A 60,948-nucleotide genomic window follows, 5' to 3' on the forward strand; every position below is an offset into this window, starting at 1 on the left:
TGGATTGGGTTGTTTGTTTCTTTAATATTGAGCTGCATGAGCTGTTTATATATTTTGGAGATTAATCCTTTGTCCATTGATTCATTTGCAAATATTTTCTCCCTTTCTGAGGGTTGTCTTTTCGTCTTGTTTGTAGTTTCCTTTGCTGTGCAAAAGCTTTTAAGTTTCATTAGGTCCCATTTGTTTATTTTTGTTTTTATTTCCATTACTCTAGGAGGTGGATCAAAAAAGATCTTGCTGTGATTTATGTCATAGAGTGTTCTTCCTAGGTTTTCCTCTAAGAGTTTTATAGTGTCCGGCCTTACATTTAGGTCTCTAATCCATTTTGAGTGTATTTTTGTGTATGGTGTTAGGGAGTGTTCTAATTTCACTCTTTTACATGTAGCTGTCCAGTTTTCCCAGCACCACTTATTGAAGAGACTGTCTTTTCTCCACTGTATATCCTTGCCTCCTTGGTCACAGATTAGTTGACCATAGGTGCATGGGTTTATCTCTGGGCTTTCTATCCTGTTCCATTGATCTATATTTCTGTTTTTGTGCCAGTACCATATTGTCTTGATTACTATAGCTTCGTAGTATAGTCTGAAGTCAGGGAGTCTGATTCCTCCAGCTCTATTTTTTTCCCTCAAGACCACTTGGGTTATTTGGGGTCTTTTGCGTCTCCATACGAATTTTAAGATTTTTTGTTCTAGTTCTGTAAAAAATACCATTGGTAATTTGATAGGAATTGCATTGAATCTGTACATTGCTTTGGGTAATATAGTCATTTTCACAATATTAATTCTTCCAATCCAAGAACATGGTATATCTCTCCATCTGTTTGTATCATCTTTAACTTCTTTCATCAGTGTCTTACAGTTTTCTGAGTACAGGTCTTTTGTCTCCCTAGGTAGGTTTATTCCTAGGTATTTTACTCTTTTTGTTGCAATGGTAAATGGGAGTGTTTCCTTAATTTCTCTTTCAGATATTTCATCATTAGTGTATAGGAATGCAAGAGATTTCTGTGCATTAATTTTATATCCTGAAACTTTACCAAATTCATTGATTAGCTCTAGTAGTTTTCTGGTGGCATCTTTAGGATTCTCTATGTAGAGTATCATGTCATCTGCAAAAAGTGACACTTTTACTTCTTTTCCAATTTGTATTCCTTTTATTTCTTGTTCTTCTCTGATTGCCATGGCTAGGACTTCCAAAACTATGTTGAATAATAGTGGTGAGAGTGGACATCCTTGTCTTGTTCCTGATCTTAGAGGAAAGGCTTTCAGTTTTTCACCATTGAGAATGATGTTTGCTGTGGGTCTTTTGTATATGGCCTCTATTATTTTGAGGTAGGTTCCCTCTATGCCCACTTTCTAGAGAGTTTTTATCACAAATGGGTGTTGAATTTTGCCAAAAGCTTTTTCTGCATCTACTGAGATGATCATATGGTTTTTCTTCTTCAATTTGTTAATATGGTATATCACATTGATTGATTTGCATATATTGAAGAATTCTTGAATCCCTGGGATAACTCCCACTTGATCATGGTGTATGACCCTTTTAATGTGCTGTTGGATTCTGTTTGCTAGCATTTTGTTGAGGATTTTTGCATCTATATTCATCAGTGATATTGGTCTGTAAGTTTCTGTTTTTGTAGTATCTTTGTCTGGTTTTGGTATCAGGGTGATGGTGGCCTCATAGAATGAGTTTGGGAGTGTTCCTTCCTCTGCAGTTTTTTGGAAGATTTTGAGAAGGATGAGTGTTTTCTGCAGTGTCTGTTGTAACTTCTTTTTTATTTCTAATTTTATTGATTTGAGTCCTCTCCCTCTTTTTCTTGATGAGTCTGGCTAATGGTTTATCAATTTTGTTTATCTTCTCAAAGAACCAGCTTCTAGTTTTATTGCTCTTTGCTACTGTTGTCTTTGTTTCTGTTTCATTTATTTCTGCTCTGATCTTTATGATTCCTTTCCTTCTACTAACTTTGGGTTTTGTTTGTTTTTCTTTCCCTAGTTCCTTTAGGTATAAGGTTAGATTGTTTATTTGAGTTGTTTGTTGTTTCTTGAGGTAAGATTGTATTGCTATAAACTTCCCTCTTAGAACTGCTTTTGCTGCATCCCATAGGTTTTGGATTGTCGTGTTTTCATTTTCATTTGTCTTAGGTATTTTTTGATTTCCTCTTTGATTTCTTCAGTGATCTCTTGGTTATTTAGTAACGTATTACTTAGTTTCCATGTGTTTGTGTTTTTTATGTTTTTTTCCCTGTAATTGATTTCTAATCTCATAGCATTGTGGTCAGAAAAGATGTTTGATATGATTTCAATTTTCTTAAATTTACTGAGGCTTGATTTGAGACCCAAGATGTGATCTATCCTGGAGAATGTTCCATGCACACTTGAGAAGAAAGTGTAATCTGCTGTTTTCAGATGGAATGACCTATAAATATCAATTAAATCTACCTGGTCTATTGTGTCATTTAAAGCTTGTGTTTCCTTATTAACTTTCTGTTTGGATGATCTGTCCATTGGTGTGAGGTGTTAAAGTCCCTCACTATTATTGTGTTACTGTCGATGTCCTCTTTTATAGCTGTTAGCAGTTGCCTTATGTATTGAGGTGCTCCTATGTTGGGTGCATATATATTTATAATTGTTATTTCTTCTTCTTGGATTGATCCCTTGATCATTATGTAGTGTCCTTCCTTGTCTCTTGTAACATTCCTTATTTTAAAGTCTATTTTATCTGATATGAGTATTGCTACTCCAGCTTTCTTTTGATTTCCATTTGTATGGAGTATCTTTTTCCATCCCCTCACTTTCAGTCTGTATGTGTTCCTAGGTCTGAAGTGGGTCTCTCGTAGACAGCATATATATGGGTCTTGTTTTTGTATTCATTCAGCAAGCCTGTGTCTTTTGGTTGGAGCATTTAATCCATTCACGTTTAAGGTAATTATCGATATGTATGTTCCTATTACCATTTCCTTAATTGTTCTGGGTTTGTTTTTGTAGATCCTTTCCTTCTCTTGTGTTTCCCACTTAGAGAAGTTCCTTTAGCATTTGCTGCAGAGCTGGTTTGGTGGTGCTGAATTCTCTTAGCTTATGCTTGTCTGTAAAGCTTTTGACATCTCCTTCAAATCTGAATGAGATCCTTGCCAGGTAGAGTAATCTTGGTTGCAGGTTCTTCCCTTTCATCACTTTAACCATGTCATGCCACTCCCTTCTGGCTTGTATAGTTTCTGCTGAGAAAACAGCTGTTAACCTTATGGCAGCTTCCTTGTATTTTATTTGTCGTTTTTCCCTTGCTGCTTTCAATAATTTTTCTTTGTCTTTAATTTTTGCCAATTTGATTACTATGTGTCTCGGCATGTTTCTCCTTGGGTTTATCCTGTATGGGACTCTGCGCTTCCTGGGCTTGGGTGGCTATTTCCTTTCCCATGTTAGGGAAGTTTTCTACTATAATCTCTTCAAATATTTTCTCAGATCCTTTCCCTCTCTCTTCTCCTTCTGGGACCCCTATAATGCAAATGTTGTTGCATTTAATGTTGTCCCAGAGGTCTCTTAGGCTGTCTTCATTTCTTTTCATTCTTTTTTCTTTATTCTGTTCTGCAGCAGTTAATTCCACCATTCTGTCTTCCAGGTCACTTACCAGTTCTTCTGCCTCAATTGTTCTGCTATTGATTCCTTCTAGTGTAGTTTTCATTTCAGTTATTGTATTGTTCATCTCTGCCTGTTTGTTTTTTAATTCTTCTAGGTCTTTGTTAAGCATTGCTTGCATCTTCTCGATCTTTGCCTCCATTCTTTTTCTGAGGTCCTAGATCATCTTCACTATCATTATTCTGAATTCTTTTTCTGGAAGGTTTCCTATCTCCACTTCATTTAGTCGTTTTTCTGGGATTTTATCTTGTTCCTTCATCTGGTACATAGCCCTCTGCCTTTTCATCTTGTCTATCTTTCTGTGAATGTGGTTTTTGTTCCACAGGCTGCAGCATCGTTGTTCTTCTTGCTTCTGCTGTCTGCCCTCTGGTGGATGAGGCTATCTAAGAGGCTTGTGCAAGTTTCCTGATGGGAGGGACTGGTGGTGGGTAGAGCTGACTGTTGCTCTGGTGGGCAGAGCTCAGTAAAACTTTAATCCCATTCTCTGCTGATGGGTGGGGTTGGGTTCCCTCCCTGTTGGTTGTTTGGCCTGACATGACCCAACACTGGAACCTACCTGGGCTCTTTGGTGGGGCTAATGGTGAACTCCAGGAGGGCTCACACCAAGGAGTACTTCCCAGAACTTCTGCTGCCAGTGTCTTTGTCCTCACAGTGAGACACAGTCAGCCCCCACCTCTGCAGGAGACTCTCCAGCACTAGCAGGTAGGTCTGGTTCAGTCTCCCCTGGGGTCACTGCTCCTTCCCCTGGGTCCCAATGCATACACTACTTTGTGTGTGCCCTCCAAGAGTGGCGTCTCTGTTTCCCCCAGTCCTGTCGAAGTCCTGCAATCAAATCCCACTAGCCTTCAATGTCTGATTCTCTAGGAATTCCTTCCCCCGTTGCCAGACCCCCAGGTTGGTAAGCCTGAAATGGGGCTCAAACCTTCACTCCAGTGGGCGGACTTCTGTGGTATAAGTGTTCTCCAGTTTGTGAGTTACCCACCCAGCATTTATGGGATTTGATTTGATTGTGATTGCACCCCTCCTACCATCTCACTGTGGCTTCTCCTTTGACTTTGGATGTGGGGTATCTTTTTTGGTGAGTTCCAGTGTCTTCCTGTGGATGACTGTTCAGCAGTTCTTTGTGATTCTGGTGCTCTTGCAAGAGGGAGTGAATGCACTTCCTTCTACTCCACCATCTTGAACCAAATCCTTCCCTGAAAACCTTTAACTACATTGCTAAGAAGAGTAATCACCTTTCTACAGGTACTATCTTCTCTGACAGCAGTGGCCCAAAACAGCAACACATCTACAATTCAACTACTACACTTCAATTTTTTCTACCACAAATAGATTCCAGCAAACTTCCAAACCCTCACAACTTTTGGTGAATACTTCTCCACAATCCAATTTTTTAAAGTACTTTTATTAAAAGCTTGAAAATCTTTTCAATTTTTTACAACAACAACAAAAACAATAATAATTTCACCCTGACAGTTTAAAAAAGAAAAAAAGTAAATTTTCTGACAAATAGAACAAATTTGCATTTAACTGGTCTCTGCCCTATGCCATTAGGGTCTTCCAATTTTTGAGAGAAAGTTTCTGAGCATAGAAATGGCCTTTTTGCTCACTCAGAAGCCAGCTTTTCTACACGAATCGGCTATAACTCATACATGTTGAATTACCCAAACTTCTGACACTTAATTTTCACACTTTGATTTTCTAAAACTTTGTCTCTGGCAGTGGAAGTCCTAACTCAAGAATTATCAGCACAAGAGATGATCATAATTATTAAATTCATGTCCTCAGGGAAATTTCTTGGCCTATATAAATTTACTCAAGGGCTTTAAACATCATTAAATCACCTATTATTGCCAATGCTTTGACTGTCTATATGAGTAATATTATAAGTGGATCTACTTCAAGGAAACACAGAAGAAGCTTTGATTATAGTTATTTCCAACACGGTTTTTCTATCACTGATTATAGGCCTCCTTTCCTTTATAATACAGAAGTCTAAAATAATTTGAAAAACTTTATCAATGTAACTAAATTAAAGTTTCCATCTACTACTTTGCTCATCATGATATGTTCCTAATCAAAAAAAAGGTAAAAAGACCTTCTTCAGATAACATCTAGAAAATTGCCCATTTAACCATTTCTCTGGAGTATTCACAACAGATATTTACTTTTAGTTATTGCTGGGCACGTTATTAAAATATAGTGAACTTATGGTCAATTTGAAGTGCCATATGTTTTCTTAGATTTTCTTCAACTAAAATATTACAATAAACACTCACCTTGCAATCATAAATTATAAAAAAGAGCCGTGCTTTTCTTCTCTCAAGCTTGGGAAGACTATCTATCAAACAGAGTACAAAGTCCACTAAATCCTTTGAACCTTTGAAGAGAGAAAGACAAATCAATGCCAAAAATGATGTGCCTTCTCACCAATACACAAATTAAACTGTGTATTTTGTAAGATTTATAGGGTAACTGAGCTCTTTTTATTATCATTTCTGCTAGGTTACTGTCAAGTGAGTCTAATTCAGTAAAATAAATTGATACGTTGGGAGAAATCTCTAGTCTCCATTCTAGGTTGGGGAAAAAAACATGCAGACAGTTTAGTCACCCTGTACCACTTGTATTATGATTTAATTGGTCTGAAATATTGTTTTAAAACTCCCTTGGTGATTGTAATATGCAGCCAGTCATGAGAAAAATTGTACTAGACTAAAGCCACAGTAAAATCACTGGTAAAGTTGGAAGTATGTGAATATTTGCCTTTTTCTAGGAAGAAAGTGTGCAATACTTCTCAAAGTTTTTCCAGACCACACATAATATCTACCTAATCAGAATTGCTGGGGGTGGAGCCAAGGCATCTTGTATTTTCAATGAGTAGTGAGGTGATTCTCATGTACTCTCAGAGTTTGGGCACCATTGGTTTATTGCTGTCATCATATTATTGACATATTCTTGGATGATCCTATGCCCCTCTCCCCCAAAATTATTAGGACCACAGCTCTAAAATCATGGGCTCTCTAAGCTGCTTTAAATGAGAACATGTAATGGCTCATTGAACACATGAGCAGTTAATTTGGGAACAGTTGCAGCATTATAAATGTGCTTACTTATTGCAAACCCAATTAATCCAGTCAGGAGGAATGTTAATTACAAAGGAGTTTGGAAATTAGCATGAGTGCTTGACTAAATGCCTATATTTTGACCTATTATATTGTCTGTCTGGTAATTTATTTTAAAAATAATTCCATAGGAGGTCTCATGTATATATGTGCATATATCCCACATTCCAGGACTGATCTTGTAATCTTGGAAATACCCTAATTATGAAAATCCACAGCTGTAGAGGTGCTTACTCTGGTATTTCAAATAGCATTATTGAAAACTACACCAGAGGATATGTTAATTAGCATAAAACATGTTAAAAATAAATTTTCATTGTTGACAAAATGGTCTTGAAGATATTTTGACTAGATAATAAATATTTAATATTAACAAAATTTGGGCTGAGCCTTACTCTGCTTATAACATAACACTTAATAGCAAGATTGTCAAGAAAAGACATAGTCCAATCTATTTTCAACTACCAGAGGCTACCTATATTTACCCCAAACTCTTGAATCACTAAACTGGCTTAGATCAGTTCACATAATGACTCCCCCCCAAAACTGAGAAATGGCAGAATATGGCCAAGAAAATGACACATAAAGCAAAACTGTATTTAATTGATTTAAAAAAATAGAATAATGCACAAAACAATAACTGTACTTCTCTAGGAGCAGTGGAATATCAATCAAAACAAATCCAGATATAGCAGAAAGCAATTGAAAGGCTTCCAAAGCTGCCAAGAAACTCTCTCCTAATTTAGGAACAGCCAAGATTTACTAGGTTTGTGTGCTTTTATGGCCCCTCCCCCTTGGACATAATTTAAAAGATAGAGGAAGAGCCTTAGACAAGGTGGGCCATTACACTCCTCTCCTCTGAGAATTTAAAACTTGGAGTGGAGAATGACAGAGACTGACAGCCACTGAAATTGAGGCATGTTAATGACAATACTCTAGAGACAACTATGAACTTCTGCTGATGAGGTGCCAGAACTGTACTAGTTTGGGGTTGTTCTTTGAATTATGAAATAATCCAGTATCCTTCCACAAACTTTCTTTTTTGCTTAAGTTGGAGAGAATTGGTTTCTGTTATGTAAAACAAGCAAACAAAAAAAACAGTTTTGATTAATACACCTAGTAAAAAGAATACGGTAAAAATGGGGGAATATGGGACAATCTTACTTATTCTAAGTAGACACTTAGAACTAATAGAAATAAGAATCAAACATTTGATTGGTTTTAGAAAGTATCCAGAGAAAGAACACTGTTGGAATACAATTCTCTAAGGGTTTATGGTGTTTCTGCAAAATGTCTTGCAAGCAAAAGCACTGACTATCTTTGTTTTGGACTATCTTTTCAAGGATGTTTACATAGTGATAGTGAACAGCCTTGGAAGACAGAGGTAGTGTCTCCCTCCAGAGTGGAGGGCAAGTTACTATCCACTATAATAAAGGTGTTTCCCTACAGGGCAAATGTCAGGCAGGTTTGCTTAAAAGATTTGGGTTCCCTATGCTTGGTGTTCCTCAGTTGTGACACATTCATCGAGTTGCCCTGCATGCCGCCATCGGACTTGGGGGCAAGAGGACCAGAAGTAAACATAAAAATCATGTTGCTTGCCTTGCCATGAGTAATAAAGTCCTTTGTCTCTGACCCAGAAGTCACACGTCTTCTGCCAGCATCTATTAAACCATGGCAGGCTCACATCGTAGCCTTAAAGGAGAGAAAATTTCAGACCCTTCACAATTCTTGACAAACATTTCAAAGAAGAATTCATATCATAATGAAGGTGCATCAGTTCTGTATTCCTGTATTTCAAGTTGCCTAGCAACTAGTTGGTCACCATTGATCTGACAATCTGCAGTAATGAAAGACCATGTTATGTAGAAAAGTGTGATTCAACTATATGCTTCTAGATGACAGAGATTGTCTGATTGATCTCTGTATCTCCTTTACCACCTAGCCCAATACCTAATATAGACTGCATGCTCAAAGATTTTATGTTGAACAAATTGTTAAACGAAAGAATTACTGACTATTAAAATAACTCTGCTGGAATATGTATAGGTAGTAAATAAGATAGTCTTAAATCTGTATCATAGGTACTTTTCCTCAGAATCATTCTGTTTCTTCAGGTTCACTTAAATGTAAATAATAGAGGTCCACTCAAGGAAGTTTAAGAGACAGGGTGATGCATAGAGAAATAAGAGCAGGAAAGGTAAACAGCTCTGCTGAAACTGGAGCTGGAATGTGGCTGTTTAAGGTAGCTTTAGAGATCTCAGGAGCAGGAATTTGTGACTCTTTTCTCTACAGCTCCACCACTAATCTGGCTCATTCATATTCTGCATGTTTGTCCTTTCAGATCTGCTATTAATTGGCAATCTTTTTTTTTTTAACTTGCTATTCTAATTCCCTAGGGAGACATTCCAGTGCAGTTCATATATCCCTTGGCAGCCTATTAACTCGTGACCTTTGAGTAGACATCTCATCAACTATGATCTTTAAAGTCATGTGGTATATATAACAGGTAACCACCTAGGCACCAGAAGCCATGGGTGGGGCAAGTTTTAAAGGGGGTGAGCGCATGAAAGGCCATTCTACTTGAATGTATGTTGCCTATCTATCCTTCTCACCCTCTTCCTTTCACTTCTTTCTCTTGAAAAATATGTATCTGATTTCATGTGGTTTGAGTATTATTTTTAATACAAAATGTCTTACACATTCGTTTTTATTTTAAAATGCTTGCACCGAAAACCTTGTGGGAGAGGGGACAAAGAATGTGAGTTAAAAAATAAAAGACTAAAGGCCATTAAACATGCAAAAAGACTGTTCAATTCCTCTAGCAATTAAAGAAATACAAAGTAAAACCTCACCTGGTCTATGGCTAGGCTTCTTTTGAAAATAATAATGTTTTAGCCAAAAGATCAGCCTCATATATAGTTGACGTGATATATACAGCGATATATATATATATATATATATATATATATATATATATATATAGTGACATGATATGACTATGACATATATAGTCTCATATATAAATTGGTACAAAATTTCTGGAGAGCGGTTTATCAGTATGTATCAAAAGCCTTAAAAATGTTTACACTTTTGACAAGTCATTATTCTACATCTAGGAATGTATCCTAGGAAATGAATCCTTGATTTTTCTAAAGATTTTTGGACAAGGAGAGTCTACATGAAGAGTTTCTCATAAAGCTGTGAGACCCTGGTTTTCTTTCTACTGTCCAAGTCAGAGCAACACATAGCTATCCTTCAATGCAGCTGTTCAGAGCAACCTAAGCTTTGAAGGAGAGCTATGCCAGTCTGAAGGACAAGCACATGAATCACAGAAGTCTTTGAGAAATGCCATGTCATTCTTCATCAGCAGAATGAAGCCAACAGAAAGAACTGGAACACTGCAGCTCTCAAAAAAGCCACAGCAAATACACTCTTTGAACTGGCTCACGTGACTAAGTGCTAATCCAATCCTCTGAACAGGAGGTGTCATGGCAAGAAGTCTCCAAAAAATACCAAAGATTGTATTTAAATATTGTATTTAAAATATATGTTTTATTGCCCCCTCTTCCATTGGAGGCAATCTCCAATTGGCTATTGTAAAGTCACATTCCCCTAGCTTCTATATCTCACCAGCATGAAAGTGTTAAAAATGCCTGAAGGAAAGACACTACAACAGCAGTAGGTACATGTGCAAAAATAATGACTGACCATCACATCATATCTTGGGTGCAACAGTCATCATAGCCTTATTTACCGCCAAACATTGGAAAGTAATCAAATATCTAAAAAATAGTGAATTGGTTAAAGTAGATATGGCACATCCACAAAATGGCTTGCATTGCAGTTATTTAAAATGTTCTCAAAGAATACTTAATGATATGAGAAAAAAATTAATAACCATATACTAAAACAAGTAGATTACAGTGAAGTTGCAACTCGTACAGGAGATAGGTTTTAAATCAGCACATGATAAAAAAATCTCATGTGGTTAAGACTACCCTTGAAAATCTTCAGTTTGGACACCAAATACTATAACTTCAACACAGTTTTTCTTTTTAGTGTCAGAATAGATAATTGTTTCTGTGATTGAACATCAAAGCAGCTGGCTTAAGTTTTGACCACATTGTAGGAAAATATATATTTTTACTATTAGAATCATAGTCAGTGTAGCAAGATGCACATACTATAAGAGACAGAGAAATTGAGAATGATTAAGGAAATAGCAAATTCCTATCCCCTGTCTCATGCTTATTCCAGGGCATACACTCATGAGCAAAATGAACAGGAAATTTTAAAAATCTATTTAAATTGTTCTCTCTCTCACATAGGCAGACTAAAATTCACATAAGTTAAAAGTAGTGGGACTTCCCTGGTGGCACAGTGGTTAAGACTCCGCACTCCCAATACAGGGGGACACGGGTTCGATCCCTGGTCAAGGAACTAGACCCCACGTGCATGTCACAACTAAGAGTTCATATGCCACAACTAAGGAGCCCACAAGCTGCAACTAAGGAGCTGGCGAGCTGCAACTAAGGAGCCCGCCTGCCGCAACTAAGACCTGGTGCAACCAAATAAATAAATAAATATTTTTTTAAAAAGTAGTTACTATCTACACAAATCATTATATAAGTCCAAGTTTGTTTAAAATTTTTCATTTTATAAAGACATGCATAAAAAATCCAGAAAGGATATATGTAAACATCTTAATAGCCATCACCCTTAATGAGACATGAGTATTGTCAGGTTTCTTTCCTTTCTCTTTCTGAATTTTTCAAAAAAATGTAAATGAACATTTTATATTTCCATTATCAGAAGAAAACTGATTATTTTAAAATGATACTCAAAAAACATAGATGATATCTTTAAAACTAAGCCTTATTTTATTACAAATGCTTAACAATATGTAGTTTTTGGTGTGCAATTTCTGTATCCAAAGAACAAGGATTTGGTTAAACAAACTACTGCTAAACATGACAGAAACATGAGAACACATTTATAGTTCAGGAATTTCAATCAACAGAACTCTATTAGTTCACCTCAGTAAAGCAGTGCTATTAGGGACTATTGAACAGAACTACAACAGCCTCCTTATGTTGAACTGGACATTCAAACGTACCTGTCAAAAGAAAAGAAAGGTTCTATCTAGACATGGATTATATAAATATACATAGTCTACAGTAAGTTACCTTAGGAGGTGCCTTCTGAGCGTCCATAAATTCCTACCCTTTATGCGCTTCCCTAAAATAATCATTAAAATACCTATTATAGCAATACTTTCTCTCCTTCATTCATAAAAGATGCATAGATGCACTCGTGTAATAAAGGAAATTTCTCACTGAAACACATGTATCACTCCAGTAAGGCTGTTTCAGTGACTGAAAAAAATAAATGTCTCATATGAGAAGGATTTAAAAGACAGGTCAACTAAAATAGTTTTTTGATTACATAAAATTATTGGTGGTTGATCCATTGTGTCAGATGTGAAATGAGATCAAACTGTAAGAGTAAGTTTTAAATTCTCAACATTAAACTGAATTAATAAATTGAGCAAAGACATGGTTCAAGTAGGATTGAAAGGTTCTCCTAAAACCAGACTATTTAGATACATTAGCAACACAGTTACAAAGACCAAATATCTTATTAGAAAGCAGTATAGGCTGTGGAAAATTAATAGAGAGTGCTAGACCCCATCTTGGTGTAAAATTACATGGAAGGGATTAGGAAGTGAGAGGAAGGTAATTAAGTAGAAAGAACAGCCGGAAAGAATTGAAAAGTGAAAGATCAGATGGTCTGAGTTTGAGCCCCTCACCATCTGTTGGCAATCATCAAAATTTATTTGATCTTATTGTGTATTTACTTTGTAAAAGGGAAAAAAATAAAACTTCATTCTAATGAATGAATAGGTGAGATGCAAGGCGAATGCCTATTATAACAGAGCTCATTATTATGGCAAGCAAAATCATTACCATTGCAACATAACAAATACAATTAATGCAATTTAATTGTTCCATCTTTGTCCACATTCCTGACATCAGCATCATAAAAAGGTTCTTATGTTTTCCTGGCTTTCTGTGATTTAGTCAGAGGGCTTTGTCTGTAATTTTACTGTCATTGTTTATTGTATGTCTGTCCATACAATTTGCTCTTGTAAAATTTCTGAGTGACTGCATGTATCCATTAGGAAAGTAGGTCAACCAGCCACTTAGTTTCCCCTTCTAATCGACATCAGCACCTGTCATTTCAATATCAGTTAAAAATGTTACTATCGGGGCTTCCCTGGTGGCGCAGTGGTTGAGAATCCACCTGCCGATGCAGGGGACACGGGTTCGTGCCCCGGTCTGGGAAGATCCCACATGCCGCGGAGCGGCTGGGCCCGTGAGCCGTGGCCACTGAGCCTGCGCATCCAGAGCCTCTGCTCTGCAATGGGAGAGGCCACAACAGTGAGAGGCCCGCGTACCACAAAAAAAAAAAAAAAAAAAAAAAAAAAGTTACTATCTACCCAGTTATATAAAGAAGAAAACTCAATTCTTTCCTCTGCTTTACCTCTGGCCCCCATATTCACTCAATAACCAAATCCTTCTAAATGTTTTTCCTACATGCTTTATCTTTTAAATATTTTGGTGCTTCCTCCACTCTTCTTCACCTGTGCTGCAACCTTTCACTTCAGGCTTTCATAGACTTTCACCTTAACTACTTACCTGTCTTTTTTCCTGTCCCCCTCAATCCATCTTCCATCACACTGAGAAAATACAAATCTGACCTTTCAATTCCCTGTTAAAAGACTTCTGTTTTCACAGTACTTACAGGATAAAGTCAAAAGGCATTTGTGTGGTCTATGAAACCCTTAACCACGGTGTCCCCTGACAATTTTCCTTCTCTAGCTCTTCTCTCCCATCTCACAGTTTATACCCTTCAGCAAAACCAGAGTGAGTAATTTATAAAGCAACTGCTAATAAATAATTAAGCAATTTTTATTATAATCAACTCATGACATGCCTCAGGGACAAGTATTTTCATTCATTCTTTAGGCCTGTGCTATGCATTACTATTTTAAAATTAGCTGCTAGGGTTTTACAGTGAGAGCCTTGCAAGTAAGGCAGAACAGACTACACAGCCAGCTGTCACAAAGGAGCATCTGTGCAAAAGGTCTCCATATAGCTCAGCGAGACTAGCAGATACATCATCGTACCTCTGGACATATATTAGTATTGCCTGCCAGTCAGGTAGTGTACAGCTACACAGGAGAGCTGTATATTTTCCTTTATTAAAAAATGATTGAGACAGTGTTTTCCTTTGTCTGTATCATCTTTCATGTACCTAGCAACACACTTTTAGGATGCCGGATATTTGAAAGCTTTATCAGAAAAGGATGGCTGCATCAAATCAAGGGTTTAATTTAGTTCTGAAGTTGCTTGAGGAAAATAAATTGATGTGAGGTTTTTAATTTTAAAGTTACATTTGCATTGCAGATGGACTATTTAACAGTTCACATAATCAATAAAATTACTGCTGAAGCCAAGCTTGTGTTAATGAGATATTCTAATATCTGGGTAAGTGGTTTCCCTCTGAAAAGTCATATCATGATTGCTTGTTTGTTTAAGTTTGTTAATCATAAGAAGCTACCTTTGATGAAATAATTGTTGAATGTCTCCACAAACTAGTCAGCTCCTTGCACATGATGTTAATTTCCTTTTAGGGACTAACATATCTTGGAAAGTGGAAATATTCTACCCCCTCCCCACACCCTCTCACCTTAGAAAAGAATGTGCAGATCCAAATTTGTGCAAACTGGTTTAAAATGCTGATTAATTACTATGCCAAATGCCAGTGAAGAGATATTTTTAAATGTGTTGGGTATTCTATACACCTATAAATGGATGAAATAAACATTGAGCTAGTAAAATGTGAACACTCTGAATTTTTTTAATATTAAATTTTCTTTTTAGAAAGAAAAGATAAGAGTTGTATGTATTTTTTATTGTACAGCAGTTTTTTACTATATATTTTTAACAGCTCTACTGAGGTAAAATCAATACAAAATAAACTGCACATACTTAAAGAAAACAAATCAATGTACATATTTGATACGTATGTATGTATAATACTTTACTGTTTCTAGTTAAAAAATTAGAAATGAATGAAGAAGGAAACTATCAGCTATATCCATTGTACTATAGATAATCACAATTAAAACTTTAGGACATGCCCTTCCAAGTTTTCAAAAATCTATTCATATACATGTATGAATAAAATAGATATAAGCTTCTACTTCAGTTTGGGAACAAACTACTTATGCTGCACTAGTTTTTCATCTTTTTAACTAAAGTTTTCATGAATATTTTTCCACATCAATAAATATCTTTCTAAAGATTACATATATATGTGCATATATATATATGAAATGTACATTTTTGTTTATCAGTAGTAAAATTATTATAAAATGAATGATGAAGACAATAATCACCTTTAACTAGGAAATATAATCATAGAAATAACCATACAAATAATTGTATGGTTACATTGTCACACTCTCAAATAATTTTAATCTACATGTATGAATTATGAATATACATATGTACATATAACATATTTTTATCTTTATTAAAATAGTAATAAAACTACATATATTATTTTGTACCCTAATTTTAAAGGAATTTTAATATTTTATACATATGCAATTTTTTTGTTTTAAAAAAAGTTAAAAATACAGAAGTGAATGAAGAAGGAAATTATCACCAATAATTCTGGTAGTATAGATAATCACTATTAAAACTTTGGAATAACATCCTTCTGGAGAGATAGATATAGATAAAATTGTGTTATTACTTAAACCCTATTTGTAATCTAAATTCTATATGACCATTTTTCCATGTTATTAAATATCCTTTTAAGGAATAATTTTAAATAGCAGAATAGTTTTATAATATGGAGTACTTTGTATCATCTTTCATGTACCTAGCAACACACTTTTAACATGCCAGATATTTGAAAGCTTTATCAGAAAGGGAAACATTTTTCAGAAAACACTGAGTACTACAACATTTTTAAAATCTTGGCCATTTTATAGGTAAATTTTTCAGTTTTAAAAACATGTATAGTTCTTTGATTAGTAATGAGGTTAATTTTCTTTTCAAATGCTCATAGGCCATTTTTTTAGTCTTATTTATTTTGTCAGTTCTATACGCCATAAATATTTTTCCCAGTTTATCATTTGCTTTTCTGTATTTATACACAGAAGTTTCCAATATTTTCCTTTATAATTTTTTCTTTTGCTTTTTTGCTTAGCCTAAATATTAATTTATATGTTTTTAATTTAAAATTTTATTTCATTGTATATTTTTAATTTTTCACATCTGGAATGTATTTGGTAAATGATGTAAGGTAACCAAGCATCCTTGCACATGAATTTGAAATGGCATCTTTACTCATAATAAATTCTTATGTATGCATTTGAATTTAAAATGTGTGCCAGTGGAGTGATGAAAGCTGCAGTTCAATCTCCAGGCTTTTGTCCCTTTTGTATCTTTTTAGTTAAATGTGGCATTGATTTAGGGTAGTGCTTTCTTTTTTTAACACTCTATAAAGTGCTGTTGTAAGACTTACATTTCGATTTATATACACACATATAGTTATTTTTCCTCTTCAGATTTATATATTCTTTTAAAGCAATACAAGCTTTCTGTAGGAAAAAAAATGTTACTAAATAAAAGTGTAAAGAAGCAACAAAAATTATTTTAATCCCTCTTAATCTTAGTACTCAACAGCAACCACTGATAACACTTAGGCATATTTAATTCTGAGATTTTTTTTTTCTCTTCTCCCCTTTGTAGGGACTATGAGAGATGTAAATAAAGATTTTTAAATGGTTTCAAAATGATGATTATTTTATTTTTCCAGTAGAGCTTTAAAGTGTTCCATAATAATAAAATTCTTTAGTCTTCTAGTAAAGTTTAAAATATATTTTTTAAACATAAAAATGTAAATTCATACTCTAGAAACAGCAAACAAATAAGTTTTCCTAAATTACTCATTAAAATGGAAATTCTCTATTTCACCAGCGGGTGGCAATCTCAACATATACACAGTTTAGTATTTTCAACAGAACTGTTTGATGCAAAGGGAAAAACTACCTAAAATGTCTGACAAACGTAGCTGTTTCTTGCCCTTTAGTTGTGATTAAAAAAAGAAAATGAGAAACCTGCAGGAATAATCACAAGTGAGAACATTACACAACATGGAACAAAATTACCTTGGCTTAATGTCAGCTCAGTGAAAATAAAAGCTATGTGTTAAAATATTATTCCTCATGTGCTCCCAAAGAATACAGTGTTTTAAACATTTCCAGATAGGACTAAGAGTTTATATCAAACAAATGTCCTACAATTACATGAATTGCAGCTATTGCTAAAAAACAAAACAGTATGAAAAGTAATGGAGAATATAACTGTGATGGGAAAACAGCAAGTTTGAATTGTTAGCAAAACATCCAAAACACACAGCTGAGCCACCATTATAGTTAAAGGCAGTCAGGATAGTAGAAAGCTTGCAAGGGCAGAAAAATCCACATGGGGAAATACTTGCAAATAACAGTCTGAAATTGCACTTATCTCCAATTTTAGAAACAAAAATGAATATAAAATCAAAGTAATTGGTTTCTAAGTGCAAAATTCAGTAATCCCAAACATCGGATCATGAGAAAAAGCAGTTTTGGGTGCTTTCACTGATAGTTTTGATCCACATATTTATACACTCAGTCTCCAAACCAAATATAGTATAAATATGACAAATTTTTTATTTTATAGAAAACACCATGGTCTTTTGCACTGGTAATTTAAAATAAATTTAATAGCAAAATCACTTGAGAGAGAGACAGAGAGTGAATCCTCAAAGTATAGGGCAGTCTAAAATTGAGGGTAGGGTTAGCAGCACAGTTGTAGAGTTGATCTTCAAACCAAGTACATGCTCTGAGACAGAGCTCTGAATCCACTCTGTCCAACCCAGTTCCCTCTGAACCCCCCTCGGCTATCTACAGTTTGTTGGTTCCCATTTTCTACCTGTTCCTATTCCACTGCTCTAGAGCCTACTAAGACTAGGGGACAAGGCATAATGAGAGTTTGACTCAGGATTCAACAATGCTGAAGCCCTCTGGTAAACTGGTAGGCACTCCCTCAAGAAGCTCATAAAGACTTAGGAACCTCTAGGGAGAACTATTTGGGAAAAAATAAATGGCAAGGACAATAAAACCGACTTAGAAACAAAGCCATAGTAGCTTCAAGAGTAAGGGCTTCTAAAATGGGTGACTCTTGATGGTAACTACCCCCAATTCAACCTCAGGAACTCATATTAAAACTTGACTATAAATGAAAATCTAAAAACAACAAACCCCTCCAACAGCACCTAACATCAAGAAAAGAGACATTCTCATCCACTGCACCATCCATTCCTTTCAATCATTCTTCATATAATGTAAGGTTTCTAGACTCTTCTCTACTTGCTTCTTGTTATCAGTGTCATTCTCAGTGTGTAGATTCCCATAATTAAACCCAATATTCTAGCAATGAGGAATAAAGCAGGGCTTCTATAAGCTAGGCACTTTTTCTCCATTAATAGGGTACCACATTCCTTTAGCTTTTTTAGTATTGACCTAAACTTTGAGAACTTTGAGTAAATATTTATCAGAGATCAGCTTAATGTGAACAGCACTAAAATAGGCAATCTGCTATCTTAAACACTGTGAGCCATATTCAGCAATCTAAGGGGGATTAAAGTCACTCAATAGACAGTGATAGATGAATTAATGCATGATCAAGTGCCAAAATGGGCATTGCAGATTCCAAGAGCTTTAGTAGTTTAGAGTCAAGGAGTAGTTGTGGCAGACAGGACTTAACAGCTCACATTCATTGAGTATTTATTTGGTGCCAGGCTCTGTTCCATGTCCTCTTAGTAGTATGATTTCATTTAATCCTCACATCAACCCTATGAGTTAGATACTATTATTATCTCCATTTTACAAGCAAGGAAACTAAGGCTTAGAGATGTTAAGTAATTTATCCAAAAGTACACATTAGTAATTGGGAAGATCTGGTTCTTAAACCTAAATAACATGACTCCATTCTGCTATGCATTCTCCCTACACAGCTGTTGCACCTTTGGTTTCTCAGTCATGCCAAAAAAAAAATCAAAGATGTCTCATTTAGCTTAGTTCATGGTGGCCGCTTTCTGATCTTCAGGGACTTACACTTCTAGGCTCCCTTTTTAATGTGAAAACAGGCAAACTGGCTGTAATGAAACAGCCTCAATCTTTGTCACATCTGAGTCCGCTGCATTCATGAGGATCCAGCCCACACTGACAGGTTAGGGCTCCGTGAAAATGAGCAGCATAAACATCAAAATAACCCATTACAGAAGATTTATGCAAAGTGTTGATATTATGATCCACTTCTGATTTGGGCATAGTAACACAGATAATTCAAACTACTTACATCTTTTTCACTCAAATAACAAGGAAGACAGAATGCAAATTGTGTGTAATGCGCTGCAATAGACATTATAGGTATTCACTGCAGGGTTTGGAAAACGTCTGTGGATCTTTAGAAGCAGGTATATTTCTTAACATCTTTCTTATTATGAGTTAAGTTTTTTAGTCCAAGCACACAAGTCTAGTGGGAGAGGTGAGTGTGGAAAGTACTACATACCACCAAAGGGAAATACCCCAAAAGGAAAAAATCCTCCCCACAAAATTAGCTAAGAATATTTATTGGCTTTCATTTATATTAAATGAAAGCCAATAATTCTAGACCTATTTTGATCATATTCACAGCCTCAGAAGGACAATGCTATGAATAATGATAAAGTAGAAAGAATTCTTTCTACAGTAATAAATTATTAGTCTTTTTAATACTGTTCTTGGGGGAGGGGGAACAACACAAAATTTGTCAGCAAACATGAATAATCTCTATTAGACTAATGAAAAGTGAAAAAAGCTACCAAGAAAAAGTGATTTTTATGTCATTTGTTAAATAACTTAAACATTTATCTAGACAAGTATCATATTTAAGGAGCCAAAGTCAGCCTCAAAGGGAACCAGCTGGCCATGAAATATAATCTCTTTAGCTGGATGGAGGATAAACAGTTTAGTCCTTCGCGCAGAACACGCAATGAAGATAGAAAGCACATTGCCCTGGGATTTGTCCAGAGCAGGTGTCAGCAGCCTCTGTGAGATGGCTGCCAAGTCTTTATTTATTCACTCTCTCATGAACTGGAAGAGGGAAGGGTTCTAGTATCTTTAGGTCACTCACACACACATGCCCAGAAGTGGATGCACTTGGAGACAGTTAGGTTAAATCTATAACCAGAAACACTATGAAAAACAACTGGTTTATGTTTGCTGCTCCACCAAAAATGTGGGGACAGGGCATTCCCCCCAAAAGAACCTCTCTTCCCACAATTCCAGTTACTGATCCTAGGGCTTCTTTACAGTCCTCAAGAATTTCCTTTCATAATGCAAATACCCTTAAGACCGACCACAACTTACATTTATTATTGCAAAAGCCTTAGTAAGGCTGAAAGACAGATAACATTCAAGCATAGTTATGATGTTATGACCCAAAGGGAGAACAATTCAGCTCTATGTGTTTATCTGGTTCCATCAGTGTGGGTGTAGGAGGCAGAGTGAAAGGGAAAGGCAAAGAGTGTTGTTGGTTATGAAAGGCAGTAGCTGCTTATTTTCTTGCTGTTCTATTTTTATCTGTGTTAAGCTCTCAGAGGAAGGTGTAATAAATCAGTTTTGAGGCTAGAATACCATACTGTAATCATATTTTATACATATTTATACTACTGGGTAGGTCAGTAAACAAGAATAATTGAGTTCTGACCAGAAGCAGAGCACAGTATCCTGGATTTATGGGAACAGCAAACAATATAGTTTGGTTTACCTCTAGTTTGCTAGCAAACAGAAGTTTTTACTACTATTTACCTACACACCAGAGCCAAGTGGAGCAATGCAATTAAAGTTTTCCAGATCATCATAATAGAGTCTTAAGTGTACTTGGATCAATTAATGAAACATTTACTTTTTCTAGTTAACTCCTATATATTTATATTTCCTTTCTTTCTTTTTTTTAGTGTGATCCTAAATAAATTTTCTTCAGTCTATACATAAGAAGAGAAATAATATGTAAGATTGATGACAGAATACTAGAGAACCTTAAAAATCTTTATAATTTGATAAATTCTGTAATCAAATAGAAACTCACAGCCACCTTGCTACAAGTGGGAGTTGTGTTTTTGTTGTTGTTGTTGTTTTGCGGTACGAGGGCCTCTCACTGTTGTGGCCTCTCCTGTTGCGGAGCACAGGCTCCGGACGCGCAGGCTCAGCGGCCATGGCTCACGGGCCCAGCCGCTCCGCAGCATGTGGGATCTTCCCGGACCGGGGCACGAACCCATGTCCCCTGCATCGGCAGGCAGACTCTCAACCACTGTGCCACCAGGGAAGCCCTACAAGTGGGAGTTTTTAGCCTATTCTCCTATTTTCTCTGTCTTCGATATCCAACCATATCTGTAAGACATTTTGTTGTTGTTCTTAACTACCCAATATCCATCTCATGCTGCTTTAAGTTAAATTGCACAGTTTTCCTTGGCAACTATTTATCTACCCTCCAAGTCTCAATCTGTGCATTTTGGGTGGCATGCCATTCTGATCCCTAGTCAATCAGAGCAAAAGATCCCCCAGGAGATTAGGTCAGGGACCATATGATCCAAATTGGCCCCATGACAGTGGCTCCCAGGATTTATGTGGAAATTGCCAGAGAAGACACTTTCTCCCATTTCCTCTGGACTTGAACATTGGAGGAGTTAGGCTTAGAGCCAGCCTGAGAATGAAGAAAACACAGGGGATAGCAGAATGAAGAGATACAGTATGACAAAACCAGGTCATGATATTATGTAAGTCCTGTATCAAACCCCAAGATGTTGTTACATGAGTCAATATATTCTTTTTCTTAAGCTATTTGGAATTAACTTTCCTTTTCCATGTCATCAGAGGAGACCTATCTGACATAGAGACCAATTTGGTTGCTTCCTCTTACCCTATAACTATTATATCCTATTTGTTTCTATTCTCTAATTCAGTATATTAGATATGTAACAAAAATACCATATTTTTTGACTAAAGCATACCTTTTTCATACTTTGTGTACCAAGAAACTTTGATGAATAAGTTGTGGTGCTCTTGTCCATACATAGACAAACATCCAAGTAAAGGAGTTTGTCACTGAGTGGTGATTCTGTTTCTTGCAATGATGTCACACACTATACTGTTACACATAGACTTAAATTCAGATTTCAAATATTCACTTAACTTGCTTTCAAAATGATTACATTATGAAACACCACTGAGAGGAAACAGTATTGTGATAGAAGAAGGTAAAGATACCTGGCAGAAGTCAAGTAATGCAGTTAAAGGTGTTGGAAATTGCCAAATCTTTTCAATAGATCATCAGATTTTCAAAGCTAGAAGAGATTGGTGCAAACAATACATCCTTAGAAACACAGTCAGGTCCCCAAATAGCTATCTGTCAAAAATCTTTGACTGCCTTTCAAGAGAAGCTATTTAACTTCCAGAAATACTTAAGTCAATTAATGATAAAAAGAAAATATGAGTTTAATCAAACAGGAAATACAGACAAAATCCCAGTACTCTTCCATGTTATAGTATCAGTGTATCAATCCTAAGTATACTAAAGAAGTTACTATCCTAGTGTCTTTTCCATATGGTGCTACATATGAGTGCCCATTGATGAGAATGATTCAGAAAAGCCTTTAGATTCTGAATACGAAGTGTTATACTCAGACTTTATGAAGCAAAAGACATTAAATGTCACTGTTTACATACATTCATTAACATAAAGGTACTAAACTTCATTTATAGATTGTGGTCTAAGATGCAGACTAACAAACAAAACCAGAGAATAAGAGAAAGAAAGAGAGAGAGAGGAGAAGAAGAAGAAGGAGAAGGAGAGAAGAAGGAGAAGATGAAGGAGGAGAAGTGGGGAGGGAGAAGGGAGGCAGAAAGGGAGGGAGGAAGAAAGGTAAAAAGGAAGGAAGGAAGGAAGAGAGAAAAGAAAGAAATTGATTCGTATTAAGAAAGGGAACTCTTGGTGGGCATGAAACTGTGAGGTGTCACTGAAGAAAGACTGGCAGCCATAGCAGTGAGCCAAAATCACAGGTATAAGTTTAAGAGGCATCCATTGTGTGGGAAGCCATCGCAATTGGAAGTCATTATAGGCAGGAAATCTTTGCGGCCTTTATATCTGGAGCACGTCACAGCTGCTGAGCTAAGAAGTCAAGACAGCCATCCTGAAAGAAAATACTGCCCTTGCTATAGCCATGTCATGCAGTATCAGGAGACTTACACATCATCCCCACTGGAAGTCAATTTGGACACCACATAGGAGGCTGCCACTGCTTGGCATATATGCAGAAGAATTCTGTCCAAATAAGATTTACTAATCCCATGGCAACACCATGAAAGATTGTCAACAAGCTCAGTCTTTAAACTCACAAGAAAGAACTTTGACCTAAAGAGATGAGTTATCAGAAAGGATTTCAAAGAATACTTAATACTATAGTAGAAATAAAAGAGGAAATTCAATAAAATACATAAAAACAAGTGGTTATGAAACAAGAATAAATAGTAATAAAATAATCAGTTAAAAGTTTTTAAAATGAAAAATATACTCATTCATATATACAACTTAATATAAATAGACTAAATAACATATTGGATCTACTGCAGAGTAAACTGGTGAGCTGGAATATATTGCTGAGGAATGCTTCCAGAACATAATACAGAGGTAATGAGATGTAAACTCTGGAGAAAATTTTAAGAGACAAGGAAGATAGATTCAGAAATTCTAATATCTGACAAAGAATTTCCCTAAGAGGAGAAGAAAAACAAAAAGGAAGAGCTATGGTTGGAGAAATAGAGGCAAAGAATTTCTAAGAACTAAGTGACAGGATTCTTTTGTCAAAAGAGTTCATCAAATGCTACCAGAAAAACAATTCAATAAGAAAAAATCCAGGTCTAGGAACATCAGAGTAAAATTTCCGACCATGAAGGATAAGAAGAAAATCCTCTATTTCTCCTCTTCTTCCTCTACCTAATTGGTTTCCTTTCTTCCACTTCTCTTTCTTTGGTGATGGTAGCATGGCAGAAGGCACAGGAGGCAGTAGTGGGCCTGGAGCTGAAGAGGTGGTTGGGCCATGCAGCAAGCAACAGATTCAAGGAGGTGTCAGTGGAGACAAGGGCCAAGTAGGCATGACGGGGGAGGATGGAAAGGGGAGTGAGGAAGAGCTGATGATGGAGCTAAAGGCCAAACATATGGCTCCTGTGGTCAGGAGATTAGTTATATACAGAAGGACTGAGAAAAGAAGTAACTATATTAAAGACAATGGGAGCTAGATTTTTCAGTGTTGGAGAAGTGAGTTACAAATATGAAAAGGAGGAAGGCTAGAAAGAGGCCTGAGCTGTTAAATTGGAATTGGAGATATCAATGTGAACTCATGTTTGTTTTATATATTTCTATGGATAGATATATAAAGACATAGATATGTATATATTGTAATATGTGTGTACATGTAGACATAGATATGTATATATCATAATATGTGTGTACATGTTTATAAACACGTGTATATTTTGTGCCTTCTTTTGCAAGAGTCTAGAAGCAGTGACATCCTAGTAACTAACAATGAGCATAAGTGAGTGCCCAGATTTTAGTTTCAAGATTCCATCTTCCTCTAAAGGAACTCAAGGTCCTTGGGGAAAAAACTGATTCCAGGATGGGGGCAAGAAAAGTACAAGATGACCCTGGAATATCTTGGTGTGCCAGAATATAAGAACGTACTTAAAGAATAACTGGGCAGGGCGTGGGCCAGTTGCACAATGGATAACGTGTCTGGTTACAGATCAGAAGAATAACTGGGCATGTCAAAAGTCATAAGTGCCAGCTTTGAAGAAGCTCATACTGGCCAAATCTTAAACAATTTGAGCATTAAAATAATGATAGGAATTGATTGAAACCCAGTGAATAAAACAGAAATCTCTGAGTTGATACATATACACATACATAAAAGGGGCGATAAGAGGAAAACTCTTTCTTAGGAGAATTCCTGTTAACAGATGCTGAAAAACAGACAGAAATAGAAAATTACCATATGGCAACAATTGTAGTGGTAACTGATTCAGGTGGGGGTAGTCAATGGATACTAAGGCTTCTGGGTTTGATGAAGAACAGGATATTGGTATAATCTAGTATCTTCTTCCAAACTACCTAACAATTACAAAGGGGAAAACGAAGACTTTATAATGGAGAAATATTGTGGAAACCAACATGATCAGGGTCAACATCAAAAAGTTAAAAACAGGGCTTCCCTGGTGGTGCAGTGGTTAAGAATCCGCCTGCCAATGCAGGGGACACAGGTTCAAGCCCTGGTCTGGGAAGATCCCACATGCAACTAAGCCCATGTGCCACAACTACTGAAGCCCGCATGCCTACAGCCCGTGCTCCACAGCAATGAGAAGCCCACACACCACAACAGAGTAGCCCCCGCTCTCAGCAACTAGAGAAAACCCGTGTGCAGCAGCGAAGACCCAATGCAGCCAAAAATTAAATAAATGAATAAATAAATTTATTTTTAAAAAGTTTAAAACATGACTTTCATAGAAATACAGAAAGAACACACATCAAAGATTTATAAACTTTATTTGTAAGTAATCAAAAAATGTTAGAAAATATTTTTACTTTACGCAATATTAAGAAAAATTATTCAGAACTTGGAAATAAGGCAGCACATCTTTCAATGTTATTAAAGAGCAAAGATCTACCCAAGGATTATTTAAGACAGAGTTCTGCAATTTTTTTCTGTAAGGTACTGAAGAGTATATATTCCTGATCTTGCAAGCCACAGGGTGTCTGTCACCACTACTCAACAGTTTTGTTGTCACACTAAAGCAGCCACAGATACCGCCCCCCCAATACATAAACTAATGACTGAATTTGGCTCATAGTGAGCTGGATTTGCCTGGCAGGCTGTACTTTATCAAGCTCTAATCTAGAGAAATATACTTTGTTTGACTCACTATCATTGATTAAAGGTTCCAGATCAGTGAATTTACATATTAACCCACTTTTTTTCCCCCCAAGTGGAAAGGTAAATCATTTCTTTTGTTAGAAAACATAAGCTCAAAGGTATGGTTTGTTGCACTGTAGAACATTAACCAGTTTTATATATAACCCAGAAATTTTACTTTAACAGCGTTTTATTAAAAAGGTATAAATACACATCTCCTTAAATGTTTTTTGAACTTGTTTTGATATCTTCTTGGGTCCCTCATTAATAAATAAGTTGAATAAAATCTTTGACGTGTAACCATTTTTATGTGAGTCATAATTTTACCTTTTTGAAAAGTAAAGTTTAGCAATACAAAGTGTCCTACAGGACAAAAAAAAAAAATGGGTAGAGTTATCATTTCTAATGGAAGGATATCTACAAATTAACAAGTCTTCAAAGTGTCCAGACTCTAATCAAATAGTAAAGAGCAAAGTTAAGTGCTGGTACACTCCTCTACATTATTAAATAATCTATGGATGGTCCTTGGTATCCCCTAGCATGACATAAAAGGATAAGCTTCATTCCCTTCTGCCTTATTTCTCAGTTGGGGGAAGAAAATGTAACAGGAAGAAAAAAATAGGAAACCCCTTATTTAATGTAACATAAGAGGAAATGGGGGGAAAAAGAAACAAGAATCATAATAAATTGAAAATTCAATATACGAGAGCAGAAATAATTCTAAATATATCAGTAATTATAATAAACATGAATGGATTAAGTTCTCAAAAATAGAATTAAACTAATCAAGTTCTATAAACAGCAACAACAAAATACCAGGCTAGTTACAATAAAAAGAAACCTGATAGTGCCTGATTTAAAAAAAAAAAATTGAAGGCAAAAGTAATTAAGAAATGAGGGAACGACCTCATTCATACAAAAGCCATAAAATATATAGCTGCAATCAACATAACATGTACCAGAATGAAGAAAACATATTCAGAACTTGAAAGAGAAACTAACAGATTTATAAGAATAGTAGGAATTTTTAAGATGCCTGTTTCAGACAGCAATAGATCAAGCAGATTCAAAATAAGTATGGACAATGTCTGAATAATATAACTTAACATTTGCTAATAAATATAAATATATACATGTGTATCTACTTATACACTTATATACATACACATACATATATATACATCAGTGTAGTGTATATATGTATACATCTATATGAATACATATATACACACACTCAGAGAATAAACATTCTTTTCTAATATAAATAAGAAATTTATGATAAATAACCACAAGCTACCCACAAAGGAAGTTTCAACAAACACACACACAAAACCAAAAAACTAATATTATGCACACCATGTTCACTACCCACAATACAATAAAATTAGAGATATATAACTAAGATAGCAAAAAAGAAAAGTAAAAACACATGAAATAATAGTAAATAGAGCATTTATTTTTTGGCTTTCAAAACTGTCATTAAATGGATAGTGCATTTTAAATTGATGGCACCTTAAAATTGAAGAAATACAAGCCCAAATCTTTTATTCAAAATTGCAAAATCCAGAAAGCTCTGAAAAATCTGAAGTAATTTTTTAATTTGTTTGGCATCAAAACATAATCTGATCTGAAATTTTTTAGAAGGAAAAGCTGTTCTGAATTGACAGGAGACTATTTAAAGACTAAATTCTACAGAGTGTGAATATTCATATGTTGGTGGCAAAAAAAAAAAAAAAAATTCTGAGTAATCAGTACTGCCCCAGGCCCCTCTGGAAGAAGTTACATAATAAATTCATATGAGTTCATGTTACCATTCTAAAATCTAAAAACTTTTCAACTCCAAAACAGACATCAAATCTCAAGTGGTTTCTAAAGGGACTGTAGACTGGTACAGTATTTCTTCAGTATTCTGAACCTAAGAAAAAGCAAAATGAAGGGAGCTTGTCAGCTCTAATATCTATTTTTCCACCTCCTAAATGCAAACCAATCAAATATTTTTCTGTGGCAAGACTCCAATTTTATGACTATTATAATATACAAACAAACTATTTAATTTTTCTTTCTTTCCTTTCATGCAGAGAATAATGAAATGCAAATATTTTCCCTTGCCTAGAGGCAGGGTTTGAATATTAAGAAAGAGAACTAATATTTTGATTGTTAATGATTCAGCCTCTAAGGGTAATGAGCCATCAAAATTTATTGAGAAAAATAAAACAGGAGAACTAAATTTGACGAAAGAAAAAGTGCCTGTGAAGGAAGTCTGAATAGAGAGGAATAGATTTCCCTCCACCTTCCCACTATCCCTGGCAAAAAGGAAGTTGGAAAGAGGTGAGTAAATGAAAGGGGGTACCAGAAGGACCCTGGGAGCTTTGGAGCCCAAGAGAGCTTGCTACCTGGGAAGAAACAAGTAGGTAGACCTAATTAAGGACCACTGCCAAGAGCACTATTCAAGTGCTCAGATGATGAATGGAAGCTGAGAAAGCAGGAGCCTTCACAAGTGAGAATGTCACACTACTCCAGTTGATCCTCTCTTTAGCAACAGGAAAGGACTTTAGAACCCAGTGGTTCACCTATTGATTTTGAGCAGTGATGATGCCTTCTGGAGTATAGGATTTTACTGTTTGAATAACCCATGGAGGAAATCCTCCTGATTATAATATTTTAGGCCCTCTCAAACCCAAGATAGGAGAGATGAAATCCTGGACAATTAGTGTAGTAGTAATGATGGGGAAATTACTCCTTGAGTTTCTGTTGCTGGTGAAGGGGTAGAGAAATGAACAAGATTTTATTTTGTAAGTGGCCTAAGAGACTGTCCTACATCTGAATGATTTGTAAATATATAATAATTCATGTTCCTCTTTATTGGTAGTTATCATTAGAAGTGTGGGCAGTTTTAGTTACTGAACCAATCTTTGAAGTGAAGAAGTAAACCAGACTTTGAAATAAAGAGTAAAACCAAAAATCATATTAAAAATAATTGCAGTGTATGTAACAGATCTGATGCAAAAATAGATTTTGTATAGGCACTAGTAAAGTAAACAAACTACAACAACAACAAAACCCTGAGAAATCTCTGTAACCTTAAAGACTGATTTCCTGTGTTGAGTGGGTTTATATCTCAAGCCTGGAAAAAGAAGCAAGCTCTTGTCTTTCACACTTTCATTGACCATAATTACTCCCATTCAAATCTGCCGAAATTCCATCCACACATGAATTCATCTCTTCCTTAAGAGGTTCCATAAATGACGAGCCCAAGGGAGCATTAGGTTAGATGATAATTTTCAAAAGAAGATAAAATGTCTCTCATATAAATACAAAATTAACACATGTCAAAGATGTTATTTAACTCATTAATTAAATGAGGGACCCATTTCAATGGGTTTAAAAGGGGAACTCAAAGAAGACATACTTTTGAGTCTGTAATACTGAGATGAATTTGCAAAACTGGTTTTCCCACAGGAGGAAAAATGTTTTCCTTCCATTAGACAGAATTTTTTTTGCATGTCTACAGACAAGAATTATTTGCATTGTTATACATTTTCTACAACTTAACTTCACTCTGTACAGAGTTGTAAAATAGCTTAGTTAGAGACAAAGTTGCATATCCCTACAGGTTCAGATAATCCCCAAAGGCTCTAACATTGAATTGAATATATAGACAGTAATCTCATTTGCTTATCCTGAAGTCATAAATTTCCCCATTACAAATATTACTTGAATACAATTTTTAAAATGTCACAGCTATTTCCGCAATTCTCCAAGTCAAGCTGAAGATTCTGTTTTAAAGGAAATGTTCATCATTCATGTGGATTACAATAAAATGTCAAGATTTTTGATAATTGTCAAAGTATCAATGACAGTGAGTAGGCAGAAATGATTAGTTCCTATTCTGATACTTAGTAGATATACTTACAGTTTGCAAAAACTTAGGCAAGGATAAAGAGAGAGAAAAATATTTTGTCAATCATTACTTTAAAAATAATATTCAGCAGAAGAAACATCTTGATAGTCATCAAAAGCAATATCAATAAATATGTTTATATGTACTGTAATATTTCTGGGTAGAACTAAGATCAGTAGAAGGATTCTGTTAATTCTCAAAAAAAGGTTATTGAGAGAAAATATAGCAAGTAGCTTGAATTTTATTAGAGACATTTTAAAGAGACTTGGGCCATTAAAATTGTCATTCTTGAAATACGTTTTACACTCTAAGACAAACAAAAATACAGTGAATTAAATGCTAAGGATAATTGACATATTAACTATGGATCAAAATATTGGTATAAAAAGGTTTTCTTTAACATATTACACATCACATACGTTGAGGTCTCTTATATATAACACAAAGAACCCCAGCCTGCTTTTATAAATTTTGAATTATCATATCTCTGTGTAAATGTTGTAGCACTGATATATAATTTTAGGGCACTCTCCTTAGGATTTATTTAATGCCAAGGCTTTCAATCACAAATAAAATCCTGAATTATAATACCAGGAAAGTATCTGATTTTTAAAAGAATATTACTTGCTAATATGACAGAATTATATTAGAGTAAAAAGTAGGAATTTTCCGTGTATATTTTTCCAAAGAAAGCTGGGAAAACTCTGCTTCCAGCTATTATAGAAAAGTATATATCAGAATAATTCTCCTGCCAAAATTAATCATACAATGCATGAAACAACAGTTTGACACATTAGAAAATACTGATGGCAGGCAGAACTTGAGAAGCAGCAGTCCTGGAGAGAAGGAAAGCACACTGAGGTGAGACTCTGCTCTGTGTTCTTCCTCAAGACACCTGCAGATTGGCAGCAGAAAAACAGAGGCTAAACATAAAGACAAACCTTGCTTGTAACACTCTCACTGGGCTGAAGAGACAGAATTCAGAGTTGAGGGTAGCCAATGCGGTTAAGACTTGAGGAAAATGAGAAAGCACATAAAAAGAGATATAGGAACATATGTATATGTATAACTGATTCACTTTGTTATAAAGCAGAAACTAACACACCATTGTAAAGCAATTATACTCCAATAAAGATGTTTTTTTTAAAAAGAAAATATACAGATGACAAATAAGCACATGAAAAAAAAAAGTGTACCTGAAATTCTGCATGCCAACTTCCCTGCAAAGAGATTTCCAGCTCTGAAACCACACATACACAAAGCAAGACTCCCAGAAACCTAGCCAAAATTGTATGCCAGATAGCTAAGCAAAGATCTTGGAAGTATGGTAGTACTGAGGACATGTAGAACATAATTCAGGGCTCAAAAAGTAGAGGGGATATAGGAAACACCCTCATGATTACACTTGAGACCACAGAAAAGGTATACCCTAGAAATAAGGACTGTGTCCTGAGAATGAAGACAAATTAGGACAAAACCAATCCAATCAGAGTAGAGAATCCACATTCAACTAGATCAAGATGATCTGCCATATCTCTCTCTTCCTGTCAAAATGAAATTAAATTATCTTGGGGAAAGACATCATCACCGAGGACCCCTGTAATTTTTCATTCAGGATATCAATATTCCATCAGATCTTACTAGAGAAAACAAGAAATTGGAACATATAAAAATAGGAAAAATTTGAGAATAGAAACAGAACTAAAGATGATGCAACTAACTATTGGACTTATCATTAGATAATGTATTCTTTAAAACAGAAAAGGATGGAAATTTTTCAAGAAAACAGTTATCTACTAAATAGAATCAAGCAGAAATTGTATAAATGAAAAAGATAAGAATTGAAATTAATAATCTAATACATGAGTTTAATAGCAGATAAGGCAAAGTAAAGATTAGCAAACTGAAAGAGAATAACTAGGAAACATCCACATGAAAAGTCAGAAAGAAAATTCAACGGGTACAATTCAACGGGAAAAGAACAATCTTTTTAAAAGTGGTGCTGGGACAACCTCAAATGCACATGCAAAAGAAAAAAGTTGAATCATATACAAAATTAACTCAAAATGGATTGTAGCCCTAAAAGTAAAGCTAAAGTCATAAAACTTTTAGAAGAAAACATAAATCTTCAAGACCTAGATTTAGCAATGGTTTCTTAGGCATGCCACCAAAAGCACAAGTGACAAAAAAGTTACAAAAAGAAAAAAATACATAAATTGGATTTCATCAAATTAAAACATCTGCACTTCAAAGGACACCATGAAGAAGATGAATAAAAAAAACCTCAAAGAATGGAAGAAAATATCAACAAATCATGTATTTGATATCTATAAAGAATATATAAAGAACTCTTACAACTCAGCAATAAAAAGACAAATACCTCAATTTTTTTTTTTTTTTTGTATGTGTGTGGTACACGGGCCTCTCACTGTTGTGGCCTCTCCCATTGCGGAGCACAGGCTCTGGATGCGCCGGCTCAGTGGTCATGGCTCACGGGCCCAGCCGCTCCGCGGCACGTGGGATCTTCCCAGACCGGGGCGCGAACCCATGTCCCCTGCATCAGCAGGAGGATCCTCAACCACTGCGCCACCAGGGAAGCCCAAATACCTCAATTTTAAAACTGGCGAAGGATTTCAAAAGGTATTTCTCCAAAAGAAATATACAAATACCCAATAAGCACCCAATGTTCAAAATCATTAGTCAAATACAAAACTACAATGAGAAACCAGCTTCAAGCCATTAAAATTGCTAAAATAAAAAGACAGTAACAAGTGTTGGTGAGTTTGTGGAGAAATTGGAACCCTCATACATTTCTGATGGGATTATAAAATCTTCCAGCCACTTTAGAAAATGTTTGACAGTTCTTCAAAAAGTCAAACATAGTATTAATACATGACCCAGCAATTCCACTCCTAGGTATGTACCCAAGAGAATTGAAAACATATGTCCATAGCAAAATGTGTATATGAATGTTCAGAGGAGCATTATTTATAATAGCCAAAAAGCAGAAACAACCCAAATGTCCATCCAGTGATGAATCGATATTAAATGTGGGACCTATATGGGAAAAGAATCTAAAAAAAAGTAGATATATGTATATATATAACTTGATTCACTTTGCTGTACACCTGAAACTAACACAACATTGTAAATAAAATTTTTATTTCCAATAAAAATTATTAAAAAATATTAAATGTGGTATATCTGTACAATAGACTAGCATTTGGCCATAAGAAAGAATGAAGTACTTATACATGCTCATATAGACAAACCTCGAAAATATTATGCTAAGTGAAAGAAGCCACACAAAGGTGATATTTTTGTGATTCTATTTATATGAAATGTCCAAAATAGGCAAACTTATAGAGACAGAAAGTAGATTATCAGCTGCCAAGGGCTAGGGAGAAAATGGAATATGGACTGATAATGGGTACAGGGTTTCTTTAGGAGTGATTAAAATATTCTAAAATTAGACAATATTTACAACTCTGTAAATACAAAATTAGACAGTAATATTTACAACTCTACAAATATAATTTAAAGAACACTGATTTGTCATAATTTAAAAGGATGCATTTTATGGTATGTAAATTACATATCAATAAAGCTGTTATAAATTAAGTTAAAATTAGAAAACAAAAACAAAACTGAGAGAATTCAATGTAAATATATGTGTAAATATATATGCTAAAAGACATATATTTACACATATATAAAAGACATTTTCCTTCAGTTAGAAGGAAAATGATCCAGCTGGAAATCTTGTGATATAGGAATTAAGGAAAAGCACCAAAAGTTCAAAGTGTAAGTAAATTTAATTTAATATTAGTTGATTTTTTTTTTAAGTAACTTGTGTGATTAAAATATATGGAAACTACGACATATAACAACAACAGCATAAAAAGTGAGAGTTAATGGAGTGAGAATGTTTATGAGATCCTTACTTTGTCCAGAAGGAGTAAAAACATTAATTCAAGGTAGATTCTAATTTAATGTAGATAGAAATAATTCAAGAATGCATGATGTAATCTCTATATTAACCACAAAGGAATATTGTAGATGCATTACTATCAGGCATAGAAGTAGAAGAGAAAATATACTTATTAATTCAAAGTAAGTTAGGAAAAAAGAAAAAGAAACAAACACAAGGAGAAATGAAATAAAATAAAGCCTAATATAGTAAATTTAAACACAAGTACAATAGTAATTATATCAAATATAAATGGATTATATAAGGACAAAATTATTCAAATAGATTTTTTTTAAATCTATATACTGCTTACAAGACCTTAAATGTTAGGAAACAAAAGTTGAAACAAATGTATGGAAAAAGAGATTATATGCAAACACTAACCAAAAGAGAGGGGTTGTAACTATAGATAGATAAGATAAAGAAAATTTTATGGCAACAATTAATAACTAGAAATAAAGAGATGTGAAAATATGATTTTAAAAAACAGTCAATTCAAAAGTGTTTTATAATAATCTATATTTGTATGTACCTAGTAACAGAACATCAAAATATGTAAAGCAATACATATTGCTTTACATATGTATTGCTTTAAGAGCTAAACTGGACAGAGCTAAATGGATAAATAGTTAATACACAATTATGGTTGAAGATATTAACAAAATTTTGGTAGTGATCAATGCAGACAAATATATTGGTAAGGATATATAGAAGAATTGAACAGCACAGTTACCACAACTGACCTGACTGAACTACATAGAAAACTGCACCCAACACAACAGAATTCACATTCTTTTCAGGTGTGTATGAATCGTTTATAAAAATAAAGCATATCATCTCAAATAAATTTGAAAGGATTGAGTTAAAGAGAATAAATTCTTTGATAAGTATGTAATTAAGCTAGAAATTACAAAGAAAGATAACTAGAAAACCCTCCAATACTTCAGAAATTAAACAATATAACTCTAAGTAACTCATAAGTTAAAAAATAATGATTCACAATAGAAAATATTTTAATTGAATGATAATAAAAATATATCAAAACTTGTGGGGAAAGTTAAAGGCTTAAGTGTATATATTAGGAAAGAGGAAAAGTTAAAAACCAGTTATCTATGTTTCTACCTCAAAAGTAGGATGTTAAAGAAAATAATAAAATGAGAACAGAATCAATAAAATAGAAACAAACATACAGTGAAATTTTTAAAAAGTGATAAAACGGATTAACTTCTAGGAAGACAAAACAAAAAAATATAAGAAAAGAAAATACAAATTACCATTATGAGAAATTTAAGAAGTGAACATTGCTAAAGATTTTACAGTCATTCAAAATATAAAAGTAGGATATTATAAATAATGTATGTCACAGAATTTGAGAACTGAGATGAAATGAAAAAAACTTGAAAAACACACCTTCCCTTAACTTATATAAGAATAGATATATGTAAAATTAGAATAGCTGCATATCTGTTAAAGAAACTGAATCTGTAATGAAAAACTTTCCCATAAAGAAAAATCCAAGTCCAGATGGATCCGCTGGTGAACTACTGCAAATACTAAAAAATAATAATAACAATAATTTTTCTGAAAAAAAGAAAAAGAGGGAACATTTCCATGTTCTTCTATGTGGCCAATGTAACCTGACACCAAAATCTGTCAAGGATATTACAAGGAAGTAAAATTATAAGCCAATATATCTTATGAACATAGGTGCAAAAACCCTAAATAAAATAGTAATAAATTGAATCCAGCAAAATATGAAATCAGAAAGACACACACACAGAAAAAAATATCACAAAGTATTACCAAACTTGACCTAATTGACCTATAAAGAACAGTACTTCTGTACTTCCAACACAACAGAATACATATTCTTTTCAAGGACATATGAAACATTCCACAGAATAGATATTAAAATGGTCAACAAAGCAAGTGGGATATATTCAAGGTATGCAAAGTTCATTTAATATATAAATTCAATCAAAGAGAGATCTACTTTCAGTCTGGTGAGTAAACTCCAGCCAGATCAATCCACCCAGAGATAAAAATTGCCAATACAGGACAAAACACCATAACTAACTATAGGCATTGGAGAACAAACAAAAGTAAGCCAATTCTGGAGGCAATTTAAACTTGGAAGAGGGATAGCAATGGGGTGAATTTCCCATTTTTATAATTTGTAGAGTAAGAGGATACATTCATGCCATATGTAGGTTAGTTAAAACTCCAATAGAAAACTGTAGGATTTTTAGGCTATAGAACCAGAGGAGAGTTCAAAATGATCATAGCTGTTGGTAAGTGCAAGGGGATCTCAGAAAGAAGAAAAGCAGGAAGCTCTAAATTTTCTGTATAAACTCTGCTCAAATCTCTAGTTGAATTTGACAAAATCCAACACACATTCATGATAAAAACTCTAAAAACTATCAATAGATAAGAATTTCCACCTCATAATAACTGGCATCTATAAAAAACCTAGTTAACAACATCATACTTAATGGTGACAGTCTGAAAGCTTTCCTCCTAATATCAACAACATTACAAGGATGTCCTGTCCTCTCTTATTACTCCTACTCAACATTGAACTAGCTATGACCTCCAACATAGCAAGGCAAGAAAAAGAAACTATTAAGCACACAGGTCAAAAAGTAAGAAGTCTTTATTTGCAGACAATAAAATCTTTTATGTAGAAAACCCTAAGGAATATGTTTTAGAAATTACTAGAACTAATAAACAAGTTTACCAAGGTCACAAGATACAAGATTAATATACAGACTTAACTGTATTTCTCTATACTAGCAAAACAATCCAAAAACAAAATTAAGAAAACAATTTCAATCACAATAACATTTAAAATAATAGGATACTTACAAATAAATTTAATAATAAATTGAGCTACAAATTCAAGTTTGAGCTAATATTCAAGTTTGAATTACAGAACCAACAAAATAACGATCAAAATCCCAGTAGTTTTATTTTGTAAAAGTTAACAAGTGAGGACTTCCCTGGTGGCGCAGTGGTTAAGAATCCACCTGCCAGTGCAGGGAACACAGGTTTGATCCCTGGTCCGGGAAGATCCCACATGCTGCAGAGCAACTAAGCCTGTGCACCACAACTACTGAGCCTGCATGCTGGAACTACTGAAGCCCGTGCGCCTAGAGCCCATGCTCTGCAACAAGAGAAGCCACCACGATGAGAAGCACGTACACTGCAATGAAGAGTAGCTCCCACTTGCCGCAACTAGAGAAAGCCCATGTGCAGCAACAAACACCCAATGCAGTCCCCCGCAAAAAAAGTTAACAAGTGATTCTAAAATTTATATAGAGATGAAAATATCTAGAGTAGCTAAAACAATTTCAAACAAGAAGAAAAAAGCTAGAGAAGTTATACTATCTGATTTCAAATCATACTATAAAGCTACAATAATCTGGACAATGAGATTTTGGCATAAGGACAGACATACAGATCAATAGAACAGAACAGGCAGTCCAGAAATGAACTTACATTTATGGCCAACTGATATTTGGCAAAGACATCAAGATAATTGATGGGAAAGAAATAATGTTTTCAAAAAAACAGAAAAAATATCCACGTTAAAAATAAACTTAAAAGACGCAGACATAGAGAATGGACTTGAGGACATGGGGTGTGGGGAAGGGGAAGCTGGGACGAAGTGAGAGAGTGGCATGGACACATATACACTGCCAAATGTAAAACAGATAGCTAGTGGGAAGCAGCCACATAGCACAGGGAGATCAGCTCAGTGTTTTGTTACCACCTAGAGCAGTGGGATAGGGAGGGAGACGCAAGAGGGAGGGGATATGGGGATATATGTATACATATAGCTGATTCACTTTGTTATACAGCAGAAACTAACACAACAGTGTAAAGCAATTATACTCCAATAAAGATGTTAAAAAATAAAATAAAATAAAAATAAACTTAGACATATCTTACTTCACATACAAAGCTTAACTCAAAATGGATCATAATACTAAATATAGGATATAAAACTATAAAACTTTTAGAGAACATGTAGAAGAAGATCTTTGTGACCTTGGGTTAGGTAAAGATTTTTTAGATATGATACCAAAGCACAATCAATAAGAAAAAAATGATAAATTGAATTTTATCAGTATCTTTTAAACTTTATTCTTCAAAAGACATTGTTTAAGGAAATAAAAAGACAAAGCACAGACTGGGAGAAAATATTTACAAAACATATATCTGATAAAGGACCCATACCCCAAAAATATAAAGAACAATGAAAACTCTAGAATAAGAAGACATACAACTCAATTTTTTAAAGGAGTAAAAGATCTGATGGCACATGAAAAGATGTTCAACTTATTAGTCATTAGGGAAAGGCAAATTAAACTACAATGAGCTACCACTACATCTGCTAGAATGACTGAAATCAGGAAGACTTAACAATAGCAAGTATCACTGACGATGTGGAGACACTAAAACACTTTTATGCTGCTGGAGAGAGTGTGAAAAGACAAAAACAGTTTGGCAGTTTCTTGGATGTGTAAACTTATCATATGTCCCAGAAATTCCACCCCATGTATCTATCCATAAGTAATAAAAAAAACATATATCCACACAAAGACTTGTACATGAATGTTCATAGCAGCAATATTCAAAATAGCCCCAAACTGTAAACAATACAAATGTCCATTAACTGGTGAATGGATGCACACAATATGGTATATCCATGCGATGAAATATTATTCAGCAATAAAAAAGAACTACTGAAACTTGCAACAACACAAATGACCTCATAAATATTATGCTAAATGAAAAAGACAGACACAAATGTTTACATAATGTATGATTCCATTTATATGAAATTTCTAGAGAAGGCAAAGCTATAGAGATAGAAAGCAGATCAGTGGTTGCCTAGGGCTAAAGGTAAGAATGGAGATTGACTACAAATGGTCAGGAATAAACTTTTGGGAGTGATGGAAATGTTCTAAAATGGAATTGTGATGATGTTGCACAAATGCTTAGGTTTACTAAAATTTATCAAACTGTACACTTATGCTATACAAAATTGTAAATTACATCTCAATATATACTTTTAATCTTTAGCTGACTCCCAAATCATACATGTGTCAGAAAAATTCAGATAAAGATGAAAGAACTTAACTGTGATTTTAGCTTCCACAGAAGGGACAGAGTTTGAAGTTTGAGTCCAACTAAGTTTATTACCTAGCAAAATGAACAAAAAAACCAGAATTTTTGGAAGACTATAACAGAATCCACAACATAACACTGACAATGTCCACGACATAATCTAAATTTTCTAAATATATATATATATATATATATATATATATATATATATTTTTTTTTTTTTTACAAAGAAGTCCCATTTTATTCTTGAGAGCATACAAATCCCTTTCCTCATAAGGAAAAGTACTTTCCCCTTCTCTTGGGTGAGAGATATGCCTCTTCCACAGTTCCCAGCTTTCTCTTCTACCGGTACTTGTACATGCCAGTTAAAGCATTTGTAGAGATAGGTGATGCGTTTGTTCAGGTTGTGCAGGTCATCAATGAACATCTGATTTCCAACCATTCTCTTCTTTCAGATACAACGCTGCAATTCATTCCCCTTCCAGCCTCAAAGACATATGGAGCCCTTTATCAGTTCTTTGGGGTACTTTTCAAAGTTTCCCAGCATCCCGATGTTGTCATATACCCCAAATATGGCCCTCTTCTCATTCCAACGATCAACCACTTTGTGGGGCGGGAGGGTGACCCTTACATGGAACAATCTAGGAACACCCAGAGAGAAGCTTCTGCAGGCCAGTGGCACCTGGCCCCATAGGCTCCTGCCTGCCACCCAAGTGAGGCTCCCTGCCATTGCTCTTGTCTCCCCCACTACAACAGCTCACATCATAAGCACAGGAGGGAGGGCCAGACATGGGCTTCAAGGAGATAACAAGAACCATCCCTGCTGGGTTCACAAGGGTACTATGTGCATGCAGCCATCTTGGGCTCTACCTCCTAAACATATTTTTTAAAAAAAAAAACAGGAAAATTTTACCCATTCTCAAGAGAAAAGACAATATAAATATCAACCCTGGATGACCCAGAACTTGAAATTACTAGATGTCAAAAATCTAGAAATAAGAAAATTAAAACCACCAAACCAAAATATAGTATTTAGTAAGAGTTTATTGTGCATATAAGAACAGTTTGTGAACTGGGAGCTTTCAGATTTAAAACTAATATGAAGCTAAGGGGGATGACATTACAGGACGGTTTATAAAGTGAAAATGGTTGATTCTTATATAATGGGGGTTTCCGAATTGCAGGGGATTTGTTAAAAGTGATTATCTGATACCATTTTTAGGAAGACAACTTAAGTTTCTTTTATGATTATCAGAAGCATTTACAAGAAGCAGTCTAAGTTAAGTTTCACTTGTTTTGCAAAATAAGCTAAATTAAGTTACACTTATGAGGTTTAAGTGGTTTTGTCTGCTCAGGGAATTTTCAAGTCTGGGCTCCATTTTGTATTTAATTTTAACACAGTCAAGAATTTTTAGAGCAGCTATTATAACTACACTCAGTGTGGTAAAGAAAAATATTCTGGTAATGAATGGAAAGTTAGGGAATCTCAGTAAAGACATAGAAATTATGCAAAAGAAACTAATGAATTCTAAAACTGAAAAATGAAATCTCTGAAATTAAAAAAAAAATCCTTGGATAGGCTTGAAAACAAAATAGAGATGACAGAGTAAACAGTCAGTGAGCTTGAGGATACAACAGAAAATATCCAATCTGAAATATAAACCAAAAAAAATAGAAGAAAATTAATAGAGCCTCAGAGAACTCAATGTCAAAAGATCTAACATGTGTAATTAGAGGCCCAAGATGAAAAGAATTACAGCAGAAAAAGTATTTGAAGAAATAGCTAAAATTTTCCCAAATTTGGTGAAACACATAAACATAGAAGCTTGGTGAACCCAGAACATGACAAATATAAAGGAGCTATGTGTAGACACATCATCATCTAACTGCTGAAAATCAAAGAAAAAGATAAAATCTTACAAGCAGTCAGAAAAAAATGATACAATTACACAGGAGAAAATGGTTCAAATGATCACAGACTTTTCAACTGAAACTATGGAGGCCAGAAATTCATGAAACAATATCTTCAGGGTGTTAAAAGAAAAAACTGTGTCAATCCAGGATTTCATATGCAGCAAATACATCTTGCAAAAATGAAGGTGAAATAATGTTTTCAAATAAAAGAAAACTAAGAAAATTTGTCACCTAACAGATCTGCTGAAATGCTAAATAAAATTCTTCAGGCTAAAGGAAAATAAAAACCCATATCTTCAAGAAGGAGTAAAAATACTTGGATGTAGGGCTTCCCTGGTGGCGCAGTGGTTGAGGATCCACCTGCCGATGCAGGGGACACGGGTTCGTGCCCCTGTCCGGGAAGATCCCATAGGCACGTGAGCCGTGGCCACTGAGCCTGCGTGTCCGGAGCCTGTGCTCCACAATGGGAGAGGCCACAACAGTGAGAGGCCCTTGTACCACCAAAAAAAAAAAAAAAAAAAAACTTGGATGTAAATGTAATACATGAGCTAATGTAAAATATTATTTCCCCACTTAATCTCTTTAAAACTATATATATTAAAATATATCTAGGTGTTTAGGTCAAAAATTATAAAATTGTTGTGTGGGATTTATAATACATATAGATGTAACACATATGAAAATTATTGCATAAAAATTGTTTGGGGAATAATAGACCTTTATGGTTGTAAGTTTTCTACATTTTATGTGAACTAGCTCATTATTAATTCTAAATTGAAATAAAAAGTTAAGTATATCTATTAACCTTCAGAGCAACCACTTAACCTGGGATTATAATCTCTTAAAAAGCAAAACCTGTGTTTTATTCATCTTTCATCCTGAATGATAAACCACTGAGTAATGAATCTAATGACTGAATAAATATACTGAAACAGGTGCTTCCCTGGTGGCACAGTGGTTGAGAATCTGCCTGCCAATGCAGGGGACATGGGTTCGAGCCCTGGTCTGGGAAGATCCCACATGCCACAGAGCAACTAGGTCCCTGCACCACAACTACTGAGCCTGCACGTCTGGAGCTTGTGCTCCACAACAGGAGAGGCTGCGACACTGAGAGGCCCACGCACCACGATGAAGAGTGGCCCCCGCTCGCGGCAACTAAAGAAAGCCCTTGCACGGAAACGAAGACCCAACACAGCCATAAATAAATAAATAAATGGTGCTAAGAACAGAGAACCCAAAAGATAGAAATTATTATTTTTTAAAAAATATATATATATATAGTGAAACAGTTTGTTGAGATGTTGTGAAATGACCCCTTTAACTGGCACTTGTTCACAGCTGAGTTATGATTCTACTTTTAGCACAACTGGATATAGTAAAGGCATAATAAATGCTATTATTATTATTATGTGTTCCTAGCGATGCCTTTGGAACACAATAATGTCATGGGTCACAAATTTTGAATCATCAAAGAATAATCAATTCAAAGATAAGGGCACAGATTTTAGACTGCCAAGACTTAGGTTACAGTCTCACTAACCACCTAAGTGACCTCTTAATTTATGTCTAAAGTGAGATGGTGATCAAACTTGCTTTATAGGACTGTTGAGAAGATTAAATAAAAGTTCATGTAAATTGTTTAGCACAGTATTTGGGACAAAGAAAGTACTCAGTAAATATAGGCTGCACTTATTGAAGGAAGTTTTGGGGTTGACAATACCTAATACAAACTCTTTAAAAATTTATAATCCATGTATATCACGTATACATGTCAACTCTGTACTAATCAGAACATCTGATTAACCAGAACATCCATTCCCCAATCTTGGTGGATCACTGTGTTATGTGTTATATAACTCTATCTTGTTATGAAAACTTCTACATTTTCAATCTAAAATATGACACAAATGAACTTATCTATGAAACAGAAACAGACTCACAGACATAGAGGACAGACTTGTGGTTGCCAAGGCGGGGGGGGGAGAGATGGATTGAGAGTTTGGGGTTAGCAGATGCAAACTATTATATATAGAATGGATAAACAACAAGGTCTTACTGTACAGCACAGGGAACTATATTCAATATCCTGTGATAAACCATAATGGAAAAGAATATGAAAAAGAATGTATATGTATGTATAACTGAATCACCTTGCTGTACAGCAGATATTAACACAACATTGTAAATCAACTATACTTCAATAAAATAAAATTTTTTAAAAAATAAAGCTTCCACATTTTCAAATCTTTTGTTTTGTTTCCAACAAATAAAAAACAAGATTGGATCTACTATCCTATCACTTGAAATAGTAGCAACACAGATCCACTATCCTGCTGCAAAACCCTTGGGACGTGATGTTTTTTGGAATTCAGAATGTCTTAGATTTAAGAAAGTAATGACTATCTTATGTAACAACCTTAGGGGAGGCTGGCAGTTGCTTTTAATCAAACATATTAATAATTCCTCAGTCATTAATACATAGGCCCTCCATATCCATGGGTTCTGCATCTGGGGATTCAACCAACCACAGACTAAAAATATTTGTAAAAAAAGAAAATTCCAGAAAGTTCCAAAAAAAACTTGAATTTGCCACAGGCTGGTAACTATTTACATATTATTTACATTGTGTTAAGTACTACAAGTAATCTAGAGATGATTTTAAGTATATGAGAGGATATGTGTAGGTTATATGCAAGTACTACACTATTTTATATTAGAGACTTAAGCATGTAGGAATTTTGGTATCTGCAGGGGGGCCTGAAACCAATACCCTGCAGATACCAAGGGACAACTGTATTTACACAAAGTGGGATAAAGTGAGCCTATAAATTGCCACAGATAATTTTCAGTCAGATCTTAACCACTTAATGAGTTTGCTACAATATGCACCAATTTTTTTCAGGTTTTCAATTTTAGAATTGCAAATAAGGGATTGTGGACCTGTGATAGCAAACACTTAAACTGCATTTATCATGATCCAAACATGTTCTAAATGCTTTATATATCAATATATTTGATCCACAACAAGCCTACTTGGTAGATACTAGAATTAGCCTCATTATACAAATGAAGAAACTAAGGCACAAAGAAGTTAAGTAATTTACCCAAAGTTACATACCTAATGAGATGTAGAATCAAGACTGTTCCAGAGCTTATTCCTTTACCACCTCACTTTGCTGGCTTTCTGAAATCTAATTTAAGTTCTAATTACATGTAAAGCAACACATTTAAAGGTCATTCTAAATAACAATTTCAAAATTCACCTGGATATCAGTCATTTTCTGGCCAGAGACCATTAGGACTGTAGAAGAATGCCCTTGCTCTGTATGCACTCTTGCATAAATGGAAATAGAAAACCTTACTCAAAGTTCCAATATATACAATACCAACCAATGTGTACCAATAACCACATTTTCTTTTTCTCTACCATGCTGGCAGTGAAAGAAATAGCAGAGAGTGAGAAATTAGTGGGAGAGGCAAGCAGAAGGGAAAATAACATGTGAAAATCAATAGACTCCCAAGCGGGTAGCCTTTTGTCATTCCCATGTGTTCAGCTGTCTCTTAAGAGAACAAGGTGGCAAGTTGTCTGGGCTTGACTAGAAGTTACAATGCCTTGGGTCTCCTAGATCTCCTCTTGAGAAATTATATAAAAGTCACATTCAAACGCTGGTTATTGATTTAGAACATTTCTCACCTCTGATTCACTCAATGTATTAAAAACAACTTGAAAAACTTTACCAGAATTTTCTGCAACTTAAATTCAACTACAAACATATATTCTTTGAGGTCTACTAAGTAACTGCAGAAAATCAAGTAATCAGCATTTTCCAAATTAGATTTCTTTACAGGTACCTAGTAACCATATTCTGTCCAAATATCTTCTGTTTAGGTGATTGGATTTGCAGTCTAGGACATCACTGTTGAAAATGTACTTTTTTAATGAAATGTTTTCATTGTTAGCCAAAGAAACAAGGCATTCATTGTGTCCCTTGACAACCCGGATATAGTCAAATCTAGGCTGTGTCTGCAAGTTGAAAACCATTTTAATTATATGTCTATATTCCTGCTGGAAAACAATCTGCCTTATTTTATACTCTTGTTTTCCTATTCTCATTTCATGCCCTGGGACCGCAGGTAATCATAGTGTTGGCTCTCACATTTGAATAACAATTTTAGTGAGATTAGATTTGGTTCTCCTTGGTGAAAATGTTGATTCACTATAATATTGCATTTATGGTGTTTAGAGTACACACAGAAGGTGAAGAAGTCTAAGAACCAAAGGGTCCACAAGTTGCTTAATTCTAAAAAAAAATGAAAAAGCTATGATAACTGGACCCAACTTGAAAGATCCAAAAAACAAATGAGAATATAACAATACATGAAATGAAACACCTCCAGATCCCAGCCTTGGATGTCATCAAGTATTAAAAAAGAAAGAAAAAAAGAAGAAGCTTTAGATCAAATGGGCAAAAGTGGAAAAGGACAAAACTATATAGATGAAACTTTCAAACAACTCAGTAGCCCCTATTATCTCTCTCCCCAAGGGCAGAAGGGTCATTACTGCCACTGAGAGACAGTGAAATATCCTCCTCATTGCCAAATTGAACCAATCTCCTCTCTTATGGGTGATCATAGTGAGGGTAAGTACACTAAGCGAATCAGGGAAAGAGATTGCCGGCAGGGATGTCTGCAGACAAGGCGTGTGAAAGAGCTCTTCTCTAGGTTTTACCAAGGTAATCACATTAAGGGAAGAGAAACTTTCAATCAACTAGAATGAAAAGATTATTATCCCAGAAGTCCTCTTTTTTTACTTGGTTACAATTAAACATCATGGGTTAAGAAGAAGAAAACTAGCATTTGAACACCACAGTGGTCTAGGCGCTTTGTTCATGTGATCTCATTTTATGTCATAATAAATTCTGTAACCTAGATGTCTTCTTCCCTCATTATACTGATGAGACTAAAGCAGAAAAGCTGGGTAACTTGTCCACCATTACTCTATTGGTAAGGGATAAGACAGGATTCAAACGTAAGGCTGTGTGACTTCAAAATATGTGCCCTTCCCACGGCTTTTGGAAAACTTTCCCTCCCAACAAACAGGTTCCCTCCGTCTTGCTTCTCTTCTCAGAAATATAAGCTCATTCCCTCCTCCTCACCTGAGGCAAGAATTCTCCTTCCAACTGGACCATCGTTGCCTCCCCTTAAACAGAGTCTCCTCTTTAATCAACCGTTTTACCTTGAGCATCTTTAGGAAATCCCATTTATAAAAACACAGTGGTCTGGGAACCAGCAAAGTCAGGACAAAAGGACAAAATCCTTTCAAAATATGCTTTTTGAAATGGAAGGAATGGACATTGTTTTTGTTTGTAATACAAATGAGCAATTGGGTTTAGGTCTATTCTAGATCACTCCTCAAAATGATACTTGTGTACCCAAGTGCTAGCGATGGCCTAGACTACAGGCCTCTTCAGGGGATTCTGTCCCACAAGGATCTCGGAATCTGGGGATGGGAAATGTGGAAATGGTCATTGAGCAATAGTTGAGTTCTTACCTTTACTTTCTTTGTCTTCATACCAGACCTTACCGAACAGGTAAGGGAAAATTAAGGTGAGTGTGGGGTAAAAGGTTTGAAACTGCACATTAAATATGACTTTCATAACAGTTTTGAGGCCAAAATAATGTATATGGCAGGGTGCAGGGGTGGGGAGGTAGACTCCAAGGAGAGTTACATGGACGGTGTAATGGCTATTTTGTCCAGGTCATAAAAAGGCATGACAAGGTATTCTCACCACAGAACACTTGTTTAGAAACCAGAATTTTTCTGTCCTTCAGATCTGCTGTTTCTCCTCTAGTCTGCAATTGGACAACTCCCTTCCTAGCTTTCTTTAACAGTGGATAACAGTCAACTCATTTTCTCAGAAGTTCAGTATTACTCAACTTTGTTAAACTCTCAGGTATTCTGAGAATACTTGTGATTTCTATGTGCTGCCCATATACACATTTTTAAAACTGCACTTGTAATCTTAATTTATATTTTATAAATGATAACCAGTTACAGTAAAAGTTTAAAGTAAAATTCCCCTGAAATCAGTACATGAAGGATTACAGTTTTCCCCTGAGCCTGGGAAATGAGGGAATATGAACCTTAAATTGTTAAGCTTAGGACACAATGACTGATAACAAGAGATATAAAAGAGAGAAGAAAAGCTCTCAGGTCAGTTAAGTTGACTGTGTTCTGAATGCATTAACAGTTAAGAAATGTTTAACCAATTCCCTTAGTTCTGATTTCACATTCATCAAGTAAGTTTCAGGTTATAATTTTACATCTCATGTTCAATTATCTACAGAAAGAGAACAGACCGATCACAGACTATGGTTTTCTGACTAGTGTGACAACTGTACTTCTCATTAAAAATTAATAAATTGGCACTAAATTTTGGATATCAACCTTGTAAATGTGGTTTACATGAAACCATCACTGAGAAATGCATCCATTTCATGAGCTGACTAAAGCTTCAGGGCTTCAAGCCTAGACAAGTCAGGGCCAAATCACTTACTGTGATAAATTCACCAAAATAAAGCCCTCTCACAGGGTTCTGTGAGGTGTCTACAAAGCCAGCTGCTGGCTTGGCCCTGACAACACACCTCTCACAGACAGGGTCTGTCTTCACATTTCTATTCCTTCTGTGCACCAGTGTTAACCATAGCAGCCCACTAACTACTGGCATCATAGCCAGCCTTATGGGCAGAAATTTACCACAAACAGCACATATTCTTCACATCTAATTGGGGGAAAATGCACTTTCGTTGCTTTCTCATCCACTTGTGTCAACTGTCAATTATCACTTTCAGGAAGAAAAATGAAATTAAACAAGGGAAAGTCAATAATCACTGCCCTCCTTTTGCCACCAAGAACAACAAGCTAATACATAAAAGATATTTAAAAAAATATTCCAGACTTACAGACTTTTTCCAATTTACATGGTTGCTTCCTTACTTTCACCAGTTTTGATAAGGAAATACAAGGGTTTTTTTCTCTTGAACATCTAAGAGCAGACAGATTTGCACATCCATCATCAAGGTAGGATACTGTGAATATATTTTATTCATGTTCACCCATGTTATCTAGAGAGTTGTTTGCTTTTCTGACTATTTCTGGGGAAAAGTGAGAGCTCTACTTTACAGGACTATCACAAACAACCATAATGTAATTTCATGACAGCCAACAAGAAGAAGCACTTCTCTATCGGTTTCCAGGTGTAAATTTGAATTTAATCAACCGATACTTATTGAGTCCCTAATTGCTGCTCAGCACAGAGGTATCCCCAAGTTTATAGTCATGAAAATGTTATATTTGAAATAGGTTTTAGGAGACAGAGACAAGCGGGGTCTTCACTTGTTCTCATGTTGCTACCATAAAAAGTTTCATTTTTCTCTGTGAAAAATGAAATAAGATCTAACCATATTACAGTCAAAGGAGAGTTAAAATTTAACTTAAACACCTTAGCCACAGAAGTCTTAGGTGTAGTCTTATTGGTCATTAATAGTCTTTGAGACTGGTTAATCAAGGGATGGCTGCTGCCATGCACAACGATGGAGTCTTGTGGAAAGAGTATATATGCTTCTGTCACTAGAAACGACAAGCGATATTATGATATAAACCACCCTATTCCAATTAGTCAACAAAGTCTTGGTAAAATGGGAGAAGAAAAAATGTTACACAATAATAAATGATAACCACAACAAATGTATATGATTTCTTACCTTTTGTATTAGCTCTTTTTAAATATACTTTTGTGATTATTGTTTTAATAATGTAGGGGATGACATATCCTCTGAATGGATGAGGAGACTGAGGAACCATAAATTCCTCAGTGCCCTGGGGAATGTAACTATGCATTTTTAGGATAGCTTTGGAAAATGAGTGAGAGTGATCTCTGACGTGAAGATACAATTTTGCTAGGTTTAGAGAATAGACTATGCAAACAGTTACCCTGTTCTGTTTCGCATGAGTGACCAACCATAAAGCCCCTCTGAGAACTAAAAGTTGCAATGTAGCTGACTAGGAACAATACTGAAAGTCTCACAGACTGAATTTGGGTGGCTTTCATACGTTTTTCTTTGTTTTGTTTGTTTGTTTGTTGCTTTCTTTGGTGAAGAATTTTTAATCTCCCTTCATGGCCTTCATCTCAATTTCTACTTATCCAGCCTTTTTCACAAAGTCTCTCAATCATTCCAGTGTAAACTGAACTAGTTTCTCTAGCCTCTGCAATTTAATACATAGGGGACATTTGTCATTAGCCATTCTACTTCTTAATAGCACTCTAACATCCTTTTAGGAAATGATTTCCCTTCTTTGTGTATTATCACAGTTGGAGAATAACTGTTGGGGCCTGTCAGGCTCCCATCTCTAAATACCGCCTGCGGGTGGGCACATCAGTCCATTGAATGCTTTCATCCTACACTATGAACAAGTGAGGCAAGAACAAAACAAATGGTTGATAATCATATACAGGGTGTCAACATAAAAACAGAATCCTGACAAGACTGTACTTCCTGCTTCTTTACTCTTCAGAGCTACCTGAAATCCTCCCCATTCCCAAGCCTGGTCTCCTACCTAGCCTCCAACTGATTGTGAGAGTCCCTGATAGCTTTTGAAACAACTTCAGTTTTTGCTTAGTCAGTGGACTTCTGTTGCTTGCAACCTATATCCCTTATTAACATACATGTCAATAATTGATTATATATTTTCCATAATTTCTGTACTTCAATTTTGTCTCCCCAACAGGATTTTTAGTTAGAGTTAATATTTACTAAATGCTGAAAAATCTTACAATAATAGAAAACATAAACGAAAGAAGATTTTTTAAATAAGTTATAAAGAAACAGACACTATAGCTAAAGTAACTTGCCACAGGTCATATACTTAGCAGTGGAATCACCAACTAAAACAAGGATTACCTGCTCTGCTGTTTATTACTCTTTCCACCAGAACAAGCTTCCTTCTTGTTCGTTAAGTGGTTTTTTTGGGAAAACATTAATACTAAACTATGAATCATATTCTCAGATAATAGACAAAGAGAATATAATATGCCCTAAGAGCAGTTATAGAGCACTCTAACAAAACAATAGAACTGCATCTGGCATTTTAGGACATCATCCCACAGAGTTAACGGAACACAGGAAATAATTCCCAAGAATGTGCCAAAGAAAGTAATTTCCCATAAGAACCCAAGGAAATATACTGCTATAATGATGACTGCAATAACTGATATACTATTCACAAGTCTTCATTTGTCATGAGCTTTATAGAGTTATTTCCATACTGAACAGAAATTTTTCTCTCAGTTTCTTCCATGAAACAGCTGCAATACTTAATGTTCCAGGATTAACTAAAAGGTATCGTGTTGGATTCAGAGTGACTATTTGCATAAGTGTAGGAGATAGAAGTTTAAGGATTATACTGAGAGATGGTGTAATTCATATTAAAGAAGAAGCCAGGAACATTGCTGCTAGAGGGCTGAGCACACGTCCCTTGCAGTCTATGCATTCTTTAACGTGGTTATGGAAGAACTGGCTCTAATGAGAGATAACATGCACTGCTCCTGCCAGAGATTTCCATCTCTGGAGTTTATAGCTAAGTCCAAGAGAAAAGGTTTACTCTTCTGGGAGTTAAATCATAAATATCAAAGAGCAGAACTTTTAGCTGCCATGCTTTCATAATTTTCCACACATTTTCTATTTGCTAGCAAATTAATAGTTTGTTCTTCTTTCTTTGGGCATGATTAATATGAATTATTTACTACAACACTTGGACCCATCGTTTCAGTCTTAGAACAAACATATTTCATCTATAATCTAGACATCAGTTATAACTACTTAAGTATGTGCACCCCCGTGATGGGCAAGAATTTAATCCTCAGGAATGCAGAGTTGCGTGAGATGAAAAATCAAATAGCATAAATGAATTTTGTATAACTAGTTTGATATAGGAGTAGCTTTGTGGCCATAAGAGAACAAGTGTAAGATATCTTAATAGTTTCTTACCTCTGAGACCAGAAGTATTTAGAATTATATGATATGTGTGACCCATTAAATAAAATTATATTAACAAATTCAATCTTCTACAAAGAGGGTAGGGCAAAGAAACTGTTTGAAAATTTTTTGAGGAAAGCAAAATTGCTATCAAATTATTTTACCATGGCCTACAAGGCCTTCTGTTACTTGGCTTTCTGCCCATTTTACCTATCACTGCCTGTCTAACTAACTAAACTCCAGTCATACCGACCATTTTTCTTGATCTTACCTTGGGTCATTTTACACTTTTACCCCAGAGTTTGGAATGAGTGGCTCTCTCTCATCATGGAAATTCTCAACCCAAAGTGGCTTCCTAGACCACCACAGCTAAAGTAGCCTCCTACCCACTCCCATCTTCATAATTACTTTCTTCTTATTACTCTATTCTCTTCACAGCACTAATATCAAATAAAATTATCCCACTTATTTGTAATCAGTTTATTTATAGTTTGAAATCTATGGAGGAATGAGCATGAAACAGTTTTTTTTTCTTTTTTTTCCCAATCACTGGCTTCAACCTTGCACAGTTCAATTTTCCTTTCCTGCCTCTAACAATAACTCAGGCAGCTCTCAAAGATGTTCGGTCACTTTCAGTTATTAAAAATTAGTCTAGTTCATTTTTAAACCTCAGTCTCATTCTCTTTCTCAGCATGTTCCTTCTCAATTCCTCTCCATTCCTACCAACCTATTAGGGCTTCTGGAATTGGGGATGAAAAGGGAAAAAATAGGAAAAATAGCCAAGATCTTATATAACCAGGTGCCTGTCAATGGTTCTCTCTTGGTCACTGAGCCTTCTCTGGGTAAGACTCCCCGGCCTTTCATGTTCTGCTTGCAGCCAGCCTCCAACTGCTGATTCTTCAGAAAACCCAGAGAGATCCTTTACTTAGACACTCTCACCCTGGCTCATGTCTTCCAACCTTCCCACAGCAGCTGCCCGAGTGGTACACCACAAAGCTCTTAGTGTCAAAACCTACTCACCAGGTGAGGTAAGAGAAGGTCAGCTCGAGTCCATCTACAGTTTAGAGTGTCTACTTGAACTGCAGAACTCTCATATCCTTGCCACACAAAGTTTCAAGGACAGGCGACTTCCTCTCTCTATTCTGTCATTTGTTTCCATGTTTTTTTCCCCTTTATGTTAAAATGGTATAGAGACTGATCAGCAAGTACATGCATAAGCTGATGATCCAATAGAAAATAAGATGCAGTCTCACTTTCTTGCAGATACCCCCAACCTCTATGGGTGGCTTTCTTGCAGCTTCTCTCATTTAGCTTTTGAAGTTAACAAACACTCACTTGACTTTTAGGAGACACATCCTCAACTCCACCAAGTAGAAGAGGAGAAAATGCCAAGCACTCTCACTTCAGAGAGATGCTTCTCTCTCTCTCCATCCCTCTCTACTCCCCTCTGAGAGAGAATGAATGGAAATGAAGAAAGGGGAGTTGGCCAAGCCTCAATGGGATGTTTGTCCCCAATTCTTTGCTGTTGTCTTGAGAATCTGAAGCACTCAACACATTTTTCAACCTCAGATTTAGCTCCTAAGTCATCAACATACAAGTAACAAAAAAGGTCTCTTTTACTTAGCATCCTGTACTAAACTTTATTTTACTTATGTGTGTTTCTTTTTTAGTACCTCCCATGAGAGCAAAACTCTAAACAGGGCAAGGATGCCTTAATTCACTACCATATTCCCAGCCTCCAGTATATAACTTGGTACATATGAGGCACTGAATAATATTGATTGATTGATGGTATAAATGCAAAAATAATGAAGTTTAAGGAAAGTTGTGGTTTGGGGATTTTACTACTTCCCAGTGCTCAAAACAAGAAAAGGAGATCCTAGATCTACAAAAGTGACCAGACTAACTCTACTGTAACAAGCTAGTGATCAAACTGCAATGAGAATCAGGGTTCCCCCCAACTTTTCCTTTTTTTCTCTCTCTCTTTCTTCCCTTCTTCCTCCATTACTGTCCTTGCTCCGTCCCTCCCTTCCTTCCTTCCTTCCTTCAACACGGAACAAAAATATGTAGTACCTCATATTCATACATAGGGTAAACAGAAAAGATATATTAATTTAAGGTGAAATTTTGAAATGTTGGGAAACCAGAACAGCAAGTTGACTAGTTTAGAGCAGATCTTGGATATAAAACTGAGTTTCAAAGGACCTTAAGCTAAGCAAACAGTAATATAGCTATAAACAAAGAACCTAGTGTTCTTCATATTTTAAATATGAAAAAGATTCCTGGTCATATAATTGCCTTTTCCCACAAACTTTTAGAAGAAAGGGTAATATTTCTTCAGTTCCTCCTCCCACTTTTTTTTCCTTAGTCAGAATATTCTCTTATCAAATTCACGCTGGGGAAAAAGAAAAGTACTGAGCAATGTCTCCCATGGTTCCCTTTAGGACTTTCCTAAATTCCCTCTAGAAGCTTTTCTGTAGATCCATAAATGATTCCTGATCAAGTGCACCAAAAAAGTCAATATACTCTAATCCCCAAAGAGGAAACCAAAGGACTTACCCAGGAACTTTCTCGCAGAGTAAACACACCATTTTCACTTAGGTTGCATTATTATTTGATGTGACCTTAAAAGGGGGATCTAATGATAATGCAGTGTATGGCAACCCTCCCCCTTACCACCAAAAGACCCCTTTACCATCACAAAGCTTGAGTTTCTAAAATGATCCCTTCTTAAAATATTTCCTCACTTTTCCCTTCATTGCCCCCAACACCCTGCAGGTTATTATCCTGGCCCACATGAAGCAACCACTAAACACTATGGCAAACACCACACATGTAATCAATGACCTTTGACCTCTCCTTCCCATTCACAACATCTAAACAACGAACAGTTGCAGTTTTTAAGCCTAAAGCAGTTCTCAAATCTGCCCTGCCTCTTTCCCACTATTAAGCCAGTCAAGTGCACTGTAGAGAAAAAATTATGCTTCACTGTAAAAGAATATGTATTATTTAGATCACACCTTTCCAAGTATCTGATTCTACTCTTTCATTATTCTTGAGTTACTTTACAGCTCTGTAAGTTGTAACTGATAACAATGCACAATAATTATTGTCTATAAATGAGTAAGTTCTACTTGGTAGAGAGTCAATTAACTTTTCTTCCTTCCCACCCACCACCCCTGAGGACAGTATTACTTCGATTTGCACATTTATTTCAATATTCCTGATTTGCAAATATCTTTTTATTTTTAAATTTTCCCTTGAACTTGTAATACCTCACCAGTTTCCTCATTAATGAGTTAAATTAAATCTCTAACATCTATTCATTTTTATATTCATATTAAGTTGTAATGCTACCTTTTTAAAAAGAAGTATAGTGGGCTTCCCTGGTGGTGCAGTGGTTAAGAATCCGCCTGCCAATACAGGGGACACAGGTTCAAGCCTTAGTCCGGGAAGATCCCACATACCATGGAGCAACTAAGCCCATGTGCCACAACTACTGAAGCCCGCATGCCTAGAGCCTGCTCTGCAACAAGAGAAGCCACTGCAATGAGAATCCTGTGTACCGCAACGAAGAGTAGCCCGCACTCGCCCCAAAGAGAGAAAGCTTGCATGCAGCAAGGAAGACCCAATGCAGCCAAAAATAAATAAAATAAAAATTTTTAACATCTTTATTGGAGTATAATTGCTTTACAATGGTGTTAGTTTCTGCTTTATAACAAAGTAAATCAGCTATAGGTATACATATATCCCCATATCCCCTCCCTCTTGTGTCTCCCTCCCACCCTCCCTATCCCACCCCTCTAGGTGGTCAAAAAGCACTGAGCTGATCTCCCTGTGCTATGCGGCTGCTTCCCACTAGCTATCTATTTTACATTTGGTAGTGTATATATGTCCATGCCACTCTCTCACTTCATCCCAGCTTACCCTTACCCTTCCCCGTGTCCTCAAGTCCATTCTCTACATCTGCATCTTTATTCCTGTCCTGCCCTTAGGTTCTTCAGAACCAATTTTTTTTTTTTAGATTCCATATATATGTGTTAGCATACGGTATTTATTTTTCCCTTTTTGACTTACTTCACTCTGTATGACAGTCTCTATGTCCATCTATTTCACTACAAATAACTCAATTTCATTTCTTTTTATGGCTGAGTAATATTGTTTATATATGTGCCACATCTTCTTTATCCATTCATCTGTCAATGGACACTTAGGTTGCTTCCATGACCTGGCTATTGTAAACAGTGCTGCAATGAACATTGTGGTATGTGACTCTTTTTGAATTATGGTTTTCTAAGGGTATATGCCCAGGAGTGGGATTGCTGCATCATATGGTAGTTCAATTTTTAGTTTTTTAAGGAACCTCCATATTGTTCTCCATAGTGGTTGTATCAATTTACATTCCCACCAACAGTGCAAGAGGGTTCCCTTTTCTCCACATCCTCTCCAGCATTTGCTGTTTGTAGATTTTTTGATCATGGCCATTCTGACTGGTGTGAGATGATACCTCATTGTGCTTTTGATTTGCATTTCTCTAATGATTAGTGATGTTGAGCATCCTTTTATGTGTTTGTTGGCAATATGTATATCTTCATTGGAGAAATAACTATTTAGGTCTTCTGCCCATTTTTCAATTGGGTGGTTTGGTTTTTTGATATTGAGTTGCATGAGCTGCTTGTATATTTTGGAGATTAATCCTTTGTCAATTGCTTTGTTACCAAATATTTTCTCCCATTATGAGGGCTGTCTTTTCATCTGGTTTATGGTTTCTTTGCTGTGCAAAAGCTTTTAAGTTTCATTAGGTCCCATTTGTTTATTTTTATTTCCATTTCTCTAGGAGGTGGGTCAAAAAGGATCTTGCTGTGATTTATGTCAGAGTGTTCTGCCTATGTTTTCATCTAAGAGTTTTACAGTGCCTGGCCTTACATTTAGGTCTTTAATCTATTTTGAGTTTATTTTTGTGTATGGTGTTAGGGAGTGTTATAATTTCTTACTTTTACATGTAGTTGTCCAATTTTCCCAGCACCAAAAGAAGAAGAGGAAAAAAAGAGGCTATCTTTTCTCCGTTGTATAGTCTTGCCTCCTTTATCAAAGATAAGGTGACCATATGTCCGTGGGTTTATCTCTGGGCTTTATATCCTGTTCCACTGAGCTATATTTCTGTTTCTGTGCCAGTACCATACTATCTTGATTACTGTAGTTTTATAGTATAGTCTGAGGTCAGGGAGCCTGATTCCTCCAGCTCTGTTTTTCTTTCTCAAGATTGCTTTGGGTATTCGGGGTCTTTTGTGTTTCCATAGAAATTATGAAATTTTTTTGTTCCAGTTATGTGAAAAATGCCATTGGTAATTTGATAGAGATGGCATTGAATCTGTAGGTTGCTATGGGTAGTAGAGTCATTTTCACAATATTGATTCTTCAATTCCAAGAACATGGTATATCTCTCCATCTGTTTGTACCATCTTTAATTTCTTTCCTCAGTATCTTATAGTTTTCTGCATACAGGTCTTTCATCTCCTTAGATAGGTTTATTCCTAGGAATTTTATTCTTTTTGTTGCAATGGTAAATGGGAGTGTTTCCTTAATTTCTCTTTCAGATTTTTCATCATTAGTGTATAGGAATGCAAGAGATTTCTGTACTTTAATTTTGTATTCTGATACTTTACCAAATTCATTGATTAGCTCTAGTAGTTTTCTGGTCACATTTTTAGGATTCTCTATGTATAATATCATGTCATCTGCAAACAGTAACAGCTTTACTTCTTCTTTTCCTATTTGGATTCCTTTTATTTCTTTATTTTCTCTGATTGCTGTGGCTAAAGCTTCCAAAACTATGCTGAATAATAGTGGTGAGTGTGGGTAAACTTGGTTTGTTCCTGATCTTACTGGAAATGGTTTCAGGTTTTCACCATTGAGAATGATGTTGGTGGTGGCTTTGTCATATATGGCCTTTACTATGTTCAGGTAAGTTCACTCTATGCCTACTTTCTGGAGGGTTTTTCATAAATGGGCGTTGAGTTTTGTCAAAAGCTTTTCTGCATCTATTGAGATTATCATATGTTTTTTATCCTTCTATTTGTTAATATGGTGTATCACATTGATTGCTTTGCATATAGTGAAGAATCCTTGCATTGCTGGTATAAACCCCACTTGATCATGGTGTATGACCCTTTTAATGTGCTGTTGGATTCTGTTTGCTAGATTTTGTTGAGGATTTTTGCATATATGTTCATCAGTAATATTGGCCTGTAGTTTTCCATTTTTGTGACATCTTTGATCTTGGTATCAGGGTGATGATGGCCTCGTAGAATGAGTTTGGGAGTGTTCCTCCTTCTGCTATATTTTGGAAGAGTCTGAGAAGGATAGGTGTTAGCTCTTCTCTAAATGTTTGACAGAATTCATCTGTGAAGCCATCTGGTCCTGGACTTCTGTTTGTTGGAAGATTTTTAATCACAGTCTCAATTTCAGTGCTTGTGATTGATCTGTTTATATTTTCTATTTCTTCCAGGTTCAGTGTCAGAAGGTTGTGCTTTTCTAAGAATTTGTCCATTCTCCAGGTTGTCCAGTCTACTGGCGTATATTTGCTTGTAGTAATCTCTCAAGATCCTTTGTATTTCTGCAGGGTCAGTTGTTACTTCTCCTTTTTCATTTCTAATTCTGTTGATTTGAGTCTTTTCCCTTTTTTTCTTGATGAGTCTGGCTAATGAATAATCAATTTTGTTTATCTTCTCAAAGAACCAGCTTTTAGTTTTATTGATCTCTGCTACTGTTTCCTTCATTTCTTTTTCACTTATTTCTGATCTGATCTTTATGATTTCTTTCCTTCTGCTAACTTTGGGGTATTTTTGTTCTTCTTTCTCTAATTGCTTTAGGTGCAAGGTTATGTTGTTTAATTGAGATTTTTCTTGTTTCTTGAGGTAGGATTGTATTGCTATAAACTTCCCTCTTACAACTGCTTTTGTTGTTTCCCAAAGGTTTTGGGTCATCGTCTTTTCATTGTCATTTGTTTCTAGGTATTTTTTGATGTCCTCTTTGATTTCTTCAGTGATATCTTGGTCATTTAGTAGTGTATTGTTTAGCCTCCATGTGTTTGTATATGTTACAGTTTTTCTTTCTGTAACTGACATCTAGTCTCATAGCGTTGTGGTCGGAAAAGATACTTGATAAAATTTCAATTTTCTTATATTTACCAATGCTTGATTTGTGACCCAAGATATGATCTATCCTGGAGAGTGTTCCATGAGCACTTGAGAGGAAAGTGCATTCTGTTGTTTTTGGATGGCATGTCCTATCAATATGAATTAAGTCCATCTTGTTTAATGTGTCATTTAAAGCTTGTGTTTCCTTATTTCATTTTGAACAATCTGTCCATTGGTGAAAGTGGGGTGTTAAAGTCCCCTACTATTTTTTAAAAAATTTATTTATGTTATTGCTTTATTTTTGGCTGCGTTGGGTCTTAGTTGCTGCACACGGGCTTTCTCTATTTGTGGTGAGTGGGGGCTACTCTTGGTTGAAGTGTGCAGGCTTCTCATTGCTGTGGCATCTCTTGTTGTGGAGAATGGGCTCTAGGTGCATGGGCTTCACTAGTTGTGGCACGCAGGTTTGGTAGCTGTGGCTCTTGGGCTCTAGAGCACAGGCTCAGTAGTTGTGGCACACAGGCTTAGTTGCTCCGCGGCATGTGGGATCTTCCCGGACCAGGGCTTGAACCTGTGTCCCATGCTTGACTGGTGTATCCTTAACCACCGCAGCACCAGGGAAGCCCCCTCTACTATTATTGTGTTATTGTCAATTTCCCCTTTTATGGCTTTTAGTATTTGCCTTATGTATTGAGGTGCTTCTGTATTGGGTACATAAATATTTACAATAGTTATATCTTCTTCTTGGATTGATCCCTTGATCATTATGTAGTGTCCTTCTTTGTCTCTTGTAATAGTCTTTATTTTAAAGTCTATTTTGTCTGATATGAGAATTGCTATTCCAGCTTTCTTTTGATTTCCATTTGCATGGAATATCTTTTTCCATCCCCTCACTTTCAGTCTGTATGTATCCCTAGGTCTGACGTGGGTCTCTTGTAGACAGCATTTATACAGGTCTTGTTTTTGTATCCATTCAGCCAGTCTATGTCTTTTGGTGGAAGCATTTAATCCATTTACATTTAAGGTAATTATCGATATGTATGGTCCTATTACCATTTTCTTAATTGTTTTTGGTTTGTTATTGTAGGTCTTTTCCGTCTCTTGTGTTTCCTGCCTAGAGAAGTTCCTATAGCATTTGTTGTAAAGCTGGTTTGGTGGTCCTGAATTCTCTTAGCTTTTGCTTGTGTGTAAAGGTTTTAATTTCTCTGTCGAATCTGGATGAGATCCTTGCCAGGTAGAGTAATCTTGTTGTAGGTTTTTCCCTTTCATCACTTTAAATATGTTCTGCCACTCCCTTCTGGCTTGCAAAGATTCTACTGAAAGATTAGCTGTTAACCTTATGGGGATTCCCTTGTGTGTTATTTGTTGCTTTTCTCTTTCCGTTTTTTTGTTTGTTTGTTTGTTTGTTTGTTTGCGGTACGTGGGCGTCTCACTGTTGTGGCCTCTCCCGTTGTGGAGCACAGGCTCCGGATGTGCAGGCTCATTGGCCATGGCTCATGGGCCCAGCCGCTCTGCGGCATGTGGGATCTTCCCAGACGTGGGATCTTCCCAGACTGGGGCACGAACCTGTATCCCCTGCATCAGCAGGCAGACTCTCAACCACTGCGCCACCAGGGAAGTCCTCTTTCTGTTTTTAATCTTTTTCCTTTGTATTTAATTTTTGATAGTTTGAGTAATATGTGTATTGGCGTGTTTCTCCTTGGATTTATCCTGTATGGGACTCTCTCTGTTTCCTGGACTTGATTGACTATTTCCTTTCCCATATTAGGGAAGTTTTCAACTATAATCTCTTCAAATATTTTCTCAGTCCCTTTCTCTTTCTCTTCTTCTTCTGGGACCCCTGTAATTCAAATGTTGGTGTGCTTAATGTTGTCCCAGAGGTCTCCGAGACTGTCCTCTATTCTTTTCATTCTTTTTTCTTTATTCTGCTCTGTGGTAGTTATTTCCACTATTTTATCTTCCAGGTCATTTATCCGTTCTTCTGTCTCAGTTATTCTGCTAGTGATTCCTTCTAGAGAATTTTAATTTTCATTTATTGTGTTGTTCATCATTGTTTATTTGCTCTTTAGTTCTTCTAGGTCTTTGTTAAATGCTTCTTGTATTTTCTCCATTCTATTTTCAAGATTTGGGATCGTCTTTACTATCATTACTCTGAATTCTTTTTCAGGTAGACTGCCTATTTCCTCTTCATTTGTTTGGTCTGGTGGGTTTTTACTTTGCTCCTTCATCTGCTGCGTATTTCTCTGTCTTCTCATTTTGCTTAACTTACTGTGTTTGAGGTCTCCTTTTCACAGGCTGCAGGTTCATAGTTCACGTTGTTTTTGGTGTCTGCCCCCAGTGGGTAAGGTTGGTTCAGTGGGTTGTGTAGGCTTCCTGGTGGAGGGGACTAGTGCCTGTGTTCTGGTGGATGAGGCTGGATCTCGTCTTTCTGGTGGGCAGTACCGTGTCTGGTGGTGTGTTTGGGGTGTCTGTGAACTTATTATGATTTTAGGTAGCCTCTCCGCTAATGGGTGGGTTGTGTTCCTGTCTTGCTAGTTGTTTGGCATGGGGTGTCCAGCACTAGAGCTTGCTGGTCGTTGAGTGGACCTAGGTCTTAGCATTGAGACAGAGATCCCTGAGAGATCTCTTGCCGATTGATATTAGGTGGGGCCAGGAGGTCTCTGGTGGTCCAATGTCCTTAACTTGGCTCTCCCACCTCAGAGGCTCAAGCCTGACACCTGGCCAGAGCACCAACACTCTGTCAGCTATACGGCTCAGAAGAAAAGGGAGAAAAAAAGAAAGCAAGAATAAAATAAAATCAAGTTATAAAAATAAAAAAGTATATATATTATAAAAATAATAAAAAATTGTTATAAAAAAAAGAGAGCAACCAAACCAATAAACAAACCCACCAATGATAACAAGAGCTAAAAACTATAACAAGATAAACATAAAAATCAGGAACTAGTCAGTCGCATACAGCAAACCCCATGTCTACAGT

At 35.7% G+C, this 60,948-nt stretch overlaps 1 pseudogene; it reads right to left on the minus strand.

Moving 5' to 3' along the window:
• Window positions 1-27,737: 27,737 nt before the first annotated feature.
• LOC131762419 (large ribosomal subunit protein mL51 pseudogene) lies at window positions 27,738-39,613 on the minus strand (annotated as a pseudogene).
• Between the last annotated feature and the right edge of the window lie 21,335 nt (window positions 39,614-60,948).

The sequence above is a fragment of the Kogia breviceps genome, chromosome 9 (assembly GCF_026419965.1).
Source record: "Kogia breviceps isolate mKogBre1 chromosome 9, mKogBre1 haplotype 1, whole genome shotgun sequence".
Lineage (NCBI taxonomy): Eukaryota > Metazoa > Chordata > Mammalia > Artiodactyla > Physeteridae > Kogia > Kogia breviceps.